The 72,089-nt window shown below is 33.2% G+C and overlaps 3 protein-coding genes and 2 long non-coding RNA genes across 5 annotated transcripts in view; all 5 read left to right on the top strand.

The window, feature by feature from the left end:
* Window positions 1-11,775: 11,775 nt before the first annotated feature.
* Window positions 11,776-16,192, top strand: LOC136270748 (uncharacterized). The gene is made up of 2 exons (XR_010708602.1): window positions 11,776-11,872; window positions 14,479-16,192. It is a non-coding gene; the product is annotated as an uncharacterized lncRNA (long non-coding RNA).
* A 5,155-nt stretch (window positions 16,193-21,347) lies between these two features.
* LOC136271010 (uncharacterized) lies at window positions 21,348-30,160 on the top strand. The gene is made up of 5 exons (XM_066070075.1): window positions 21,348-21,483; window positions 25,572-25,761; window positions 25,925-26,035; window positions 29,755-29,812; window positions 30,001-30,160. Exons 1-5 carry the CDS (start codon window positions 21,409-21,411, stop codon window positions 30,158-30,160), a joined length of 594 nt encoding a protein of 197 aa, XP_065926147.1. The 5' UTR covers window positions 21,348-21,408.
* Window positions 30,161-30,228: 68 nt separating this feature from the next.
* On the top strand, window positions 30,229-51,636 carry LOC136270725 (uncharacterized). Its single transcript, XR_010708569.1, has 3 exons — window positions 30,229-30,342; window positions 30,517-30,618; window positions 47,935-51,636. It is a non-coding gene; the product is annotated as an uncharacterized lncRNA (long non-coding RNA).
* An 8,037-nt stretch (window positions 51,637-59,673) lies between these two features.
* On the top strand, window positions 59,674-63,515 carry LOC105347186 (uncharacterized). Its single transcript, XM_011456148.4, has 6 exons — window positions 59,674-59,810; window positions 60,146-60,344; window positions 61,303-61,436; window positions 61,921-61,996; window positions 62,283-62,427; window positions 62,913-63,515. Exons 2-6 carry the CDS (start codon window positions 60,183-60,185, stop codon window positions 63,479-63,481), a joined length of 1,086 nt encoding a protein of 361 aa, XP_011454450.3. The 5' UTR covers window positions 59,674-59,810; window positions 60,146-60,182; the 3' UTR covers window positions 63,482-63,515.
* Window positions 63,516-64,694: 1,179 nt separating this feature from the next.
* Window positions 64,695-72,089, top strand: part of LOC105347185 (splicing factor 3A subunit 1) — a 9,917-nt gene continuing 2,522 nt past the window's right edge. Inside the window, exons 1-14 of the mRNA XM_011456147.4 lie at window positions 64,695-64,885; window positions 65,216-65,380; window positions 66,301-66,323; window positions 66,666-66,796; window positions 67,090-67,249; window positions 67,559-67,621; window positions 67,858-67,948; window positions 68,102-68,173; window positions 68,605-68,681; window positions 69,286-69,393; window positions 69,643-69,814; window positions 70,670-70,771; window positions 71,192-71,364; window positions 71,597-71,739. Coding sequence (XP_011454449.3) covers window positions 64,765-64,885; window positions 65,216-65,380; window positions 66,301-66,323; window positions 66,666-66,796; window positions 67,090-67,249; window positions 67,559-67,621; window positions 67,858-67,948; window positions 68,102-68,173; window positions 68,605-68,681; window positions 69,286-69,393; window positions 69,643-69,814; window positions 70,670-70,771; window positions 71,192-71,364; window positions 71,597-71,739 — 1,601 coding nt within the window. The 5' untranslated portion in view covers window positions 64,695-64,764. The remainder of the gene's footprint in view (window positions 64,886-65,215; window positions 65,381-66,300; window positions 66,324-66,665; window positions 66,797-67,089; window positions 67,250-67,558; window positions 67,622-67,857; window positions 67,949-68,101; window positions 68,174-68,604; window positions 68,682-69,285; window positions 69,394-69,642; window positions 69,815-70,669; window positions 70,772-71,191; window positions 71,365-71,596; window positions 71,740-72,089) is intronic.

The following is a 72,089-nucleotide window of genomic DNA, read 5'->3' as shown; positions in this document are numbered from 1 at the left end:
TTACAATTGGGGAAGGGTGGGTTGGGTAAAACTTAAGTTAAAAAGATTGTAATAATTTTTTGAAAAATTGAGCGAGCTAAACTTTTTGCTACCTTTCAGCCCTGGTTGATTTTGAAAAGGATTTGTATACCGAGCCCGATTCAATATCGAGCCCGAACAAAAAGAACAGCGCAATTTCCTCATAAGATAAAGGCATCTATATAACATGCATATAGATGCTATTATCTATATAGAAGAAATTACAAAACACAAGTAATGGTGTAATTAGATTTTTATTGTTTGGCGTTTTTGGTCGTGGCAATAAAAGCAGCATGGGTCGCCAAGCAGGGCAGACCCAACAACAAAGCAGCAAGTACAATCAACATGAGCAGCACAAATATTTTTTGCTATTTCGGGTTGACCGCAAACAGCTATAGTTTGAACATTTGAATGTTTATAATATAAGTTCAATATCAGCAGCAATTGTAGTTTGAACATTTGAATGTTTATAGTTAAAATGCAATATGGTAGCAGCAGCAGCAACAAGCACAAAATGAGCAGCAGCATAAATCAATAGCATTTGATTGTTCCGGGTTAACCGCGAACAATATATTTGTTAATTATTTCACAAACTTGTCACATCAGTTGAATGGACGGGCGCACATGCCACATGACCTTCAACTGAAGGTTTAAGGTCACCCCACAAGGGGAGCCCAATTCAACTGACCCACGACCAAAAACCCATTTATTAAATTTATGATTTTAATGTTTAGGGATAACCTATTTTAGTATTAAGTTGCATTGTTTGTATGTGAAGTAACTTTTATTGGCGTTCGTCTGGAAATACTGTCCCAAGTCCTTTTCGGAAATATTCAAGGCCCCCCTGAATGTCACTCAAGAATTTTTTGTTACCCAAAGGATTGAGATGCACATTGTCATTGTCCAAAAACTGGTTGATGTTCCTAATAATAAGATTGCCAGAAAAAGACGAGCCTTCTATGGCCTTAAAAACCTCACATATACAGCCAGTTACCAACCTATACGTGTTTTGTTTTGTTATAGCCTTGTTTTTATATATATCAATGATTTGAAGATAGAAATATTAAGAATTAAGAATGATGTTCAGCTTTCATGTTGAGCACATGCACCATCAATAAGTGTTATTTGTAAACTATACAAATATAGACTGCCATCATGTGACACGTTTAAATAATCACATTGTGCCTATTTTGTAAGAAGCAAAACAAATTCATACGTATATGACATATATGTAATATACGTATTCAGTATAAGTGTCCAGAGAGTCCCCCTACCAGTTTAATAATCTAAAATCTCACTTTTCAGGAGAGAACATAAATAGGCATTATGCCTGCTGTTCAATCCATTTCAATGTATCTATATACTTGAATAAAATACTTCTTAAATTAAATTAATAATCTAAAGGACAGGTCACCTTTAGACAAACATAATATGAAATATGATTACAATTTTTCATTCAATCTATTAAGAATATCAAAATTAAACATAATGCCTTTTTCTGATTTAACTGTCATATAAAACTGTCAGCGCACTTTTCCAAAAACAAATAAACCGTTATATGTTACAATATCGTTCAAAACTCTGCATTTCTTTTTATATTTTATATTTTATAAGGCACAAAAGATAGAACATTATTAAATATTGAAGTGTTTTTGTTGCAATATGCTTGAAAACCAATAACAATAACTATCCATGGAATATTCATCTTTAAGCTATTAGATACTTTCTGCCAAATGGGGTTAGATATACAACAATAAAAAATTAGACGTTTAATGTCTTCTTCTACATTACAGTTCAGACGATTGTTGTTTAAAGTTTCTTTCCATTTACTTACACATTTATTACAAGATAAAATATTGTGTATTAATTTGTAATCAAATTCTGATAAATTTTTATCAAATATCTTTTTCACTTTTTCTTGGAAGATATTACGTATTATATATAAAAAATAATGTTTTTCCTGTATACATTATATTTCTATTGAACCATATAATCTAAACTGGATAATTTCGCCATCAATGTTTAACACTCATTAAAAGCGCATATTACTTCTTTATAAAAATGTGGGAGGTATTTGATATTTAGGTCTTGTGCGTTTGTAATATTAGTGTTTAAAAGATAAGAGGTATCTAAATTATATCTTTCTATACAAGCGTTTAAGAGTTGACTTATATCATTGTTAGAATGAATAAGTTTTGAAACCCATGATGCTTTTAAAGCTTCGACATTAGTTTCAAAATCGGTGATACCAATCCCTCCATCTGATATATATGTCAAATTAGAGTTTTACGCTTTATTCTTTCTTTTTCCCCCATAGAAACGAAAAAATAATTGTGTTTACAGGGTTTTTTAGTATTGTTACGACATAAAAAAAAGCTTAAAAACTATTAAAGAATTGATTATCTGGCATTTCCGAAAAGAGTTAGCTTTCTTGTTCGCCAGTCCAGTATTTTTTGGAACTCTCTCAGCTTACATAGCCAGTTTTTTTTTCATTACACTCTATTTTATTATGCCCTATAAGAATACCTAGAAATTTTACTGTATTTATGTTTATTTTGATATTTGTTATTTGTTATGGTTGTATCCTCCATAAGAATGTTTCTAAGTTCTACTTATATTTCACATTCAGTTTTTGATATATTTAATTTTGTGCCTGAAGCATTTCCAAAATTTTCTATAATTTGGATTGCTTTTTCTAAAGAGGCTATGTCCCTTAAAGGAAAGGTGTTCTCATCAGCATGTTGTATACATTTTATTTCTTTTTCCATATTTTCTAATCTAAAGCCTTGAACTGAATTTGAACTGAATTTGAGCTATTTATTTTTCATTTCCATTACAAATAAAAGTAATGTTGCTGATCCGGGACATCCTTGTCGTATTCCTCTGTACCTTTTACCTTGTAATACAACCATTATTTTTGATACAGAAATTTGGATTGGTATACAAAATGTTTATCCATTTAATAAAGTTATTCCTAAAATTGAATTTTTCTCATGATTTTATTTAAAGTTCCCTTTAAGTAAATCGAACGCGTTTTGGAAGTCAGCCAATAAGAGAAATCTTCTTTATTTGTATTTTCGCAATACTCGAAAATATCCAAAGTAAGCCTAGCATTGTTGCCAATATATCTTCCTTTTATATAACCTGATTGATTTCTACTTATTAACCAATCAATTAACTTTTGTAATCTTCTGGAAAATATAAATGCAATTTTTTTATAGTCACAAGTATTGAGACTTTCTGGTCTGTAATTTTCTATCTTATCTAATTCCCCTTTTTTATGTTTAAGAGAAAGTATTGAACACTTTTGTGTAGAAGTTAATTCTTCTTCGATATAAATTTGGGATATAGCTTCTTATAGAAAATTCCTGATAATTTTCCAAAACATCTTATAAAATTCAACAGGTAAACCATCTATTCCAGATGACTTATTATTTTTCATTCCATTTACAGCTTCTGCGCATTCTTGTAATGTTGGGAAATGTTCACAGTATTTTGTATCATTTTCTGACAACACAGCGGATGTATTATCATATCAAATTCATTTACCGGCATATCTTTTGAGGAATAAAGATTTTCATAGAACTTAGATAGCTCATTTCAAATATCTTTAGTCTCTACAAAGGTCGATCCTGCATTGCTAACTATTTTTATTACATCATTAACATGTTTTGATTGATGCTTATTTACAAGCTTTTAGAAGTAGGATGAATTTTTTTCTCCCTTGTCAATCCATTTGGCCCTTGCCCTTTTGATGTAATTTCATATAATGCGTCTAATTCATTCTCTAATTCTTTTGTTCCGTACCATATTAATATTTTAATGATGTTGATGTTCTATTTGCTCTAATTCGCTCTCAATAAGTTGTATTTTTCGTTTCATATTTTTGCTTTTTTCTTTGCAATAAATGATGCTTAAATTTTTTACTTTAAGTTTGTTCAATTCCAACTTAGTTTTTGGATTGATCTCTAGCTTAATATCATCTATTAAATTCAATAAAAAATCGTTCACAATTTCACAATACTGTATATCAAAAAGGACATACGTATTTAGCTTCCAATATCCCTCCCCCTGCTATTAGAGGAAATTTCGCATTTAAAAATTCAGGCTCATTCTTAAGTTTGAGACGGATGACGGCCTACGTAAGTAAATATTTTTCGGTTTATAGCTAAAAAGATGCGTAAGAAAAACATAGTCTATTCTGTTTCTTGCGGTGTCGCTACCATCACACCAAGTGAAACCATTTCTTTCTGGTTTAGTTTTTGCCCAAAGATCGAAAAAATCGGAATGATTTGGAAATTTTCAAAACTATTTATTAAACTTTTATCTTTATCCCTCAACAGAGAACAGTTAACCTCTCCTACAAGAATTACGTTTTCATTATTAATAAAATACTTTGAAATCCATTTTGAAACCTTTTTATAAAAAAATCAACCTGATCGTTCTCAACTGTTATCTGCAGATTTATGCTGGTTTAGTAATGTAAAATGAAAATTGCTACTTATTAGAATTGAGACACCTTTACTGCGTGAAGAAGTAGAAAAACTACTTTGAAAAGATGTACCTTTCCAGCCTTAATATATAAAATGTGTCTCTCGTAAAAATATGACATCACAATTAATATCATCAACCCAATTGTATAAAATTACTCTATTTTATAATCATTAAGTCCAAGACAGTTCAAAGAAATACATTTAACAGAAGTCATTATTGTGTCCGGTTAATAGAGTTAGTAGAGACAAATTAACACGTGTACTTATCGATGCCTTGCTGCCTGGTTTTCACCGCTCTGGACATGGAGACGGAACGCGGCTTAGTTCGTCGTTTGTCTTCAAGACGCTGAAACAGCGTGCCGAACTTTTTTAGATATAATGATATAAACAACATCACACTGTTGTTTTGATCTCGTCCCTTGTATCAGCCCTCAGATGGTATCGGCCCGCGTCCTTCGAGCTTGTGCCAATACCAACCGCTCGGGCTGATACCAGGGCCGAGATAAAAACAACAGTGATATATATATATATATATATATATATATATATATATATATATATATATATATATATATATATATATATATATATATATATAACATTACTTTTTACAAGTCCTAAGTTACTTTATCCTTCATATTTCATAGAAATAGTTATTTAAAACATAGTTTTTAATTGTGTTTACCCAAAATGTAAGCCGCGGTACACGCAATGAAACAAAAATATTTATGGAATATAGTTGTTCTGGCTAGGATTAATATAAAAATATAAAACATAGTTGTGTGTATATACTACCATTTATTTTTGCTAATAAGAAAAATTAGGCAATAAGGGGATGTCTTCAAACAGTCATAATATCAATTACCAGACATTGAATGTAAGTTATAAAAAGTGAGCTAATGACCTCCCCCATATTAAACAAAGATGTATACAATATCAACATGTACCTAATATACATACAACAAAAACAGCATTTCACACATTAACAGCAACATACATGTGTAATACATTGCAAAATAAATCCCCAACTACAAAGGTGATGAAGGGGAAGGAGGGTGGGTTGACTGCGCTATTTACTAACTTGTTGACAGCTGACAGTTAAAATGACGTAGTCAAAATATCGCACGACTAAATGCCGCACTCTGATTGGCTAACGTAGACAAAAAGGAAGATCAGCTAAATACTCAAAAATACTAAAAATTTGGAATTACAATTATATTATGACTAGACTATTATTTTTGGTACTGGCATAAAGATAACATATCACAATTTACATAAATGCTATTATTTACAATTATGCTTTATGTTATGAAGCATCATTAAACGAATTCATATCTTGAGTTTCATAAACCTGTAGGCACCTTTCATTTACTAGATCTTGACCTTAAGTCAGTACAATTCTGAATTTTCCCAAATGCAAGAAACATCCCACCAAACCAATGCAAGCTCTAATGTAAACAGTGTAATATTCCTATTTGGACACAGTGTATTATTGTGGAGCATTTAGGTCATAAACGAGTTGATATCTCACAAATTTACAAAAGAAAGGAAGAAAGAAATGTTACAGAAAGATTTGCAAGAATTATTGAAATACATTTATCCTCATTTTAAAGAGACTGCATCAAACATTTCCATGCAAAAAGCGCTCATATGATGAAAAACTCCGAGAAATTAACAACAGATCTCAACAAGGAGAAGTCCGCCACAAGGAAATAGATACCACTAGGTGACACCCCGCGCAAGCGCGAGAATTAACACTTTACACTTTATTATAGTATCATACTTAATATGTTTACTCAAATTTCCTTTTCATTTTTGTTTACACTTTGTCCATTTTTTTCCTTATCTTTATCCCGTAAAATTTGAAATAAAAAACAAACTGCGTTGTTTGATATTTAAAGGAGCGGGCAGGGATGACAAATCTAAACTGAAATGGATAATAAACACATGTACATGTACAAGGCCTTAATCCGGCAATGCAGCTGACTTGAAAAAAAACAACTCTTTTTTTCTTCTACATGTATTTATTTCAAAACAATAAATAGGTACTTAGTGTATCTCTCTCTAAATTTGCTTCTTAAGGTCAATTATCAATATTATTTCTATTACTGTCGCAAATAAGAATTTCAGATAAAAGAAAAAACAATCTGGAGGGGGCATCCCCATTAAACTTTCCCGTTTTATGCAAACATCATTTATCCATAGTATAGCAATTACAATTTTCCGAGAAGTTACGATTGACAGTATATCATTATAATAAAGATTAAACCTTTCATCTCGCTCTCTGTTATTTATAGTTACCTGGTTACCGCTTGTCACGAGCGGTAACCATACATACCAGAGAGCAAGATGAAAGGTTTAATTTTAATTAGATTGACGGTATGTATACGTAGAATACAATTATCTTTTCATTAATGTTTAAGTGTACAACCAATCTGTCGTGGTATGAAAATGTACTAAAACACGCCAGGTTATGCATTATTATCCATTTGCATGCATATTTCAATCCAAAATTGTCAGATTCAAAGTGGCTGGTCAAGGCCGAAGGTTAACTACTACACTTTTCGCCATGATATCAATTAATCCCTCCTTTTGTAGGCATCCTGTTCTGGAAAGTTCCATTTTATTTGTTTTATCGAAGTAAAATCCAAGGCATCTGTCCACGATGTATGGTGAACTCGTCCTGCAGTTTTCGTTAATTAGTCAATCTGCGTTCTTGGTTACCCTGTTCTGTAAAGTTCTATCCCATTCTCTCACTAGAGGTCGTGCTTCTCAAGCGAATGCGTATCAAACCTTAAATCACCCACTAGAGAAACGATTTGACTTATTTAAATTATTCAACATTTATCAAATCTAGACTTTAACATATTCTTTAAATAGGCTCATAGTGAGTATATTTTAACTCTATACATAATCATTCAATATTATTTCATTACAAGTATATATTTTTATCGGGACTATCCATGAACTAGATCCGCAACCTTACTCTCATTTTTGCTCTTTCGGTCTTCTTTATCGAAAATGAAAGTAGATTTTTGATTAATTTCATAATAAAAACTTATCAGTTAAAATTCAATTATATCTTACGGACATTATCTCACATGTGTTGAAATACCAAAGCTGTAAGCAAGTACTGTGGTGCAGGCATTTTGATATCTATTTGCAATATGCCTTAATTTGTAAGTATAAATAATCAGAAACTTGAAATAGGTTTTTGATGAAATAGAATCCAACAATGTGGACGTCCTAAATAAACAGGAAGGTGATATAACATCCATTATGTATATCGCTACAGTAATGGAGTTATTGAACCCCAAAGATAACCGCCTTGTCTATGAGTACAAATCGATGAATGCGAAGTTCAGAAAATCGCCACCTAAATCATAACTTCCTTACCAAATTTAAGATTGCCTTTAATCTACAGAGATAATTTTAATTGAGCAGTTTTGTTCTCTCTCAGCTTTATCATGTACAACAAAGGACCAAAACTACATCATGTCGCTCTATGTAACTGAGACCTCTCACCCCGGAACTGATGGGTGTATCACATCTATAGACACAAAAATACAAGCATTCCATATGTAGCGTTACATGTATAAATGATGAAGAGGTATGGAAGTTTGGTTAAGATAGGATTTTGAGACTATGCAATCTCCAGAAAGAACTACTGAAGTCAATTCAAACCAAATCAAACAACTTGCAAGAGCATATAGCAGTGACAAGATGTGGTGATCTAATTTATTCTGATTACGAAGATAGACTCTTAATCATAGTAAAGAATACACAGATACATACATTGATCAGACTAAAAGGATGGAAATCGGAGTGGTAACCTCGCGGTATATGTAGTTCCTCCTCAGGTGACTTCCTGGTTGTCACTGACAATGATAATAGGAAACAAACAAAAGTTCTGCGTTTCTCCGGCTCAACAAGGAAACACAACATCCAGTACAAGGACAAAGGACAACCACTCTATTCTTTGGTGGAGAAAAATACATTGATGAGAATAGGAATCTAGATATATGTGTGTCTGACGTAAAGACCGTGCAGTAGTGGTGGTCAATCAGGCCGGACAACTCCGGTTTACCTAACTGGTCCTCCATTTACTTCCAATGAATCATTTAATCAACGTGGCATCACAACAGACAGCCAGGGTCAAATCCTGACAGCAGACGGTAACAACCGTTTCCAGATCCTGGACCAGGACGGATACTTTCTCCGCTACATTAAAAAAATGTGACTTAAATGATCCATGGGGTTTATGTGTGGACAGCAAAAACTATCTCCTTGTTGCTGAGTTCACAGGTAAAGTGAAAAAATATATCATAACATGTTAACATGCTGAGTATTCTTTTATATTAAGATGATTTGTAATTTTTTGTGTATACATATTTGTAAGGAGAATCAGTATACATATTGTATACAAACCTATTTTGTATATCATTATAAACAACTCCAGGATATGTCAGTAAAGTGTGAAAACAAACAGTTTGTTAATGTGTGAATAATATAAATGTAGGTTAATAAACTTTTTAACCTATAATATTTATCTTTAAATTATGGCAAATCAAAGATCAGTAGAAAGAAAATGTACATGAACGTAGATTCCAATTGATTTAAAAACAAACAGAAACACATGTTCAACAACACACTAAAATTTAGAATCGAACAGTTACATTTCACGTCGTACTCCACAATACGGTTTAATAGATACAAAGAGTTTAAATAAATACCCGCATGCTGAATCGAAGTCAATGGTAGAATGACATGCCAATCCATGAGCGTTGTTCAGCTTTAAGGTGATGGGCGGCCATCTTGTACATTTGAGGATAAGAATGTAAACATTTCTTGAACTGGTTTGTCACGAAGTCATACATTTTTTTTTTAAATATGCATACAAGAACAGAACATTGCCTTTTTAAATACTCAGAACAGTTGTCGAACTGCGCAGCTACAGTCTTATTTTGAAGATTTAAAAATCTGAAAAAATAAGAGGGTGCATTGGTGTCCTCTCTACAACCATTTGTTGTGAAAAAAATGTAAGCTTGCTTATTTAAGTTGTAACTTTGTCTCAAAGTAATGTAGCCTATTCTTAAAATGGGGTTAAAAAATCACAAGATATACTTGTATGTGTATGGCAGTACATTGCAGATATATTTTCATTGAAATATAATGTTGGTTTTTTTTAAACAATCACTTTATGGACCCTTATCCCACTTCTAAAAAGAATAAACTTTATTTTATACTTAAAGAACTAAAAAAAAATCCCCATAAAACAAACATAGGACAGGTATAGAGATGTATGTCAAATTCAAAATGGGTTGTTTTGAATTGACATTTATTATTTGTTTGTATGAAAATATAACGTCAATGTGTCTCCATAGACACATAGACACAGTTCTAAATATTGACTGGACTTTTCATGTTCGAAAAATAGATCCCATGCCAACTGATAAAAATAGGGTACCCTATAGTGAGGCAAAATTACAACTAAAATAAGCAAAATTCAAACTTTTTCTCAACAAATTGTTGTAGAGAGGACACCAATAAACCCCTTTCATATATTTTCTGATTTTTAAATCTTCAAAATAAGTATGTATCTTAGCGGTTCGACAGCTGCTCTGAGTGATTAAAAAGGCATTGTCCTGTTCTTGTATGCATACTTTTAAAACAAAATGGCATGTATGACTTCATATTTATTACTTTTATATCTTTATGCATACTTTTGAAACAAAATGGCATGTATGACTTCATATTTATTACTTTTATATCTTTTGGCAACATTTTTGGCCAGTATTAGGCAGAAACAAACCAGTGTAAGAAATGTTTTCATTCTTATCCTCAAATGTACAAAATGGCCGCACATTCCCCTTAATAGCTTTCCAAAAAGCTTGCCTGACTAAACAAAATTATTCAATGTAAGCATGCATGTATCAATTAGTCTTTCTCATCAGAAACGAATTTTGATGTTCGCTGCTGATCATAAATTCATAAACGGAACATGCAAATTTAAGATGAAATGTCAGTCTTTTCTTCGATCTAGAACATGTATATATATATATATATATATATATATATATATATATATATATATATATATATATATATATATATATATATTCCTTATTTGCTTTTTTGAGTCGGCTCGCGAAGCGAGCTGATCCTTGTTGTCAACGCTGATTCATTGCGGATTCACCGAAGCACAAACTCGTATGTGTGTTCCTTCACTGGCTGCAAATAAATCTTGATAAATAAGGCACTTGCAATAGCCTTATTTTCATAATTTGAATAAGTTGATGATAATATTGTGTTGGAAACTTTTATCCTGCATATCTATTACACAATAACCTTGAAGTTCACCTAAAAGTGTGAATAGAATATTGTAAATATTACATGCAGATGAATATTTGCGAAGGGGTACATGAAGGGGGTTATCTCAAAATACGAAATTGTATCAAACTTAAAACTCCCGTATAAAAGACATGCGCTGCTTTGGATGATTAAAAGGTGTATATTATATCTTTTTTTCTCGTAAACAAAAAGAAATTGAGTCAGTTTTTTTAAAAACGTTTGCTTATGTTGATAATATTGAAACACCTGCAGAATAATATTACGATCAAGTTAACTTTCATGATTTTCACCTGAGGTGGCAGGGGATAGTTTTTTTTGGTCGAGGAAATGTGAGGCAGATAGTGCTCATATATGATATTTAATTTTTCAGTGGATTTTTAAATTTGCTAAAATTGGTTTTGAAACATTTCAGAATAAAACAAGTACAACTTACATATAGCACTATAAAGAATAGCCAGGGACGGTCTCAAAATTTTCTGAAAAATTGCCCTTTTTTCACATTTCCACGGGTCCAGAACCACGCTCCAGTCCCGAGCAACTGCCATAAACTACCATAGGATTGGTAGCTTAATGTATACCCATGCAAATAATCACCAATTGATGGGGGGGGGGGGTCAATCACCTTCTTTTCGAGTGACATTCCGTGTTCTGAACCCACCCTACTTTTCAAGCACAAAACCGGAAGTGAAAATTTTGGCCACAGTTTCGCATTTTCATTCCATATCTGATGAAAAGTGCTACCAGTATTAAAGTGTCATATATCAATGAAATTGACACGAGCTCCTTTATCCACAAAATGAATGCAATAAATATTCTAGCAATTTTTACCCCTCAAATAACCAGCCAAACCCTAGGTTCTCCCTTTATTTCCAAATTTTGACCGGGTCTTTCCTTCGAAACTATCCCCTGCCACCCTTTTCGCGGGAAGCTGCAGCTGTTGAGTAAACAGAATCACGAGGAGAAGTTTTCAAGCTGAGCAGTGCAGTGGAGATCGTCAGAACTGTGCAACAGTAAGTCATTGCATCTAATAATAATCTGTTTTGCACCTTATTTTACTTTGGACAGTTTAATAACGGTTTGTTTTCTTTGATATTTATGTTAAGAATTTGCTAGACTGCAAAGCTATATAATCGTTTACCCTGTGTTTTAATTCAATGTACAGTCGTTTTACCGGTAACGAGTATTTGCCAGTATCAAATAATTCTTAGAAAAATTATTGGTGAAAGACGAAGTTAAGGTTTCAAAAAATCCTAGCAAACAAAACAAAAATAAATATTCTACAGTGAGGTCGCCTTTAACGAAACACTAAGTAAATTCGCGTTGATAGTACGTAACCAAGCCCGAGTTAAATTCATAATACAACATTGTTTTATTGTACCATACTTGACTCATAACATCATATATTTCTTTCCCAACAACCAACGATTAAACAAAAATTATCGCTGTATTTTGATGAACGATGTTTTCTCCTTTAGCGGATCATTTTCTCCATTACCGAATCACGTGATATACAGCTGATTATTTTTTGTTAGGGACAGTGTCGAATTTTTTTTTTAAGTTTTAATATGCTTTAAAGCATGAATAAGAAAAATGGAAATGCTAATTTTTTTTTTCATTTTGAGTTAATAGTTCATTCTATTGAAACCGAAAATTCATGAAAAAATAACAATGAATTCAATGGTAAAAAAAATGACTGCATGATTTGTAAACTTTGATCCACCAATTTATTAAAAATCATTTAGTTTTTAGTCATTGTAAGTCATCAATATTGTTAATTTTATGAGATACGTGTATATAAACATTTTTTCATGAAATTACAAAGAAATATACAATGGCATGTAAATGGATCAAGAAAAAAACGAAATACGGCATGTACGAGGGTTTGCCCAAAATTGCATAGACAAGTGACGTTATTCAGTTCATAGAACTCACAGAATGATGAAGTTTGTGTCGCAACGGGTTTAAGTTATTTGCATTGAAATTATGTGTCGATATTGATTGTATCAGATTGGGTTTTTATAACATATATGTACTACATCATAAATTTTTAATGCAGCGCAACGACACTTAAAAAAAATTAAATAAACATATAGAAACTTGAAGAATATCGTGAGGAAAATAACTCATCAAATAAAAGATTTAAAAAAAGAAGAAAATGCATTTAAATATATGCATTTTTTTTTATTTATTCCAAAAAAATTTAGCCATTCCGAATTTTTAAAAGATTTTTTAGCACGTACGTTAGAAAGGTTGACGTTTGAATATATACACACGGTAACTAATTATATTAAAATGTTTTAAAAGATCTAGAAGCATATCCAAGGGCGATTTTAAAGTAAACAAATTAAAATACACGATATTGCCTAGAAATGTGTTTAGTAATTGTATAGTTAAGCAACCAAAAACAAAAAACAAAAACAGGACCCAGTATTGACATCCAGCAATAAAAAAAGAAGAAACCTCCACCGATAGAAATGGAAGAACAAATACCGGGAAGACAGACGTTTAAAATCGGCGATCATTTGTACTATGAAATATTTTAAAACAAATCTAGAAATGTATAGTGAATGACTGAATGTGCAAACTGGATGGGTGTTCAAGGAAAATAAATATTTTCCCATGACCTGTACATGTATGGAATCAGCGATCGTTTGTACTTATGAAATATTTTAAAAACAAAAATAAAAAAGTATAGTGAATCTGCAAACTGGATCCATGTTCAAGGAAAATAGTAGGAAATTAATTAGGAAATAAACTGCTAAATGACATCGAATACGAATAACTTAAATTTGTAAGGCATGGGTTTTTAAATCAATAAATATCCGTATTAATACAGGGAATTTGGGAAACCAAAATATTGTTGAAATCATAATCGAATGGAAAAAAGTTCTAGAAAATGGGAATGAGATGTGTTTTAAAAATCTTTTATAGTTGTTTCTTGGATTTTTTTATTGAAGCAGATGTGCAAATAATCGTAGCGGTATCAATTAATTTTGACATAATCCCTCCATGATCCCCGCATCTCGGTGATTCGTTATTGGAACCCTGACTACCCACAACATTATAGCTAATATAATTATTCTCTGATTAAGAAAATGTTTGCGCTTTCAGTGCTTGTAGACAGATAATTTTATTAAACATCTGTACCAAATATGCTTACATACAATGAGCCGTTCACCTCAGAGCTCAACCGAAAAGTGAAAGTAGTCAGCTGCACGCATGCTTTTTGTCTGCGTCTTCAAAAAGCTTGTTCATCTTTGTTTAGAAATAACGACATAAAACGAGATAAAATTTAATAATTTCATGATAAATAATTAAAACAAGAATAACTCTACATGACAGGATATGTTAAGTTAAGTATTGAACCTTTAAATAGAAAAATATAGAGTTGTTTATCTGAAAGTGATTCGTTAACGGAGACGATTCGTTATAGGCAACCTCACTGTATATTCTATGAAATGCCGGAAGTGCAAGGCAGAAGAAACGAATCGACCGCTGTGTAAGTTAATTGAACATCCATGCTTAATGTAAATGATTGCGTTTTACAATAGCAATTAGCATTTTTTTTTACACCTCTTTTTTAAACAATGCCTTAGTAGCTGTATATGTTTTGTAGGAAGGAATCGCAAGAACTGTATCAGTTGGAGGAAGAGATGTAAAAGTCAAATCTATAACCTTTAAGGATGGGACGGGCAAGTGCAAAGTGTCACTTTGGAGAGAGTTTGCCGAGAAAGATGTGGGTAAAGGCCAACACTTGAAAATCACTGATGGTGTTGTACAGACGTACAACAACGAGAAGTCTGTCTCAACAACTGGAAGGACAGAAGTTGAGATATAATTACATCACTTTTTAATATTTTCTTTAAAAAATGTTTTCATATGTATTTAAAATATCATGCATGTGTTTGGGAAGAACTTGTTCTAATATTTTTAACCGGGTTTTCCAACGGAAAAATCCGGTTATTAAAATGGTGAAAATGGCGGGCGGGCGGATGGGCGGGCGGGCGGCTGCCAAAAGGGTACCCTCATTGTACGGATAACTCCTCCTACAGTTCTCAAGATAGGAAGTTGTTCTTTTGCAGATCAATTGTACATATATCAGAGGTATGCATATTGCTAGGATTTTGATTTCCGATAATTTATGAAAAAAATACCAGCCTTTGAACTTAGTCATTTTTTGGCAAAATATTGCATATAGGGTACCCTTATTGTACGGATAACTCCTCCTACAGTTCTCAAGATAGGAAGTTGTTCTTTTGCAGATCAATTGTACATATATTAGAGGTGTGCATATTGCTAGGATTTAGATTTCCGATAATTTATGAAAAAAATACTAACTTTTGAACTTAGTCATTTTTTGGCAAAATATTGCATATAGGGTACCCTTATTGTACGGATAACTCCTCCTACAGTTCTCAAGATAGGAAGTTGTTCTTTTACAGATCAATTGTACATATATTAGAGGTGTGCATATTGCTAGGATTTAGATTTCCGATAATTTATGAAAAAAATACTAACTTTTGAACTTAGTCATTTTTTGGCAAAATATTGCATATACATGTAGGGTACTCCATTTCACTGGATAAGGGTTGACGTGGATTATGGATACAGTTTACATAAAAGAAAATCTGGTTTGCTGTCACATTGACAGCTTTTCACTTGTCTTATTTGTCAGACTGTAAAAGCTCCAAGTCAACTAAAGCTCACAGAAAACATCATGGCTGATAACATGGAGGAAAATGGCCTCAGTCTTATCATTGACGACGGGGAAGCATATCCAGCTTACAGAATTTCCTTAAACAAGATCACAGCATTCCTTAATTGTGAAGAAAACTGTAGCTGGAGGATTTTAGTGGTAGTTTTCCTGTCAAGTTACATTATTAACTTGTAATTTGAGCAATATGTTTTCATGCACAATAATCTCTCTTACGATAAAGTGTTGTATGTAAAATTTTCACTTCCAGCTTTTGCACGGATGTGTTAATTTGGAATTTTTATTTTGATTGTACTGAATAGAGTTTTGTAATGTCTTTTCTACTTTTAAAAACTTGTGAGAAATCAGGTGATATTTTATATACACTATCAATATGACTGAAAAGCTAATACCGGTAATAAACGATTTCTTTATGTAAAACTCATTTCCATTTGTTAACTCTTAGATGTAATATAAGTTTTTAACATTGAGTAATTGTAGAACTAATTATTTGTAGCAGATGCTATGTTTATTCTTTTTAAGCAAGTTGATGCATGCATATGCTGTTTCTTTTTAGACTAAGTGAAAAAATATTTATTTGATTTTAAGACTTTGATAAGAAACCAAGGTTTTTTTTTTATAAACAATGAATACCTGTGCAACGTAAGCTAGTCAAGAAAGAATTTCTAATGAAATGTAGTCATAACCATGTATTATTTTTTTTTTACATTTAGTTGTTGTTTTGAGTATTGTAGCAGATTTCATTATTCCATTGTTCTGATTGAGATAGTGAATATAGTATAAATGGACCTTCTCTTATAGCACCATTGATTATTGACTTAGCATGCATAACTTCCTACTTTGTCCATTCGCCACTGAATGGATTATTACACAATATGCATGCTGTTTATAAGTCAATTTTTATTAATGGCTTGTATGAAAATGATAAAATGTTTCATAACTGACAGTTTATACTGTATTTCTTGCATTTTATGAATTAAACAATGTTCATATCTCTTCTTGATTTCCACTCATTGAACTGAATATGGTTGACAAAGTGGCAGTTTTTTTCCAACTGTGAATGAAATGGCTGGTTCTGTTGAGGATTTGCAAAAAAAAAGATTGATTAGTATTGAATATTGATAGTTGATATAACAATAGTCAAACAATATTTCATTTTTTTAAGAAAGGGTCAGTGACAGGTATTTTCGAAAACGCGTGCAGTGTATTGAAATTAATGCCAGATTGAATATCCTATATGTAATATCGTTTTATAGGATGAAATGATATTAAAGATGAACATGACTCGTAATTGGGATTGTCCCCCATGTATATATCTTTCTTTTAATTGCTAATATCTATACAACCTTTTACATTTTAAAGTATTTCGATGTAGATGTTTCACCCGTGTGTACTCGTACATCCTGCTGCATCGCTATGTTAGTATCAAATTTTACATATTTTTCAAAGCTAGAAGAATGCTTACCTCAAATGACCAGGTGAATGATTATTTACAAACATAATATACACATAAAACAACAAATAATTGCGCAAAACCTATTACCAAGAAAGGAATACAACACTTTGGGCACAACGTTTAGGTGCAATTGGGTGATACAAAATTGAAGGCTTTATATACATGTGTGATAGTGTACATTTACGTGCAGTGTCGAGTTTTTGGTACTAAAACTATTTTTTTTCTTTTCTTGCATATTCAAATGTTCATGCATTATATCTGTAATGCCCTTAATCTAAAGAAGGCAATATTAATATTCTTTATCTTTGTACTTCGCCCATTCCATTGTTGACAATCAAATGCGAGTCGACTCTCAGGCCCTTCAGGCCTTTGATTAAATACATTCTCCTGCAAAAGTGGAGGGCTGCTGCAAAAAAGTGGGGAGGGGAAAGCAGCCCCCCTCACCCCAACCCCCTATGCTACGTGCCTGTGATGTAAATTCACGGTGTGCTCTGGGGTATTCGCATGATCCCAACGGACTCGTCCTCTAATCAGCGCAAAAACTATGAATGAGACATTAGGACGCGAAGTCCTGCTTTACCATTCACGCAACGGCTGAGATGTTTGCATTTGAATGATCTCCACCATTGGCAGAGATGCAGAGATAGCATTGTAACAGCTACATACATGTATATTATACTTTGAATAGGATGTTTTCGAAAAAATCTATCGAATTAACAAACACATTTGATAAGTAACTGTTAAATGTAGTAATGTACATTTAGTAAGACAGCGAATTATGTCCCCTTTTCAAGAATAATGAGATCGCCCAACTGAACGAAAATCGGGTCACACCCCGCTTTGGCGATTTAGTTCCTCCAGTGAACATTCCAGCTGTATGAATATATATTTGTTTAACTCTCTTGGTATAATGGTAATCCAAAACCAATTATTACTTACATAGTAAAACGTAATCGACAATATGTTACAACTTGTTGCGATGACCCCCTCCCCACTTTTCTACCGTTCAGATATGGTGGAATGCTGATCTATATTTAAAAAAGGATTACACACGTGCACTGGATATTGAACATCCCTTTAACTTGAAAACTCTCGCTTGCTGTTGTTATAACACCCATATAACATTTTCATCAATTGTGAATGTAAATGCTGACACCTTAAACATGCATCGGTTAATCTTTTTTGTGAAAATATGATATTGCTTGCTCCCATTGTCGGCACTGTTTCGGAGAATGCAACTTTCAAACCTTAGATATGCCTGTCGTCATGACATCAGGCAATCAAAAGGCACATTTTAGTTTTACTATTCCCAATACCATCACACGGGTAAATAAACCCTTCGATTTTGTTATGCTTTACTGCACATCTGGATATCATGTTTTCTCATTGTATTAAGTGCATGAAGTTTGATAATTTTATCGGAATCGACTAACTATGGCGATATAAAATAGAGGTCAAGATAGGTGGGATTTTATACTTTGAAATAATTTCAACAGGTAAGAAGTTAGCAACATATATATGGATTGTAGTGATAGCAGCGAGTAAAGAAAAACATGGTTGACTATGCCTTTTACGCTTCAACGTGTCTAATTAATGAATTATATTTATAATGTACGATTCCAAGAGTAGATATATTTTGGAAGGTGTTCAAACTAATATACAGGTAACCATATGAATGTGAAACATTATCTATTTACCTGATCAATACAAACATACTGAGACTAATGAACACAGTATATTGTGGTTTCATTAATATTCAAGGCTACAAATTTTCATGTTATTTCGCGGCCAATGGCCATAGCAATACAAAATGTTAAAGGTCATATGAAACGATTTTTAAAATTATGATTTTCTTTCATGAATATAAAGCTTGGTATAAAAAAATGTTAAAATACATGATGTAAGATTTTTTTGCCTTTGCATTACTGAGAAATAACCGTGAAAACTGAGCACCTGAAAAAATTCTTGCCCGCTTATCGTTCTTGATTTTGTGTATTTATGACGTCACAGAGACCCACCGATGTAAACAATGCATTAAAACTAGTGTAATTTTACAGTAGTTTATCGATTAAATTTTAGTAATTTTTGCATATATGAACGTGTCTTTCTTTTCAAATGAGATCATTTGATTTCGTAGTAGCCTACAGATGACTTAGTTTTAATTGGTCGTTAATGAATAAATCTAATATCAGCTTCTCACAAAAGTAAAATCATGATGAAGATCCCGAACTGGAGTGGAAATTTAACGAAAGAAATGCTCCAACATTTACAGCTGATTAATGAATTATCCTTATCCTTTTGAAATAGAAACATCATTTTCTTCTTCGGTACGTATAATGATTGAGCTACATTTAAAGGGAATTAAAGCATTTAAATTGATTTGATTTATTTTGTCACATAAAAAAGTATATAAGGCAGGCCAATGAAAATGTTTGAGGCATTGTGTACATAGTTTGTATTTAAGAGCTGCTATAAAATGCTGCAAAATTATTCTTAAATTTTATTTCGAAATAATATAAATTTCTGACTTATTGATATATACATGTAGCAATATCTTTAGAAAATACTTTGTGTACACGTGTATTAACGTTTTATTAAATTAGATCGCGGAAATATGGCATTTAAGGATTTAGAAATGTATCGGTAAAATAAATCGGTTGTTTGATAAAAATAGTTGTGAACGAATGTGAAGATAATCAACAGATTTTATTAAGAACAAGCATCAATAATGATAAAAAAAAACGAAAGAAAACATTGCGGAAGAAAGTGAGATAAAAGGGATCTGTGAGTAAACACCGCACATACACGTTTTAAAATCAAAACACCGCACATTCAAGTACACGTTTCAAAAACAAAACATTTGAAGAAATTTCTCTTAGACTAAAAATAATTGAATGGTAACATATTTGTGAATTTGAAAGTGAAACAAACAATATAATCGTGAAGCGAATGAGGCACAATGAGCCTACAAGTTGTTTAGAAAAAAAATCTTAATGAATTGCATGAACGTGCAAATGGGAAAAAACGATCAGACTTTTTGAATATGTCAATTTCATTAAAAAGATCAAAATAAAACATATAAATATGCTTATATTAAAATAATATAATACTTGCATGTGGATCTATGAAGAAAATCATTCATTCTCCCTGCAGTCTCGAAACTGAATATCATTATGTACACGCGATTAGATGTAAATAAAAACGCACACGATTTCATTTCTTGAGAGAGAAAATACTGACGTGGTTGATTATTGTATAATTATACAAGTTTTATATAAAATAGTATTTTTTTTCTTTTAAAATGCTGCAAAATGACATGGATATTTGTATTCACAAAATAGCTTTATAAGGCGATTGGGTCTTACTGACGTCATAAGCAAGGGAGGTAAGCCGCGTAAGTCAATGTTCCTTTTCCCGATTAAGTAATTTTGATCGACTGTGGCGCTCACATTTTGCATAAAATATCCAAAAAACAATGTCAGTCTTATTAAATAGGCACTTATGAACTCATTCCCGTATATAACTCAATATGATCAGGATATCGTTTCATATGACCTTTAATAGAAATTTCACTTCAATTAACATTTAATTTCGCGGATTAACTAAATCCACGGAAATCGGTGTATAAACGAATATTGATGAAACCACAGTAACATGCAACTAAGTTTTTTTTAATGAATTCTGAATAAACCTCCAATTGTTCTGAATAAGTAACTTGACTGCAAGGATAAATACACTAGGTGAGTAAAGGTACACCATTTTCACACCAGCTGATAGCTGATGTTGACTGGTAGTGTTAATTTGATATATCCTACATCAATTAAGCAGAATATATACTTTTGTTTTTATAATTATAATTCCGACAAAAGTGAACAAAAGGATTTTTAAGTTGCCAGTCACTTCTACATTAAAAAAGAAATGAGTATTCTAATCATTAATCTATTCCTGAGCATACAATTAAGCCAAAGCCTATTAAAAGCCAATAATGCCCTTGGCAAGAGGGTTCTGTGAATTGATTTTGAAACATGTATTGTATTGATTCAGAGGCATGAAGGTATCTACGCTAGGTGCAGGGGTCTCTGTGGATTGTGAACAGCTTAGATAGTTTATTTATAGTTTATAAATAGATTAAAATATTTAATTTGGTTTGTGGATTTCTATCATAAATGCAAATGAATGTATTTTTTATTGAATTTAGAACAGGTATCAGAAAAATGTTTTACCTCGTAACACATATTCTTATAAAACACCTTTCGGTGCCCCAACATATGCATTCTACAGGAAACACCAGAAAGATATTTTTAAATAATGAGATGTTTTTATTTTTAGGTTGAGACCCATTAAACATTTTAGAGCAAACTTCTTCACGAGGCGAAATGGGCCGTTACACAATAGTGTGTTTCATGATTTTTGGATATTTCTTTTCCTCCAATATCGTTAAAAACAAATGCGTAAGTAAATAATTTACCTCTATATTTCGGTTATACAACTGGACATACCCTTTATAACTTTATTGTTCGATGAAAAATATTTCCTGCACTACTTTATGTGTTCAAGAATTATGAAATGGTTAATCGGTTTAAGAATTGAATTGACTAAAGTTGAACCATTCAAGTGGTTTATGTTTCTATTCACTATGCTACTTTCAATTTCAATATTGTGGAGGATAATAGCATTGCACCTAAGATGCACATATTGAAATTGCAGGCATTGGAATTTATCTCAACATTTGCATGTACAAAAAGTTACCTTATTTTCTCCCATTGCCAAACTATCTCTTCATTCACATTCAAATAAATCAATATTCTAGTCTATTGACAGTATTATTGACAATCTTTAAACGTTGAATATGTGATTGTGTTATGCTTGAAGTGAGTGGTCTGCGCCTATATATTAAATTGATATAAAAATACCTTACGTAACATCAACATGAGTCCAAAGATAAACTAACATTGGTTTTGGAAACCAAATTCTATGGATGAAATATCAAGATAATGATCGTGGGTCTATAAGACAGGAGAATGGTTCTGTTTGTAACTCTTTGTCCCTGAGTTCATCTTAAAATATCCTAGCCAAAACATATACATGCACATGGTCCGTTAAGTATTTTGAATACAAAACCGAAGTAAATGGTGATTTAAAAACATCGTGCATTGAAACCCGCTTTTGCAGGGCCTTGATTTCATGCCAATTGTTTATATTTCACACACGAGTGCCTGCATGTTAAATGACATATTACGACGTAATTACCGGGGGGTGGGGGCGACTCAACCAAAAACTAAAAATCTTGACAAGCCCAAAATAGGATAAAAATTAATTCATTGATTTTATTAACTAATCAATTTATACATTTCAACTCACTTTACATAGTGGAATTGATAAGATTCTATCATAATGGTTTACATTTAGAATCAAAATAATTCCTGTAGATCCTATATCCCTTCTTTGACATACTGAGATAATATGAATCCGTTGTCGTTGTTAAGAATAACTTAGGTCATACTCATAAACAAAACACCATTAGAATTTTATTTTTCAAAAGAGGATCGTACACAAAGGGAAAAAGGGAATGTCAGTCTTGGGATTTTTAAGGTGTATAATTGAAACACAATTTTGATAAAACTGAGTCCTTGCGAATGTTACAGTAAAAAAAAAATATAACTAAAGGAATATATAATGTGTTTATTATATTTTATGCATATCAATGTACATGTAATTAGCATATTCTACAGTTTCAACTATGGCTGCAACTGCTACGTACTGCACAAACATGATATTATCAGAAATTTTGGATTATGAACGTGTCGACAGGCATTCTTTGATAAAAAACAAATGGCGAAACATTAAATTTAAAATATAATAGTATATAATACCTAATGGTCCTACAAACTAAATGAAAAATATTGTTTAAAGCAGTACATAAATCATTAAAGGTCATATGTAACTATTCTAAACACTAAGATTTTTTCTTCATAAATATAAAGCTTCGTATAAATAAATGTTAGAAAACGTGTAGTAATTTTTTTTTTGTCTTTGCATTCCTGAGAAATAGCCGTGAAAACTCATCACTCCAAAAAATTGTTCCTTGCTTATCCTTCTTAATTTTTTGGATTTATGACGTCACACATACCTACTGATGTATCTTTTTTTGCATAAACATGTATGGACGCGTCTTGATTTTCAGATCATCTGATATAGTATTACAGATGACTTGGTTTAAATTTGTCGTTAATGAATATTACTTTCAGCTTTTTACCAGATTTAAACTATCATGATAAATATCCCGTATTGCAATGAAAATTTAAGAAACGAAAATATTTCACCGTTAATAAATTATCGTAAACTTTTTTACACAAAAACATCCTGCTTCCGCGATACATATAATGATTGGGTTACATTTAAAGTGAATTTAGGCATTTCAATTTATTTAATTCATTTTGTCACATGAACTGAAAAGAATAAGGCAGGCCAATGAAATGTTTGATATATTTATTTAAAAGCGTCTATAAAATTAAATGTCACAAAAATATTCTTAAATGTTATTTGATAATTATATCTATTAATCAGACCTATCAATTTTAGACTTATGGAAATACAGCAATATTTTTTTCAAAAAATGCATGGCAATAACATGTCAAACTGTATTAAACGGATAGATTCATAGTTCGTTATGCGTCAGCTTGTATACGTCAGTGGATGTCCACACCTGACGAGGTCAGATGTAGGCACCAAACTTGTGAAATCATTAAAATTCGTGGTGGCTCAATGTTCGTGGTATTTAAGGGTAGCCATGTAGAATTTACATCCTCGAGGAAAAGTTTTTTAAAAAGAATGTTTTATCTTACTGATACTAAAAACCAACAAATCCACGAAATGACATCCCCGCGAATAAGCAAAAATCCCTCGATTTTAAATGATTCCACAGTAATCCATGAAAAAAAAATAAAAATGCAATGCTGCAGTTTTCTCCTTTTTTGGCTGGAGGACAGCAAGTATAAAGTGAACATCTTTTGATAAATTTAACAGCATCTGTGATATTGATTTTGACTTTTTAAAAAAAAGTTTAGATTTTAGATGATAAACAGAGACGAGAAATACATATACATAAAACGCAAAAAATTATTGTGAATATCTCGTTGCCTGAAATTACTATCATTGAACCCCAGGGACTCTTTAAGTGAGTGTCATTAATTGTTGCTGGAGTATTAGTTGCTGTGATTACAATGTAGTATGTTTAAACTAACATAGCTTATAAATATGCATTATTTACCTTTTATCTCCGACTACCGATATATAAGTTGTCGTTTTCTATTATTACCATGGTAACGCTCATCGCTACACATCCCATATAAAAGGTCGAGATTCATGCATTGCTACATTCGGGTATTTTATTCACCCGAACATGTTACAGTGGACGATACGATTTGAAAGAACAATATATGACAACCATTAGACTGGTATGGAATATCCAGTGAAAGGCAAAATAAGCTTGAAATCCAGGAAAACTTATTCCTAAAAACCCTTGATCATTTTAGAACGTTCTCCGTATCGCGTTGCTACAATATTGCGCATTCTACAGTCTATTATAATAGCAAATCGTAAATTGCCAGCATTGACTTTAAAAAAGAAAGTTACATATTTACTTTGTTGAATTAAGTGTGGTCGGGGTCTTTAATAAGATACATGGGTAGTGTAAGGAAGCATATGGGCAATTTAGCGTTTATTTTTTTACTCTAATACACAAAATCGTAAATGAAATTGATGTTATAAATCGGACCAATGACTTATTATTTACCCCATTAAATAGATGTCACTGCAATAAAACTCAGGTAGTACACTACTCCAACATCGGTGCATTGTCACGTGATGATTATAAATAGCTTACATAATTATATTCTTTTATATAAAATGAGATAAAACAACACTATTCCGGTTTTTCCACAAAAACGTTAACATATCAAGTTAAGAAAAAATATTAGTTTTATATAAACTGCTGCTAGAATTATATTATTTATGTTATTTCCACAGTTCTCTAAAAACATTCCCAACTTTTACATAGTTTGCACGGAAAACGGCATGTTGCATCACAAGAACACGTAACACAGGATTCTAACAGCTCTTTCAAGGTTAAGCTTATGTTAAACTATTGATACGTGTTAAATATGAACTTCAAAATATAAGCGTAGTGTTGTTTTAGTCAAAAGTTTACTAATTATATCGAAAACAACGATACACGAAACCCTGGCCTAGAAATAAAAGCATAATTACATACCTTTTGGCGAATATTTGATAAAGTTAACATTTGGTTCAGTATTTTCTTGTTCAATTCTAAACAACTCACACCAAAATATTTTAATGGAGTTTCTAGATATAGTGACGTAATTTCGATGCACTTTATTTCAAAAACAATTTTTTGGCAGAAACTGCATAGACCATAACCACATACCCGAGACAAAATTATTCGTAAGAATATACATGTATTGTTTATTACTCATGATAAAAAAAAAAATTCCGTATAAATAACGTTTTAATTTTTCAGAAAAAGGTTGATGGTTATAAGTCTCCTGTGTACACGACACCATTTTGTCCCAGAAATGAATTAGAGTGGAACAAGAGATCGTCAGTTCTCAACTGTAACAAGACTAATGGCTACACGTGTTTACCAAACGAAAAGCTCACGGAGCTGTTAGAGTTCTGTCACACAGCACCTTTTATATGGATTCAGGAAGGTATAAAAAGGACGTTTACAGTTTGACAAATTAGATATACGGTTATTAGTATACCTTCTTTGTAGTTTTATTAATTTTGAAGCAAAACTGATCATAAATGCCATGAGATCATTTTGTATTAATGAGGGTCATAGGGCTTAGGTATAATTTTAATGACTTTCAGGTGTTTGTTTATATCTAAAAAGAAAAAGTTTTCATGTTGATGCATACAGCTGTAACAACTTCACAGATGGATGTCCCAGTGCCTCTCATCAAAGCATAAACATCTTTGAATGTAAGTGTACAATGTTATAACTTTTGCATATTACTTCCTGCTAAGTTTATCAAAACACAAGTTGGTAAATGCTAACATAATTTCTAGTATTATACGAAATTTTTTAATGTATGTATGTTAAGTCCATATTGTGTTTAAAATTCTCATCAAATTGAACACCATTTTTGAGATACCGTCTTCACTTTTTAAATCTAGAATGTTTGATAATACATACGAGGGTTGTCCCAAAATAATGTAGACAGGACACATAATTTATAATCTGTTCACTGGAATTTCATTAGACTTCTATGTTTTCTTCAATGACCCTTTAGCAAACAATGCTGAAAAGTTCAAATCTGTACTTTATTCATTTCTCGAGATAATGAATAATTAGTAACAACAAGTTTTGTCAGGCGGCGCAATGTGCGATGTCAAAAATTTCCAGTTTTACGTTGTTGCTAAACCATCCACATCGTTCACGATAACATTTACGTTTTATTTCCGAACATGTCTTAGAAAAAATATTATCTTTGAACATGTACTCTGCGTGCACATTCAATATATATTTCTAGCTTTGTTTTGTTTTTAAATATTTTCTAAGTACAAACGATCTGTCGGCTCCAAACTTGCCCTGTATTACTTGTTGTCTAACGTCCGTCTTACCGAAATGTGTCGTTCAACATTTTGACGTCCATTGATATCGTTCGGGGTTTCTTTTTTCCACTTATTGTCATCATACTTGTTCAAATATTTTCAATGTTGTTAAACTACTTATTCACAAAACGCATTTCTCATCGATTTTGTTAATTTCATTTACTTCCAAAGCCGCTTAGGATTTATTTCATGGTCTTTACAAAATTGTATCAGTTACTGCTGCGCCGCCTTAAACGCTAAAAACGTCATTTTATTACCACTTAACTTTTCAACTTGTCACAAAACGCGCTATAAAATATCTAAAAGTTTTGTTATAGCCAAAACATTTTCTGAGTAAATAATAGAATTATTATCAAATATCGGTGTATGTTTTATTTGAATTTTTTCATTCGAAAAGTACTTTTTCGCCCAATTTTCAATTCATTATGTTGATTTTAACTTTTTGTTTTTGACATTGCGCCACATGTAGAATTTCTGATCTAACATGCTTTCATTTCACTAATTTAATCTCAAACAATATTCGATTTTAAAACATTATTTGAATGCAAATTTCTTGAATTCTTTGTGGCACGAATTTCATCTTCCTTTGTCTTCGATTAACTGAATAACGCCACTTGTCTACGCTATTTTGGGACAACCCTCGTATATTTTATAATTACAGCAAAACTCGAATATAACGAACACGGATATAGCGAATTTACGGCTTTAACGAATTATTATTCATGCCCAGGCCAATTTCTTATATAAACCTATAGAAAATTGATGTATATAACGAACACGGCTATAACAAAGTAATTTTAAGACCCCCGCTGGCAAAATTTTAACGTATTTTATCATTTTTATAACGAATTTTTTCCATTTCAAAATTCATTGAAGAAACATGCAATTTTAAGATGCATATATAAAATACTCAAATTCAAATAGTATACGGAATTTTTTTTAAAATTGAAATGAAATGGTTATATTGACATTTTTTGTAAATGACAGTAATACTAATTTTATAACTTACGATAGTTTGAAAAACTGTTACCCGGAAAAACCCTTAATCATTTAATTTATAACGAATTCGCTATAATATTTTTTACGAATTCGTTATCAACGTACAGCGAATTACGGCTATAACAAAGTTTTTTCTACGGTCCCTTGAAATTCGTTATAAACGAGTTTTGCTGTATAATCATTAATTATTAATGTTTTTCTTACGTGGCTTTCATAATGATATATGCCATATCTGTTTTTGCAAGCAGAAATTTACTTTAAAACACTATTCATTATAAACGCAAAGCCAATCTTAAAAGAAATATATTTTTTTTCAAACGGGCATCTTTCATAATGATTTAACAGCCAGACTTTACTCTTTTCAAGAACTAATCAATACTTTTTATATACTGTAAAATCAAAATTTCTAAAGCAAAGTCTGAAAGCCATAATGAAAATCTTATCGAACCTGACAACTAATAAAACATTCAAGCCCTATCTTTAAGTATACCCTGATTTTGTTTTAATTCTTTTTATCCTTCCGAATTTGGGTAACATTCAGGACTAACCCCTAGAAGACAATAGCGCGAATTTATTTTTTTATTTTTGGGGGGGGGGAGGGGGGGGGGTTAGTACCAGCATTCTTTTGTTTCGAAAATTTAATATACATATTAAAAAGCCAATGTATATGACAACTCATAAGAAAAGCAATTCCATTGCAAATATAATTTCAGAATCAATTTCTTAAAGTGACTTAAAATTGGACACGATTTGAGCCCCAAAAATTTTAATCATTATTATCTTCAATTTTATATATAGAATGGTAAATTGATGCTTTATATGCTTGACCAAATTTTGGAGGTCAAGATACAAAACAAGATACAGAGTTTCCCAACCACCACCCCACCCCTGGCAAGTCATTTAACCTTTCTCGCTGGCTCCTTTGAAAAAAAAATTGAATCATCATTAAAAGTTCCTTGTATTTCAAGGGTACGTTTTTTTTTCAGCGTAGGATTTCTCCTGATACTTCTTTGCTTGGCATTTTGTGTTGCATTGGTAATTGGTTAAATTGCTTTTACCCTTTCCGCCGCCCATACCTAGACATAATTAAAAGATTGATCAGTAAAAGAAAATTTTTAATATGGTGATAAGCAAATGCAGAAAATGAAGTAAACATTAAAGTAGTTGCTTTAAATCTACACTCTTGCCATTCAAGTTTCCTCATACTTAACAATTCGCCTTAGTACATGCAAATAAACACAATATTTAATCTAAAATAAGCGTTTTCCATCGTTTCAATGCATTAATACTGCGAGTGGATTCATAACGACTTGTATGGAACTTTCATGCATTGTAAATAAGACCTTTTTAACAATTTTATAATTACATGGTCCCACGTGTAATTAACAAAAACAGTTATTTTTATAAAATGTTCTTAATGACTGAAACAATACTGAAAAAAATATTTTTTAAAATTGTTTAAATGGTATCCAAAATGATAAAGGAAGCAGAAATTTTCTGAAAAAGTTATACTATTGATTTTAATCTACCATAAATGAAGATGCACTGAGACTTTAACATCCAAATCGCAATTGTCGAGCTGAATATCCGGAGTAAAATTGTATTCTATGTCTTTTCATTTTCCAGGTAATTTGATTCTGATCGTAGTGGGGTTTTTTTTCAAACGTGCGGATGCATAACCACTTGCACTTTGAAGTCCGTTTCTTGAACTTGACAAAATGGCAAATGACTTTTTTAATTTCCTATTTATCTTCAACTGTGTTATCAATTCGGACACAGAATATTTCTTTATGCGAAGGCCAACAAAGTAGCATGGAGCAATTTTCTCGTGCATAGTGTCAACGTTTGAACTATCTGTAAACTGTAAATTCCTAAATATTCGCAAGGAATTAAAATCTGCGTAAAATCTCGGAAAGTACATATCGCGGATTTTAAAATCTCGTGTTTATTTTACACACAGATGTAAACTAAATGAAGTTTGGCGTTCGAGATTTTATACTCTTGCGATTTGATGCAAAAATGTTGAGTCGCGGAATTAATTACTCGCCTAATAAACAGATTTTGCAGTATCTACTGGTATTTTACAGACCCAGCTTGTATATCTATTGGAAATGGTTGTTTCCTGGCCGAACACTCTTGTAAAAGGTAAGTTAAATATGTAAGATGCAAATGGCTTTATAAATATAAACACATTAAAACATGTAAAATACATCACCATTATTGTACCCCTTTTTCGGAATATCCATCTAAACTCAACCATTAATTATTGTTCTTGTAAATAATTGTATAAAATTAATGATGAGCATTCCCTGTAATGGTTTCAATGTTTACAGTTCTCAAAACACAACTCACCGTATTGATACATCAGGAAATGAAAAAATCGACTGGCTCTGGGTCGGGATAGGGATAAGCATCATTTTCATTTTTTGTGTTTCATCCTGTATGCTATACCTCTACTGTAGAAGAAGTAAGTCTTTTTATAGTATATATTGAAACGTCATAGTGTTAATTAATATCGATTATGCTCTATAATATATCAAATACACTTTCTGTAATGCTAGAATTTCCAATTTGCAAAAGAAGCACTGATATAGAAAGTGCATCAAATAAATTGGAAGAAAGAAAATCACTTATTACAGACACAACAAATGAAAAAATGGATTCTTCTAACGAAAGTAAGTTTGCATTTGCAATAACATCATCTTAAAAATAGAATATTTTAGTACACATGAAGATATATTAAAATGGAAGTTTAGATATCGATCAGAAATGATTTACACAATTCAGCATTGAATGCCGTATCTCACATGTATCAAACTGTTTAAATATTTGTAAAATTAAACTTTCAGTTTGCAAAATACGTATTGATGTAAAAGGTGTAGCTGAATTAGAAGAAAAACAATCACTTGTTACAAACAATGAGACGGAGAAAATGAATTCTTCTTATAAAGGTAAACATGCAAAATGTATGCATAATTATGCATTTTCCTGATCCTACCGCTATCTATTTGGAGGTCCGTGTTGCTCTGCTTTGAATTTGTATTTTGTTTTATGGATTTTTGAGATAATTAACGGTTTGTTATCTCAGAAAAGTGCGCAACACAACACAAATAGTAAAACATTTATAAATTTCTTTAATTTTATTTCAAATCTGGCGATGATTGGGCACGGCTGTTTAAGGGTAATGGGCCGCCATACATGACAAAGGGCATGCCCCAAATTTCAAAATTCAACACATCAAGTAACATAATAACATAAAATACCTTGACTCTGGGGGGTGCAGAAGTCAAGAATTTACGATTGACCATTGGGAGGTGCAGGGGTCGATGTCCACATAATAATACATGCACTAGTCTGAAATGACCAGCGCCGCTCATTCACGCCAATCAGGTGTTAAGTGCACACGTGTAGCATACAACAGCCGTACCGGATGACAGGTCCTTACAGGGTTTCTGAAAAATAAAACAGAGAACAACCAGCAGATACCTTTTCAAAAGGGAGGGATGGTGGGTTATTTGCAGCACGTGCTTATCAAAGATAAAAATATAATATAAACTTAACCAACCTATCTTCTCAGCAACAGGAAGTGAAAGAAAGATTATTGGGCTTGGGCTTTAATTTATATACTCAATGGGGAGATAACTCTAGTAATAAAGTGCGTGACAAAGGGGAGATAATGGTGTCGGCCCTTTCTTCGATAACACCATCCAATACATAAAGAATTGGATGTAAATATTATCTCAGAAAAGTGCGCAACAAAACACAAATAGTAAAACATTTATAAATTTCTTTAATTTTATTTCAAATCTGGCGATGATTGGGCACGGCTGTTTAAGGGTAATGGGCCGCCATACATGACAAAGGGCATGCCCCAAATTTCAAAATTCAACACATCAAGTAGCATCATTCATGTAGTTAACATAATTCAACAAATTCAAACAAAGTTCAAAGTTCATTCAAAGTTCACAGGTTTAATACCTTGACTCTGGGAGGTGCAGAAGTCAAGAATTTACGATTGACCCTTGGGAGGTGCAGGGGTCGATGTCCACATAATAATACATGCACTAGTCTGAAATGACCAGCCCCGCTCATTCACGCCATAAGTTCCCAAACTCGAAAGCAGCTATGGAGCTTTAGAGATTGGGAACTCCGCCACCATATGGGTGGGGGTATGAGCGGATTTAACTTACAACCGTGCCCTAGGGTAAGCTTGCTAAGCCGGATAACAAGCATGCTCTTTTGTTAAAATAGCCTCAAGACCCCCCTGAAGAGTATTTAGGAAAACAGCATTAGCCAATTTTGACAAGTGTACTCCATCACAGAAGAACAAGGAGTCACGCTTTATATCAGGATGGCGGATAATTGCGCGGTCATACCGCAAGGCTAACCTGGATGCACAAGAATTAAGGCGCTTACGTTGTGATTCCATAGCACGAGAGTTTTGAGAATAACGCCATTGTATGCGTGGAAGAATGCAAGACCAAATGACCTTAGAATGTGGGAAGTTGGTTTGAATAAATTGAAAAAGCTTCATGCAAACTAGCCTGAGTTTTCTAATAGAAGTCTCCCCTAAGTCATTTCCCCCACAGTGCATTAAAATGACATTAGGTGCAGGACCCACCTTTGCAAGGGTTTTAAGCTTCTGCTCTACTTGAAACAATTTCAGGCCACTGTACCCCTGCCACCATAATGAAATATTTAGCCTTTTCAGGTTCAGGTGAAGACCTCCAGGTCTTAAAAATGCTTCTAATTGAGCATGCTTCAGTATTGAGGACCCCACTAACCACACTTTTTGTTTGTCTACAATAGATAAGCAAAGCCTATGAGTTAGAATTTTGGTATGCGAATGTATGTCTTGTAACACGAAGATTTCCATCTTCCACATTTCTGAATTGTTTCCGCAGAAAAACCTTGCAATGCCAATTCAGTGCTAGCTCCAATCCGAAAAGAATGAGATTTGTATCTTGTGTTCTCCGGTAACTTAAGACGAACTATTGCTTTTGAGAGTACTGCCGTAAACTGGTATCTTGTGAGCGGGGTCTTATCAAAGTGACAAAAAAGAGGCCCTGCAGTCAACGGGCGAACACTTAAATATTTCTCAACAAGCTTGAATGGACACCCAACTCCCTCAGATTTACCAATTTGCAAAATGGTACCTTTTCCTACCTGGTCAGTCTTGGAATGTTTGAGATTAATTAACAATAGCTGTTTATCAGGGTCTAGAGTTAGATTTTCCATACCAAGTACAATATTGTTCGGAATTTTACAGTGAACAGTCAATTCACCGACACGAAATAAACCATGAAATGCCAGTGAAAATGCTGCCGAGAAAAGACTTGTTTCATAAGAATTAGTGCATGTAGTGGGTAAAACCAAAATTATTTTTTCAAGCAAGTCTTTAGTTATAGGCAGTCTTGTATCAGAATTGTGATTTAACCGTTTCATGCCCTGCAAAAGCTTTGTAACAAAAAATTGAGAAGTTGGGTCCCCTATTCCTTGTAACTTGCAGTGGTAAGAAATTGCAGACAAATACGAACGCACCGTTGAATAAGCAAGGCCAGATGTTGATAGATGCAATAAGTACTGAAACACCGAACATAGTGTTGGAGGCCAATATACAAGTGCGAACTGATGACAAAATGTTTGATACGACAGTAAACCGACTTTTTGAACCCTGTGTGTGTTATCGGATATTGCAGCTTCTAGCAGCCGATCAAGTTCAAACTTGAAATAAGGTTGTGAAATGACTGGGGGATGGGTTCGGGTTCCTCCTTGCGTTTGGTGCGGCCTGGCGAAACCTGGTCCACTGTTTACGAGAAATGGCATCAGCAATATTATTAGATTTAGTTGAAATATATTCAGCACGAAATAAAATGGTGTGTCGCATGCATTTTAAGACAAATGCTCTAACTAATACCATGACAAGCTCAGATTTAGAGGTTAGTTTGTTCAAAACTGCAACCAATGCCTGATTGTCTATGTGAAATGTAATTTTTTTGTTGGCTAATTTGTTGCCCCAAATGATAACAGATAAAACCACTGGGATAAAATCTAATAGGGTCATGTCGTGATGCCCATCGATATATTTCCAATTTTTGGGCCAACTAAAGAAACACCACTCCCTATTCAAATACGACCCACATCATAGTTGAGCAGACCCTGAGCTATCGGTGAACAAATTGAGATTTTGATCTGAATACCATTCTTCTTCTAAGAAATAAACCACACCCTTAAAATCCTCCAAAAACCTACACCACATAAAAAAATCCCCCCGCATAGATTGAGTAACTCTTAGGTAATGATGTGGTTGCGTGACACCGATGGTGGCGTCATACAGGCGCCGAATAAATGCACGGCCTGGCCGAATTGCCCTTGTAAAGAAATTAAGTTTTCCCAGCACTGACTGCAACTGCTTAAGTGTGACTTTTTTGAGTGGAGACAATTGTTTTAAAAGATTTTGGAGTTCAACACATTTTGGATAAGGTACTCTAACCAGCATTTCAATAGTGTTGATTTCCAAACCTAAAAATGTTAAGCAAGTGGTAGGACCTACAGTTTTATCCTCAGCTAAAGGTACCCCTAGATCATGACAAATACTATGAAATGCAGACATGGTGTCCTTACAAACAGAAGCATTGTGACCCGCAAATATAAAATCGTCCAAATAGTGGTCTATTGTGTCTACATGAGATTTTTTTTATTGCCAACCAGTTTAAAAATGTTGCAAATTCTTCAAAGACCTTACATGACACAGAACACCCCATTGGTAAACACTTATCAATGTAGTACATATCATCAAACATAAAACCAAGTAGGTCAAAATCCCTTGGACATATTGGCAAAAGTCTAAAAGCTGATTTTATATCGCATTTTGCTATAAATGCCCCCTGACCAATTTAAGCAATCATCTGTATAACCGAGTCAAAAGATGTATATCTAACTGAGCTTTCCTCTGGGTCTATGAAAAAATTTACGCTATTGAATTTAGGAAATGAGAGGTGTGTTATTAATCTCCAACCAGAGTTGTCCCCCTTTGGCACCACTCCGATAGGAGATATGCGGAGGTTTGAAATTGGTAGATCCCGAAATGGCCCCCCAACCCGTCCTAATTCTACTTCCTTCATTATTTTTTCTCGAAGCTCGTTGTGATGTTCATACGCAGATATCAAATTTTTTTATTGAATATGAATTCTTGGCCCCGTGTAATATAATTGAAAACCCTGGGAAAACCCTAAAAATAATTTTTTCGCAGTCTGAGTTTTTGGATAATCTGACAAGTACTTCTCAAGTGCCGGGAGTTTAATAGGGGTTTTGCCGAGGCCCCACACCTTGTGGGTTTGTAAATCTAAAACGGGGGCGCAGGTTGTTGGGGTTCTGGGGTCCCCTGAAATGCGATTGTTGTGTCCTGGGTTGATTGTTAGCATGTTGTGTTGGGAATCTGGGGGCACGAAAATTATGCATATGAGTTTGAGCAAGAGTACAGTGTATCATAGCATGTTGGCCGCTACAACGTAAACAACTTTGAGTGTACGTGCAAGGAATATTTTCGCAAGACCCTTTGAAATTGAAGTTGTAGCACTTTCCTATGGATGTAGCTCTGGGCAGGGTTTGAGGAGCATTAACGGTTGAAGTTGGGGTCATGTACATTAACCAGAGCTCAGAATCCACTTCCCCCCATGATGATGCTGGATTATGAGCCTTACGTAACCTATACTGAACATCGTATTCTTTCCATCCCAACTGCTCCCCTATTAGCCCCCATCCTAACACACTGCATGTATTTCAAAAGCTCTATGGATTTAGCAGGGTGGCCACTAAGATAAATCCCAGCAAATATAAACATGAGATCAGTCCACTGTTCTATGGTATCAACCTTTTTGGGGTTAGCATCCTTGGATATTATTTCCCCCATATTATTTACAATTAATTTTTTTTCATCGCCACCAGGTCTAGGAGGTAATAGAGAGGCCAGATCAATATACTGCCCTTCTATAATTTTTTGTTTAATTGCATTGCTAACGTGCATACCTAGCATGTTGTGGACCGATGGGACTGCTGGAGGAATATCATCCATGCATATGGCATAAGAAGATCACGTCGTTGTCCTTGATGGTTGCGTGACCTCCGAATTGGTTTGCACCGGTTCTGATGGGCCATCATCCATTATACCATTGGGTCGCTGCTCCCTGGTCCTTGCCGTTCTACTTTCGCTCGCCCTTGTCGTCTCAATTCTCATCCGTTTGGACCGCCGTGGTGGCATTTTAATCAGTTGATAATTCGCAATATGTAGAAATAAACAAGTGTTAATTAAAAAAAAAATGATTTCAAAATTAGTCTAACATGTGTATATATTTATAAGAGATTAATCGATAATTATCTTGATCAAACGAGGAAATCAGAAAATTCAACAAAAAAATCAAAATGGCTAAGGGAAAGGTTATCCAAATATTTGACTACCCGAAATAAAATCCATATAAATCAAAACATAATGAAAGCATCGGCATTAATTGAGCCGAAATTAAAGATTGACAATAATTTGTAAATTGTATTTTTTGACAAATTTATTTGCAGCACGTGCTTATCAAAGATAAAAATATAATAAACTTAAGCAACCTATCTTCTCAGCAACAGGAAGTGAAAGAAAGATTATTGGGCTTGGGCTTTAATTTCTATACTCAGTGGGGAGATAACTCTAGTAATAAAGTGCGTGACAAAGGGGAGATAATGGTGTCGGCCCTTTCTTCGATAACACCATCCAATACATAAAGAATTGGATGTAAATATTATTGACATTTTTCATGTTAGGGCATTATAAGGATTTGACTTTTCACCAAATTTAACATTTGGCGCTTAGCGTACAAATCCCACGGTCACACCCTTGGAACATGTTTCACAACATATTAATTCGTAGGTTCGAGGACAAATTAGTACCATGAGGGTGATTATGTCACCAGGTTAACAGGTCTTTGACTGTCAATCAATTTGTTGAGCCTGAATATTTAGAGTGCTTGCAGAGTATATCAGAGGCCCTTGTTTCGAGTCCCGGTAGGGACTTAACCTCTAACCACCTGTTACACATGTTTATACCAATATCATATTCTTATGCGTAATATTATGCAGGTGATTACCATATGCAATCATATGCGCTCTCTGTTACTCTTGTAGGTTGCTGCAATAATGTAGCCCTCTCCCGATTTTTTTTTTGGGGGGGGGATGGGGAAGGGTGTCAACTTCATAGGATCTCCGTAATGACTCAAATCGTATATGAATGACAATAAAATTTGCATTTCTTACCTGAACTTAAACACTGTAGTTGTGTATGGCATAAATTAGTCCAAAAATATAAAGTATAGCCCATCTATAGGTAATTTTTCGTGTATGTCAAAACATAGGTCGAATTTGTCCGCCATGTTTACTGACCCTTGAATTGTCCTTTGTATACTATTTCCTTAGATGATGTTTAAGTGATATAACGAGACAAGATCGCTTCTTTAAACTGACATTAACGTTATGAAACTTATCAACACTCTAAACGTAAATCCCATAAAATCCCACGAAAACCGTCATGGCCTATGAGTTAGAATTTTGGTATGCGAATGTATGTCTTGTAACACGAAGATTTCCATCTTCCACATTTCTGAATTGTTTCCGCAGAAAAACCTTGCAATGCCAATTCAGTGCTAGCTCCAATCCGAAAAGAATGAGATTTGTATCTTGTGTTCTCCGGTAACTTAAGACGAACTATTGCTTTTGAGAGTACTGCCGTAAACTGGTATCTTGTGAGCGGGGTCTTATCAAAGTGACAAAAAAGAGGCCCTGCAGTCAACGGGCGAACACTTAAATATTTCTCAACAAGCTTGAATGGACACCCAACTCCCTCAGATTTACCAATTTGCAAAATGGTACCTTTTCCTACCTGGTCAGTCTTGGAATGTTTGAGATTAATTAACAATAGCTGTTTATCAGGGTCTAGAGTTAGATTTTCCATACCAAGTACAATATTGTTCGGAATTTTACAGTGAACAGTCAATTCACCGACACGAAATAAACCATGAAATGCCAGTGAAAATGCTGCCGAGAAAAGACTTGTTTCATAAGAATTAGTGCATGTAGTGGGTAAAACCAAAATTATTTTTTCAAGCAAGTCTTTAGTTATAGGCAGTCTTGTATCAGAATTGTGATTTAACCGTTTCATGCCCTGCAAAAGCTTTGTAACAAAAAATTGAGAAGTTGGGTCCCCTATTCCTTGTAACTTGCAGTGGTAAGAAATTGCAGACAAATACGAACGCACCGTTGAATAAGCAAGGCCAGATGTTGATAGATGCAATAAGTACTGAAACACCGAACATAGTGTTGGAGGCCAATATACAAGTGCGAACTGATGACAAAATGTTTGATACGACAGTAAACCGACTTTTTGAACCCTGTGTGTGTTATCGGATATTGCAGCTTCTAGCAGCCGATCAAGTTCAAACTTGAAATAAGGTTGTGAAATGACTGGGGGATGGGTTCGGGTTCCTCCTTGCGTTTGGTGCGGCCTGGCGAAACCTGGTCCACTGTTTACGAGAAATGGCATCAGCAATATTATTAGATTTAGTTGAAATATATTCAGCACGAAATAAAATGGTGTGTCGCATGCATTTTAAGACAAATGCTCTAACTAATACCATGACAAGCTCAGATTTAGAGGTTAGTTTGTTCAAAACTGCAACCAATGCCTGATTGTCTATGTGAAATGTAATTTTTTTGTTGGCTAATTTGTTGCCCCAAATGATAACAGATAAAACCACTGGGATAAAATCTAATAGGGTCATGTCGTGATGCCCATCGATATATTTCCAATTTTTGGGCCAACTAAAGAAACACCACTCCCTATTCAAATACGACCCACATCATAGTTGAGCAGACCCTGAGCTATCGGTGAACAAATTGAGATTTTGATCTGAATACCATTCTTCTTCTAAGAAATAAACCACACCCTTAAAATCCTCCAAAAACCTACACCACATAAAAAAATCCCCCCGCATAGATTGAGTAACTCTTAGGTAATGATGTGGTTGCGTGACACCGATGGTGGCGTCATACAGGCGCCGAATAAATGCACGGCCTGGCCGAATTGCCCTTGTAAAGAAATTAAGTTTTCCCAGCACTGACTGCAACTGCTTAAGTGTGACTTTTTTGAGTGGAGACAATTGTTTTAAAAGATTTTGGAGTTCAACACATTTTGGATAAGGTACTCTAACCAGCATTTCAATAGTGTTGATTTCCAAACCTAAAAATGTTAAGCAAGTGGTAGGACCTACAGTTTTATCCTCAGCTAAAGGTACCCCTAGATCATGACAAATACTATGAAATGCAGACATGGTGTCCTTACAAACAGAAGCATTGTGACCCGCAAATATAAAATCGTCCAAATAGTGGTCTATTGTGTCTACATGAGATTTTTTTTATTGCCAACCAGTTTAAAAATGTTGCAAATTCTTCAAAGACCTTACATGACACAGAACACCCCATTGGTAAACACTTATCAATGTAGTACATATCATCAAACATAAAACCAAGTAGGTCAAAATCCCTTGGACATATTGGCAAAAGTCTAAAAGCTGATTTTATATCGCATTTTGCTATAAATGCCCCCTGACCAATTTAAGCAATCATCTGTATAACCGAGTCAAAAGATGTATATCTAACTGAGCTTTCCTCTGGGTCTATGAAAAAATTTACGCTATTGAATTTAGGAAATGAGAGGTGTGTTATTAATCTCCAACCAGAGTTGTCCCCCTTTGGCACCACTCCGATAGGAGATATGCGGAGGTTTGAAATTGGTAGATCCCGAAATGGCCCCCCAACCCGTCCTAATTCTACTTCCTTCATTATTTTTTCTCGAAGCTCGTTGTGATGTTCATACGCAGATATCAAATTTTTTTATTGAATATGAATTCTTGGCCCCGTGTAATATAATTGAAAACCCTGGGAAAACCCTAAAAATAATTTTTTCGCAGTCTGAGTTTTTGGATAATCTGACAAGTACTTCTCAAGTGCCGGGAGTTTAATAGGGGTTTTGCCGAGGCCCCACACCTTGTGGGTTTGTAAATCTAAAACGGGGGCGCAGGTTGTTGGGGTTCTGGGGTCCCCTGAAATGCGATTGTTGTGTCCTGGGTTGATTGTTAGCATGTTGTGTTGGGAATCTGGGTCACGAAAATTATGCATATGAGTTTGAGCAAGAGTACAGTGTATCATAGCATGTTGGCCGCTACAACGTAAACAACTTTGAGTGTACGTGCAAGGAATATTTTCGCAAGACCCTTTGAAATTGAAGTTGTAGCACTTTCCTATGGATGTAGCTCTGGGCAGGGTTTGAGGAGCATTAACGGTTGAAGTTGGGGTCATGTACATTAACCAGAGCTCAGAATCCACTTCCCCCCATGATGATGCTGGATTATGAGCCTTACGTAACCTATACTGAACATCGTATTCTTTCCATCCCAACTGCTCCCCTATTAGCCCCCATCCTAACACACTGCATGTATTTCAAAAGCTCTATGGATTTAGCAGGGTGGCCACTAAGATAAATCCCAGCAAATATAAACATGAGATCAGTCCACTGTTCTATGGTATCAACCTTTTTGGGGTTAGCATCCTTGGATATTATTTCCCCCATATTATTTACAATTAATTTTTTTTCATCGCCACCAGGTCTAGGAGGTAATAGAGAGGCCAGATCAATATACTGCCCTTCTATAATTTTTTGTTTAATTGCATTGCTAACGTGCATACCTAGCATGTTGTGGACCGATGGGACTGCTGGAGGAATATCATCCATGCATATGGCATAAGAAGATCACGTCGTTGTCCTTGATGGTTGCGTGACCTCCGAATTGGTTTGCACCGGTTCTGATGGGCCATCATCCATTATACCATTGGGTCGCTGCTCCCTGGTCCTTGCCGTTCTACTTTCGCTCGCCCTTGTCGTCTCAATTCTCATCCGTTTGGACCGCCGTGGTGGCATTTTAATCAGTTGATAATTCGCAATATGTAGAAATAAACAAGTGTTAATTAAAAAAAAAATGATTTCAAAATTAGTCTAACATGTGTATATATTTATAAGAGATTAATCGATAATTATCTTGATCAAACGAGGAAATCAGAAAATTCAACAAAAAAATCAAAATGGCTAAGGGAAAGGTTATCCAAATATTTGACTACCCGAAATAAAATCCATATAAATCAAAACATAATGAAAGCATCGGCATTAATTGAGCCGAAATTAAAGATTGACAATAATTTGTAAATTGTATTTTTTGACAAATTTATTTGCAGCACGTGCTTATCAAAGATAAAAATATAATAAACTTAAGCAACCTATCTTCTCAGCAACAGGAAGTGAAAGAAAGATTATTGGGCTTGGGCTTTAATTTCTATACTCAGTGGGGAGATAACTCTAGTAATAAAGTGCGTGACAAAGGGGAGATAATGGTGTCGGCCCTTTCTTCGATAACACCATCCAATACATAAAGAATTGGATGTAAATATTATTGACATTTTTCATGTTAGGGCATTATAAGGATTTGACTTTTCACCAAATTTAACATTTGGCGCTTAGCGTACAAATCCCACGGTCACACCCTTGGAACATGTTTCACAACATATTAATTCGTAGGTTCGAGGACAAATTAGTACCATGAGGGTGATTATGTCACCAGGTTAACAGGTCTTTGACTGTCAATCAATTTGTTGAGCCTGAATATTTAGAGTGCTTGCAGAGTATATCAGAGGCCCTTGTTTCGAGTCCCGGTAGGGACTTAACCTCTAACCACCTGTTACACATGTTTATACCAATATCATATTCTTATGCGTAATATTATGCAGGTGATTACCATATGCAATCATATGCGCTCTCTGTTACTCTTGTAGGTTGCTGCAATAATGTAGCCCTCTCCCGATTTTTTTTTTTGGGGGGGGGGGGGGATGGGGAAGGGTGTCAACTTCATAGGATCTCCGTAATGACTCAAATCGTATATGAATGACAATAAAATTTGCATTTCTTACCTGAACTTAAACACTGTAGTTGTGTATGGCATAAATTAGTCCAAAAATATAAAGTATAGCCCATCTATAGGTAATTTTTCGTGTATGTCAAAACATAGGTCGAATTTGTCCGCCATGTTTACTGACCCTTGAATTGTCCTTTGTATACTATTTCCTTAGATGATGTTTAAGTGATATAACGAGACAAGATCGCTTCTTTAAACTGACATTAACGTTATGAAACTTATCAACACTCTAAACGTAAATCCCATAAAATCCCACGAAAACCGTCATGGCTGCTGAAAAAGACGACTGGTAAATACGCTGATATGTTTTATCTGGTTTTGATTTTTATACAGTTATTTAGTTCAACCTGATTTAAAAGATCATTTTTCATAAGGAAGTCAAATCAATGTACTGAAGTACTGAAAGCCGGGCTCTCTTGGTGTTTCTTTATGCATATTGTGTAGTAAAGTCTGACAATCTCTCTATATCTCTCTTTCTCTTTCTTTTTTCTCTCTCTCATGCTTTTAATGTCGGCTAAGCGTCAGAGAGCGGCCAAATTTTGTCAGCGGCTATAAACAAAAATATGTCAAAAAGTACAACAGTTGCTGCCTTGAATTTTGCAACAAGCTTTATAAATTCAATCCCATTTCTTCAACGCGAAGCAAAGTAGTTCATGGAAATTCTTGCCATTGTATGTTTCCAAAATGCATAGTCTTGTTTTTAAAACACGTTATTAATAAGAAAACTAAAAAAGATAGACAATTCTCTCGAAATTAAAAAAAGAAACAAAATGCCAACACTTTTGACAAAACGTGGCTCTTTGTGTAACGAAGTAAGACTCATGAAAATAACAAATTTCACCATTACGGAGGTCCCATGGAATTTAAGCTCTCTCCAGTAAACATCAGATATAAAAAAAAATTGGGGAAGGCTACATCATTGCAGCTATCTTGTTGGCTGTACATGTGAATGAGAATGACATATCTTAATTATGGAAGAAAAATATCCCATTTCCATTTAGCTTTTGTCGCGAATTAACGATCGCCAACATGTTTACCCTAGATTTATAAACTCTATAGAGCTAAGCGTTTAAGTGTGACACCGAATAATTTTGTGCTGATATTATACAGTTAACAAGACTAAGATTTTAAACTTTCGTTTTAAAAAAAACCAAATATGTTACCAAATAGATTTCAAATAAGATTTCTCATGTAAAACTTATGAATCTTGATTATACATAAAAAATGACAATGACAAGCGCCAAATTCCTATAGACCAACGTATATCTGAATTTAGCTTTAAACTTCATATTCGCCTGTTTACATTTCCACATTTTTTATTGTATATTTAAAAACGACGGATGTACTGAAAAAGGAAAACTACCGATTGATAATTAAAAAAAATTTGTATTTTGCCCAAGACCTAGGCTGGTAGTATACTTTCCCTTATTGTAATAAGTTGAATAACTCAGTGGAGAAGTTGCCTGTGAGCGAGATACTAATATTCTTCAGCAAAACATTCACCAAAGACGAAAACCCTACCACATAAGATGAATCTACTTTTAGCAACGTCTTTTTTTAGATAATCATATTCATAATAATCAATTTTATATATGTTATGGTTATTGCTTATTTAACGTTCTCTGAAACGTTTGTGTTGATCTTATACATGTATATGAATAAAAATGACCATAACAAACTGTAAACCATCTCCAAAAATCCATAAAGCAAGATAAAAACTCAGAGCAAAGCACCTCCGACCTTTCTAACGATAGAGATAGTGCCTAGGAGGAGTCGCATCCACTACTGACTTGTCGCACAAGCTATTTGCTCACTGCAAGGGTCATAAAAAACAGAAGAAACCATAGTCAATCCGTGTATAAATAATGATCTAACAAGTATGAAAAACATCAGTCGGCATTGCATGCTTCTTAATGAAACATTGTATTTCCAACAACTTGTTTGTTAGTAGTTTGCTTCGTTTAAGAATGTGTTTGTATAAAGAGCATGCTCTCGCATAAATAATAAGTTGAGAGACATAAACCCCAGAAACAGGAGATGATTGTATATTGCACAGGGCGAAAAACCATCTTTAAGCAAGTCCTTAAAGGTGGCTTAAAGGTGACTTAAAGGAGCTTAAAGGCTATACAACCTTTAAGCCGCCTTTAAGTCACCTTTAAGCAAGTGCTTATAGGTCCTTAATGTCCAAACTTCTTTAAGCCACCTTTAAGCATCTTTAAGTGGCATTTACGCTCTCTTTACACTGCCTTTACACTGTCTTTAAGTGGCCTTTAAGTCAATATTGATCAAGCTGAACAATAAAAACATATATTAAATGCAAAAGCTCTTTTATAGAGATGGGAGGGGGTCATCCGAGTGATAATATAATTTCCAAGGAAGGGGGGGGGGTGTTCCAGGCGGTTTTAATCGTCGCTCCATTAAACACAGATCGCTATCTTCAGCACCGCTCCGATGGACACAGATTGCCGTTATAAAATTCTTTATAATTTTTGGGGGGTTTCAAAATTATTGTAGGGATGAGCGCAGTCTCTGTATCTTAATATGTGCATAAAACTAATTAAAGTATGTTTGTTTCCTACTATAAATTAGTCGGTGAAAAAAATCTCTCTCTCTCTCTCTCTCTCTCTCTCTCTCTGTTCCTCCGGTTATTAAACAAAATAAAGATAATGAACCAAAAATGCATGATTTAATTTGATAATCGGTTTAAGGTTTGTATTTTTTTTTTCAATTTTCGTTATTTCTAACTCTAGATCTGCTAGATACATGTTAAAGATGAAAAGACTCTCAACTGCCTTTGTTATATCGGGCAGGATATTACTGCTTTGTTTGTCTAGACATAGTTTTGTTCGTTTGTGTATATCTAATTAGAGTCTATTGTTTGTCCAACTTAAGAAAACCCCTGGAACTAACACAGAATATACAAGATATACACAACAGTTGTGTCGTGTGCCCAGGTGCATGTTTGTGTATATCTAATTAAAGTCTATTGTTTGTCCAACTTAAGAAAACCCCTGGAACTAACACAGAATATACAAGATATACACAACAGGTGTGTCGTGTGCCCAGGTGCACGTCAGGGTTTCTAAAGGCGTTGAATCTTAGTATGTACGAGTATACGATAAGTCTAGTGAATAAAAGTTAATTTACATTTGTAATTCATTTTCAAAGTATTATTTCTTAGCTCTGGGTTTCAAAGATGTTACGTCTACAAATTAACGATACATGTATGTAAGAGTAAAATCTTGAGGCTAATTAAATAATGTACCGGTGATCATAAATAGGGGTTGATTATTTAAATATATGTATAAGGGTAAATATGTCAAATATACCCGGCCTGGCACATACAATTGTATATACAAGTCATTTGCAATTGCCACATGCAGTAAATACGTCACCGGTAATTGGTAATTTTGTTTGTTATAGAATTGATAGTTTAAAAATCATGTACATACAATTACATGTAAATATTTAAACATATTGGAACGGCGCCGCGATCATGAAAACCGGGAAATTGCGGGAAATTGAACAAATACCCTAATAGTATCGATGCATTTAATAAAAGAAATGATTTCATTTTCTTTCTTACATTTTTATAGCTATAATTAAATTAGATGAACGTATATCTACTCGGTTTAAATTTATTAACTAAGAAAGCCTACTATAGTGAACCTAACGGTTTCCATTTAGGTATTATATATTTTTGTTCACTGAAGACCAAGTTCCGTATTTCATTCTAAATACACGCATGCATGTAATTTATAAATTAGATATAATTGATTGTTACAAACTGAATGGTTTGTCAAATTTTTTTTAAGTAAACACATTCAATACAGTGATTCAATATCCACTGATATATAGGATATAAAAACACTATTATATATGTAAGTTGACGTGGCGCAGAGGAAGTGTGGTGATGCTAGTAAACTAAGGGTCCCGGGATCAATCCTCGCCAAGGCCGGTTTTTTTCTGTGGTTTTTTTTTCATTTTTCTTTCTAGAACAAAAACCGTTTTGATACCTTTTCTTTCATAAAGTTAATACATTTTGTTGGAAATTAAGCACAGTATTGAAATAATTTTTTTTTAATGGCTTAAAGGTGGCTTAAAGGTAGCTTAAAGGTGGCTTAAAGGTAGCTTAAAGGTGGCTTAAAGGTGGCTTAAAGACGTTTGGACATTAAGGACCTATAAGTTGTCCTTAAAGGTGGCTTAAAGGTGGCTTAAAGATAGTCTTTAAGCTGCCTTTAAGCCATCTTTACGCTTTCTTTAAGCCATCTTTAAGCAACACATATAGCTTAAAGGTAGCTTAAAGGTGGCTTAAAGATCGTCTTTAAGCTACCTTTAAGCATCTTTAAGCTATCTTTAAGGAGAACTTAAAGATGGTCATTCATCCTGTGTTGCTACAAAAGTAAGGGAAGTTGACGATGGAAAAAGTAAAATCATAACGTTTATCATATAGTTTTGTTGTTAGGTTACCATTAATATCATTGTTTAGTAAAATATCCAAATATCAAACAGATGTTTCAGAATCTGTGGCATCTTTCATTTCAAGCTCACTTGGATATATTAATAGACAGTACGGCACATCTCATAAAAAATTACACTTGAATTAGATTTCCGATCGGGTTCGGTATTTTTTTACTACTCATGTATGTATACACTTTAAGAAAATTATAAATTTCTTTATTAAATAAATTTAATTATTTCATTAAAATTAATAATTACGTATAACCCATACATATTTACATTGCAACGTCTTACGGAGTTAAGCCTTCTATATTATCACGAATGCGTATTTTCTGTACACAAAAGACATGCAGGGCTTGCAAAGATTATCCTGGACATGTTTGTTGATAGAAATATGTCCGTTCTACTTCTCTCATGTAATAATTGTTCAAAGTTTTCAAAATTATATTTTCATATATAATTCATTTTAAAATCATTAACATGTATTGTGTGTGTTTATCGTTGGAGTTGTTACAACCTAAATTCATGTTTGTAAATTAGGCCCCTTAAAGGGTCATTTGATATATTTATGTCTGTTTATTTTAAAATGGACCGAAACTGGTTAACCATTAATAAATTATCGAGAAAGCGATTATGTGTTTATAGAATCCCTTTTACCTCGTATACCATGGCAACCGTAGTCGGACGAAGATATTGTAGTTTTCGGCAGCTGTCAATTACTGTCAATCAAAATCACGTGGTACAAATAAACGATATAAGATTATTCCGGTTTGTACGACCCTTGAATTCCGGAAGCTAATGATTACGTTAATTAGGTATGTGAAAGGTATTTTAATGTATTTCAACTATTACAATCAACGTTATTTCTTATTTTCTAACGACCCATAGATAAATCTGAAGTTATTCACACACTTGTTTTCAGCCGTACTGTCTCTTTAAGTTAACATAATTAAGAGTGAAAGAAACTGTTGTTAATGAATAAAATATCATCAATATATCAAAATGTCGAGTTGAAGGCAAAAGGAAGTGTTTCATTAGCTCACCTGGCTTGAAAGCTCAAGTGAGCTTTACTGATCACATCCTGACTGGCGTGCGACCATCCATCTGTTACCTTTTCACATGTTCAACATCTTCTCCATAACCCCTGGACAAATTTTAACCAAACTTGACACAAAGCACCCTTAGGCAAAGGGGATTCATGGTTGTGAAAATTAAAGACAATGCATTTTTTCAAGGGGTATTATTAGTAATTTTTGAACATTTTAAAAAAAATTTCAATAATCTTCTTCTCAAGAAGCGTTTCGCCAGAAAACGGACACTTGTGTAGGAGCATCCTCAGATAGTGTAGATTCTAATCTAGATCCAAATCTGTTCAAATTTATGCGTCTTTTTGGTGTCTTATTCAGAGTGCAATCAGAATTTTTTTTAAAACAATGTTCTTAAGAAGCTTATTCTTTAATAGTTTAACGACCTTTTCTATGATAAAAATAGTATTTATAAAAAGAAAAGAATAACCTACGTATATATCAATGTTTACTATTTTAGGCCTTATTAAAAAAATATACGGGGGAAGAATATTATCGAACCCAAGGGAGAAAATTCTCTCTTTCATTATACCTCTATAATGACTAATTAATATATCTTTCTGGAGAAAGGGTATTACAAAGAGCATGGGTTTGGCAATACATGTATCTTAAATCTATAATTATATCATATTTAAGGTTAACTATTTTACTCTTTCCTCTATTGTAGAATCACGAATTGAAAAGGCCATATTTGACCAATGGACAAAGGATGATCTTAATTTTATTTCAACAAAGGCTTGTGAAGAAGTAGAAAAACTGATTAAAACAAAGAACCTGGTTATTGTAGCTGGTCACTCAGGATCCGGAAAGTCAGCCATTATTCAACATATTGCACTTAAATACAGAGAACAGGGTTGGATCATTAAGCGAGTAAACCGTGTACAAGACATATTGGATGAATGTTCTTCAAGTCGATTTCGAGAGAATAGAACCATTTGTGTTTTTAATGATCCGTTCGGAAAAGAATCTTTTGATGAAATATTAAATAATTTGTGGCAAAGATATGAAGAAGAATTAAGGTTATACTTAAAAACAGCAAAACTTATGATGTCTTGTAGAAATCACATAATTTCCGATACGAGATTTACACGTTCTTTCGTTTATCAATCACATATCGTAGACATCGATGATAACAAAAATAAATTAACTATTGATGAAAAACGGCAGATTTTGACAAAATATACAACTGGTATGAACTTTCCTAATCAAGATTGCGATACGATTTTTGAAGTGGAAAAGTATTTTCCGTTATTGTGCAAGTTATATTCTTTCCAAGAGGATAACATAAATACGTGTATAGGGTTTTTTACAGAACCCGCCACAGTGCTAAAGGAGGAAATAATAGGGTTCAAAGAAAAAGACAAGGGTAAATATTGTGCTTTGGCTCTCCTTGTTTTTTTAACGATAACCTTTGCGTATATGATCTTTTAGAAAATAAAGACATGGAAAAAAAATTCAAACACACGTTAAAACTTTGTGGATTACCAGAGAATATACCACCTTCAGCTATCAGGGACAATCTTAACTCCCTGAATGGTTTTTTCGTCAAAACAATTGGAGACACTTATCATTTTTATCACGATTTTGTGATGGAGGTTACAACGCATGTGTTTGGAACAGATTATCCAAGAGAAACAATAATTTACGCTGATATTGGCTTCCTCAGAAAAAGGGTTCGATTAGAAGATGTTGATAAACACGACGATTCATTTACTATTTACCTCAGTGACAGATACGTACAAATACTTGGAGCAAGGCTTTACACTGAACTGTATGGAGAACGCCTGTTAGATGTCGTACTCAATCCCTGTCTGAGGAATAAAAAAATACTAAAAGTACTGGAGGAAAAAATAGCAGATCATTCCGGAAATCTACATATGTTTATTAAAAAACAGAAACTTTCGGTTAATAAACAAGAGCTTGATCAGACATCAAAAACCTTACTCTTGACCAAAACCTCTTTTTTGAATTTTGAAAATGAAATATCGCCACTTTTTTGTCTGATTGTATTTTGTCATACACAACTATCACAGAATATTTTGCATTCATTAGAACAAATGCAAACAAATTTTTTAAGCTATGTTTCTCCTCGTGTTTGCCATTATTCATCGGAATTGTTTTATAAACAAATGCAATCCAATTTTCGCAGCTATTATATTCCTGCAGTGTGTTGCAATGGTTCAACAGAATTGCTTAACAATGATTTTAAAGACCAAGCAAAAGATATTTTATGTAAAAGATGGGGAAGTTTACTTTCTATTCACATTGTATCTGTGTTCCATAATTATCAGTTACTACTTGAGATGATTAAGATGGGAGTAAATGTCAATCTAAAGACAAAAGAAAAAGGCGGTTGGACCCCCTTGATATTAGCAGCTGGTAACGATACCCAGGAACAGGGAAACTATAAGGATGAAGAATCAGGCGCAACTCGAAGAGATAAAACTGTACAACTTTTACTGAGTAACGGAGCAGACATTAATTTATGTAGGGAAAACGGCGTCAGTCCTCTCTATATTGCTTGTGAAAACGGACATGATAGCACTGTACAACTTTTATTGAGTAAAGGAGCAAACATTAATTTATGTATGGAGGACAAAGCCAGTCCTCTTTATATAGCTTGTCAAAACGGACATGATAGCACTATACAACTTTTACTGAGTAAAGGAGCAGACATTAATTTATGTATGGAGGACAAAGCCAGTCCTCTTTATATCGCTTGTCAAAACGGTCATGATAGCACTGTACAACTTTTATTGAGTAAAGAAGCAGACATTAACTTATGTATGGAGGACAAAGCCAGTCCTCTTTTTATAGCTTGTCAAAACGGTCATGATAGCACTGTACAACTTTTACTGAGTGAAGGAGCAGATATTAGTTTATGTAATGAGAACGGTGTAAGTCCTCTTTTTATAGCTTGTGAAAATGGACATGAAAGCACTGTACAACTTTTGCTGAGTAAAGGAGCAGATATTAGTTTATGTAATGAGAACGGTGTAAGTCCTCTTTTTATAGCTTGTGAAAATGGACATGAAAGCACTGTACAACTTTTGCTGAGTAAAGGAGCGAACATTAATTTATGTATGGAGGACAAAGCCAGTCCTCTTTATATCGCTTGTCAAAACGGCCATGATAGCACTGTACAACTTTTACTGAGTAAACAAGCAGACATTAATTTATGTAGGGAGGACGGAGTTAGTCCTCTTTTTATTGCTTGTCAAAACGGTCATGATGCCACTGTACAACTTTTACTGGATCATGGGGCAGATATTAATTTATGTAACAAAGACGAAGTCAGTCCACTTTACATTGCTTTTGCTTGGAGACAATACAAAACTGTCAATATCTTATTAAAAAGGAATGCAGACACTCGACTTTCTAGTGGCCTCAATCCTACTTATTTGGATCTGGTTGATAAAAATGATAGCACCATGGGTTTTTTGCAACGAAAAGACAACATTTTTAACAACATATTTGACCCGGATTCGTATTTTTCCCTTTTTGTATTCTGTCACGTTGAAAGAATGTCGAGAGCATTATTTTTTATTCATTTTTCTAATTCATAATCTAGTAAATGTCTGTTATGATATTTAAGCCACATAACACGTTCAGGAGACGCTCACTGACACGTTTTGAAATACTTGACCTTACACCTGAATGTGTAGGAAATTTAATTTTTCTGTTATACGCATATTTATTTTTGGTCCAAACTAAAAGGGTTTGATCTTACACATTTCATATGACGTACAAGGCTACATGGAGTCAAATTGTATTTGCTTATATCAATGATCATCACCTTCATATATAGAATTATTGAAAATAAATGTTTATTTAAAAACAGCACATTGTTGTATCGAACTATTTCAGAAATTGCATTATTGACAATCACTCGTATAGATGAGCATTATTAACGTCAATAATATACCACTATCTCTTCCTCTTGTTGTCTTTTTCTCATTTGATTTAAGTAAATGGAAATTGAATGAATGCAGTCGTCACAAGCAAACCTGTACAATGTGGATTTCTGACGCTTTGTCTAAAATTATGTTCTTCACGGAGCATTATTAAAAGATCATCTTTCATTTTATACTTATTGTTGCATAATGTTCATGTTTGATTAGTATATTGGATTTTTGTACTGTGCAATCATGGAATAGAGAAAAAGGAACCATCTACATGTGCCTAGATGATTTGCAAGACATAACTTCCATGTTAAAACATTCAAACAATGTAAAGCTTCCTGTTCTACTCTATTTTATTTTCCTGCAAACAACTAATTGAATGTTTATACAATAACACAGTATTAAGAATTCATAATCATTGAATTGGTCGTCAAAGGTTATTAATATTATTACAATATTATTTTTATTGTTACATGTAGTAAAGTATTGTATTTTGATATATAAAATGTTAAATTATAGTCTATATAATTGTCTTAAGTGATTATACAGAAAAAATAATGAAATTTGAAAAAAGTGAAGTAATTGAGTTTTATTCAAGACTTTAAATTGGCGGCAATTTATGTTTATGAAAATAAATCTTTAGGCACTACTGTTATCATTCTCACAAGAATCTCTAATTCAAAAATACTATGCCACAAATATATTGACGTCTGAATCAAATGTCATGAATTGAAAAAAAAATTAAAACATTGATAAAGTTATTTATTCTTTTGTTAATACATTTTGCGATGTTGTTGAAAATAAGGCAAATAATCTAAGCATGTTCATTTAACACCCATAAATAATTAACAAACACATTGTGTTTGGTAAAACAGTCATACTGTAACAAAAAACATAATTATGACACTTCCCAGCAGTCTAACACCCGAAACCATGGATCTTATTCAAGACCCTGAATATTTCTTAGAAATAAAAAGAAATGGTAAAAAAAATGCATTTGATTCAAATGTCTAAAAACATTTATGGGCTAAATAACTATTGAGCAAAAATGGCGAAGTTTCATTTTCTAAAGAGGAATTCTAAATACAATCAAACCTTGTTATCTCAGACTTGTTATTTTAGACTCAATACGGCCAAGAAAGTATTATGAGATATCTAAGCCAGTTCCATAACTATTACAACTTTTAACTAGTCCATTTTTTTTACTTCCACTATCATCCATGTAAATGAAATCAAGCTTCATATTTGTAGGTATTAGCTTCAGATCTGTATTTCATATACACACTAAAATCAACAATGCAAACTTGAATAAGCCCTAATTTAATTACCTAGATATAAGACCAGATCCAAACACTCAATCCTGCTCCCAAAAATATTCACCTCATCTTGCACCTGAAACCTATGGGTCAGATAAAGCATCTAAACCTGTAATAGTGCATAAGCATCACAAAATGCATCATTAAATCAAGTGTGGTAACTTTAGATAGGTACAATTATTAATTTGATTTGGCCATCAAAGGACAGTATGTCAAAAAGTCTGCTATAGTAAAGCCTTCCTTGTGTTTTGAGTGATTTGGTTATTCTAAGAATACGTTCTTCGGGCATTTTTAGATGGACAAATATTAACAGCAAAATAAAAACGACGTATAAATAATCTAATTTAATGTCCCTTAAACCATATTCCACTAGAAAATGTTTCCCATTAACCTTTCACTCACACAATTAGGATTTCTTAGTCTATGACCTTTATACAGATATAAAGAGGACACATAGAAGGTTTCTCGATTTCGTTTTAATTATCACTTACTTGCACGGGAAAAAATAATTCTTATTCTAATAGTTTTAACTGCTGAAAAATCGCTGATTGATAATCTCGATCTATTTTACACAAATATGTCGACATGCCTAACTCAGCTTAAAATAAATGTATAATACATGACAACTAACAAATAATGACTACTAAATAACATCAAAAGTAATAGACACGTACATTGGTCTAAAAGATATACAAATGATCTAATTTAATGTGCCTTAATGAAACCATATACCACTAGAAAATGTTTCCCATTAACCTTTTATTCACACATTAGCCTAAAATTAGGATTCCTTATTCTATGACCTTTATGCAGATATAAAGAGGACACATAAAAGGTTTCTCGATTTCCTTTTAAATCATCACATGTTTGCAGGTGGAATTTTTTTTTATTTTAATAGTTATTCTGTTGAACAACCGTTGCGTTGACTAATAATCTCTATATATTTTTTTTTAAAATATGTTTACATGCCTAACTCAGCTTTAAATAAATGTATATTACATGACAGTCAAAATAGTGACAACTATATAAATCACCTCAAAAGTAATAGACACTTACTTTGGTCTTTACACAGATTCCAAGAGAGTTTGGAAACAGTGCTAAGCTTAAGCAAACAGCTTCAGCATAGAGCTCAGTTCCAACCTTCCCAAGAACACCTGAGAGTCAACTAGCTCTTCCAAACATCTAGATGAATAATCTGTGATTGATTTCCATTTCACCTTAACAAAAATAACAAAATAAATCTCATTTAATTTAGCTGTATAACTATTAATTCTTATGCATTTGATATTAATAGTGAATTTAATTTCATGATGAATATGATTTAAAATTCATATCTCAATAGTTTCGTACGTTTGTAAGTACATCTCTTTCTTGAAAAAAAAACCCAGAAACTTAATTTATAAGTCAAGTTTAGTTTTAAGAGTATGTAGCCACTTTTAGACTCTATAAATCTTTTTTTTTAAATAAAGAGTTCTGTATGACCCTTAGCTCTTACATGTATTGTATATATTGTATATTTCTCTTTCACTTATCATAAATGTGGCTCACCAACTAAGGTCAGAAATGAAAATGATACAACGGTAAAGCTAAGACATTTCAAGGAAGTTAGATTGTTCAAAACGTTACAATATATACATGTTCAGTAATGATAACTGACAGCTACTAACTAACTCCTCCATAGCGTACTAGAGTTTATGAAAATAGAGGAGAGTGGTCAGCTGACAAATACGGTAACCATTACCATTGAGTGACTGAAGCAGCAACAAAATTACGTACCTCAACTGCAATAAATCCTGTTTGTTCTTTCCTGTAACTGGTATTTCTTCTAATGATGAGTGTGTTAGATCAGAAATGTAATTCACTACTTTATCACAAACAAGAAAGGTTTTTTTCATACCTTCCTGAAAATAAAAATGTGCTTCTTAAATTTGAATTGCCAGGCAAAGACGGGGATTTTATGGCCTAACAACTTGACATATACAGCCAGTAACCAACCTGTAAGTGTTTTGCTTTGTGAAAGCCTTGTTTTTGTATATTACGAAAGCCCATTGAGCTCATTTTCGTAGGTTAAAAAAAATTCGCGAATAAAAGCGAAACTTTCGCAATATAACGCGTTAGTTTCGCAAAATAAACGCGTAATTTTCGCGAATAAACGCGAAACCATCGCGAATAAACGCGAAACTTTCGCGTATAAACGCGTAACTTTCGCAAATAAACGCGTAACCTTCGCGATATAACGCGATACTTTCGCGAATAAACGCCAAACCTCGCGATATAACGCGTAACTTTCGCGAATTAACGCGAAACCGTAATATTAATATTGTCATTTCATACAAGAACCTTTGTGAAGAAAAACGATTGAAACCAAACACATTTTAAGTTTTAAATCATAAAATACTCATTGTTTATTATCATTATAATTATTATATCCGTGTTAAGTTGATTTATGAAGACAGAATTATATTTTTTTACATGTAGATATTTATAATTCTGATAAAACTTCATAACATTTTTAGATGTTTTATGTTCCAAGTAGGTAATAAGTTAGAGCATCATTTTTCATTTGTTCGCCGACCCTATGCTCGAACAGGCATTCATTGATTATCTTCTTATAAAATTGATATAAATTCAACCGTCGGAAACCTTTAAAATCTTAGTACTGATTTTCAAATGACATATGTGATAAGTTAAGAGGACGAATTGACGTCAACTACATTTGAACAATAGCTTAAAAATTTCAATTCACAGCTTGACTTATTCTTGTGATATTAAACTAGACAGTAGTTAATGTCGCGGCGATATAACATATATTATAACGTATTGAACAATGATATCCTTTCAATTCTAAAATGATACTTAACGAGGCTGGGGGGTGGCTGCCATATTAAAGCGTTTTTATCTCTACACAAAAAAGATTTTCACTTTAATTTTCTATAACTCTTACATCGTACTGAAATTGTTTTTGAAAAAAATGGATATGATGGTACTGAAGCATTATTTAAAGAGTCAATTGATGGTAACCAAGGGATACAAGATGCCAAAAAATCATTTAAGCTGTTTTTCAGCATCTTTTTTACTATTCAAAGGGAGGTAACTTGTAAAACTCCAAATATTTTGGTCAAATATTTTCTTTCTTTTTATTTTTTTCTTTAATTTCACCATCAAAAATCTTTTTTAATGCTCAATCTTTATTACATATGTAATGATTATTATCCTGTTAAAATTTGGAAATAATTTTGTGGCTACTTTTTTTTCTTAACATATTTGCATTTGTGTGTCAAATATATTTTTTGGTAAAATTGTAAAATTTTTCTTTATAACAAATAATGTTAAGTTTTTGTTATTGTGTTTATTTTTAGTGATGTTATTGGTATCTTTTCTTAGCCTTAAATAATTTTTCATATATTTTTCATATTTTTTTTTACATAATGTGCAATTGTTTCAGATGCAATAAATGATAAAATTAACGATGATTGTGATGTGGTCTTTCACATTAAAATGTAAATTAAGAGTATATGATCATGATCGAGACATTTCTGCAAATTTTGTGAAATTTGGAGACCATTTTTTTGGACCCCCCCCCCCCAGCCTCCTTAATATTGCTTTTGATTTGAATTAAAATTGTTATAATTAAAATATGTTGATGCCTCATTTTCAATAATACAGGGCCAATTAGAATGTGAAAAGCGATGCATTATGTCCTTTGAAAACCAGTCCTAAAAATTTTAAGATTTCCTACGTTTGAATTTATATCAATTTGTATAAGGTTTAACGAGGCTGGGGGGGGGGGGGGTGGCTGCCATTCTAAACCATTTTTATCTCTATACAAAAAAGATTTTCACTTTAATTTTCTATAGCTCTTACGTCGTTATGAAATTGTCTTTTGAAAGAAATGAATATAATGGTATTGAAGCGTCAATTGATGGTAAACCAAGGGTTGCAAGATGCAAAAAAATCATTTCAGCTGTTTTTGAGCATTTTCTAACTTTTCAAAGGGAGGTAACTTGTAAAACTCCAAATATTTTTTTGTAATATTCTCCTTTTATTTCTTTTTTTTTTTTATTTCACCACCAAAATTTTTTTTAAATGCTCAATCTTTATTACACATGTATTGATTATAATTATGTTAAAATTTGGAAATAATCTTGTGGCTACTTTTTTTTTGTTTTACAGATTTGCATTTGTATGACATACATATTTTTGGTAAAATTGTGATATTTTTCTTTATAGCAAATAATATTTAGTTTTTCTTATTGTGTTAATTTTTTGTGATGTTATTTGTATGCTTTTTGCCTTTTTTTATATTTCAAATATTTTTCATCATTTTTTTTTTTACATAATGTGCAATTTCTTCAGATGCAATAAATGATAAAATTAACGATGATTGTGATGTGGTCTTCCATATTAAAATGTAATTTAAGATTATATGAAACATTTCTGCAAATTTGGTGAATTTTGGAGAAATGTTTTTTGGACCCCCCAGCCTCCTTAATTTGATTTATTTACGTCTTTGTATAATAGAATTAAAATTTTGTTTATTTAAAATTAATATGTTTGTTTTCAGTCATTGTTCTTCAAAAGGGTCCTTGTATGACATGACAATACTTATATTTAAGTTTCGCGTTATATCACGTAAGTTTCGCGTTTATTCGCAAAAGTTTCGCGTTATATCGCGAAAGTAACGCATTAATTCGCGAAAGTTTCGCGTTTATTTGCGAGAGTTTCGCGTTATATCGCAAAAGTTCAGCGTTTATTCGCGAAAGTTTCGCGTTTATTCGCGAAAGTTACCCGTTTATTCGCGAAAGTGTCGCGTTAATTCGCGTAAATTTCGCGTTTATTCGGGAAAGTTTCGCTTTTACTCGCGAAAGTTACCCGTTTATTCGCGAAAGTTTCGCGTTATATCGCGTAAATTTCCTGTTTTTTTCGCAAAAGTTTAGCGTTAATTCGCGAAAAAATTATTTTTTTTACCTACGAAATTGAGCTCAATGGGCTTTCGTAGTATATCAATAATTTGAAGATAGAAATATTAAAAATTAAACATGATGTTCCGCTTTCATGTTGACCACATGCACCATCAACAATTGTTATTTGTAAACTATACAAATATAGACTGCCATCATGTGACACGTTTAAATAATCCCATTGTGCCTATTTTGTAAGAAGCAAAACAAATTCATATGTATATATGTAATATACGTACATTTGTACAAGAAAGAAAAGTCCTGCAAATGCAGAACAATATAATGTTAGTGAATGGTTCCATCTTTATCAAAATAATACAGAATCCTTTTAAGCAATAACAATATCGTAACAAGAATGCTCTTAACATAAAGGAACTGGAAGTGTTTCCTATCCAACATGTACAGCAAACAAACAAATATTTAAAAAGATTATAATACATTCTGTTTCTTAATGCTTATACAAAGCATACACTACTTTTCTTAGGTTCTTGATTATAAAAAATGTAGCTGCTTGTATATAATAATACATTTTTCAATGATATTAACAGAAACTACTGAAAGCTGCATTTTCAAATGTCCATGAAATACCGGTATGATTATTTCCCCTCTATTTTTTGGTTAATCTTGTGGTATTTTCTGAAATCACAATTACCACTTGGCCACTTTTAAATATTAGAATAATTATACATGAATCATCTTTGACATAAACACCTCTTCCCTTCTTACAAATAAAAAGATCCAATTCCCTATCCGCTTCGTTGGCCCTTTCAAAGTCATATGCCATATCCTTTAAAATTTGGTCTTCTATCCGCATTTTCAATAAGAAAGAAAACTTAACAGTATTGTAGACATGATCATTATCACAAGAAAATAACAAAGTTTTAACTCTCCTTGGTACGAGTACTAAACTTTCTAACAGTTCTTTCAAAATTTAGAGTCTTTGGAATTTTTTTTAAAAAGTTTGTTTTAACATCCTGTATGAATTCCTTGAAATAGTCAGAGGTTTTTCATCGTAGAAAATGTTCATGTTCTGTAAATCGACAAACGCCATTTACTAGCTGTCAAAATGCCTTCTTTCCTTTGGTTAATGTAATTTCAGAATAACTTCTGCCAATATCATTATTTTCTTCCTCTGAAGTGCTTGTGGTTAAAATTGACCTTCTAACTTCATCCTTAAAACATTAATTAATAACATGCAAATGTAAGATATATATAAGCAAAACGTTGTTTATATTTTTCCAATACAAAAGTATTAAGGTTCTAAGTTCTTTATTTAAAACATTCCAGCATAAAAAATGACAATTGGATAAAGTTAAAACATATACAGGTAAACAACACACACGCAATAATCACATATCAAATATACATGTACATGACTTTGTATAATTGTGAAAAAAACTGGCTCGGTTTTCAGAAATCCATATCTAAAGAGTATTTTGAAATTATTCGGCAATCATTTCCCTTTAACTTCGTGATTTTAACTCATGATTTGGCGATCAGAGTCTATTTCATCGAGAGATCAAAAGTAAAAATTGTCTTGGTTATATAGAGAAAAAAAAATGGACTATGATTTCTCTTTGAGAGATCAAGAACTTTGATCTCTCGAAGTTCGATCGAGCCATCGAGTGTCACCTGTACATGTAAAGCAATAGAAAGATGCTTGTTAGAATTATCAACAGATTGCTAAATTATCAAAAATGTATCGGGTTAAAGTCAAACATTTCTATTGTAATAATTATATATATATATCTAATATTAAATACGAATAATACCAGACTGATAAAAAAAACTACCCTCCGTACACAACTGACCAATTTACATAACTGTCTTAGGACATATGTATAAGTAAGATATTGATCTAAAACCAAATCTATTTGCATTCTTTAATTAATTATATAAACGGATATTCAAAACCTCGTGGAAATTCAAAAGCGAGAAACGAAATAGAAAACAAATTAAATACTTACATTTGATATTTAGTTATTTAGATATATATTTTTTTAAAATAACACTTTACCAAAATAATTTACACGAGTTTAATTGTTGATCTCCTGATGATCCTAAAAATTTTCATGTGTCAAAATAATTTAAAGTACATTCAATTTTTAAACTGATCATTCATCTTAAAAACTCATAAAAAAAATAAATTTTAAAATAAAATCTTCATTCAGACTATTTTATTTCCACTTGGGTTCATTTGCTTCAATATGGGTTTCCATTTGGGTCCATTTGGGTAAATCAACGCAACGATTTCCCGCTGTCTGACGTAACGCCATAGACAAGTCATACCGTGGAAAAGAGAGAGAAAATTCGGATGTGTCAATACGTGAACATAGACAACTTACAGTTGGCACAGAATCATTGGTATGTATATTACTTTGTGTTACGGGCTTTTTAAGGAACATTTTGTTAATAGACACAGAGAGATCACCTCGTCTGAAACCAACGTAAAGTTGCTTAACTAGGAAATATAGGTCCTAAAACCATACACTAAATTCTACATATAAGTCTGGCCAGGCCAAGACTTGAGAATTTGCATGTATGATCACAGGCATCTGAATTTTTACCAGACTGATTGATAAAAATTCAAGAGCCTGTGGTATGATGCACCGGAATGAGATCTGAGAGAATATAATTCAGTATTTTCACAACAAGCCTTTTTCTATTTTACAAGAAATTTTAATTTTGGTTTTATCTAGATGCTGTATCCACCGATGACAGAGTAAATGTGCAAGCATGCCGTCTAATGATGATTTCTCGCTGAGTGTGTTGGTCGGTAACACAGTCCTGCCTGAGTACTCTCACGGCGGAGTGTGTTACGTGGAGTGCGATCTGTTCTCTCCTGTAAGCTTCAAACAGCGGACAGAGGAAAGAGTGGGACAAGAACTTGAGGTTCAGGTTGGTCATTCAGAATCATAAAGAAGGGGGGATGGTGGATTATTACAAGAGCAGGTTGGGACCAATCATCCAAATGGGATATGAATTTCAAGTGCAGAAAAAGAAAATTTTATTTTGCAAAAAATAATATAGTACCAGTAAATCCCTCTGTCATAAGAATATATGAAATCTGACAACTTTTGGTAGACGTACTATTAGGGAGATTGATCCCTCAGTATATCTAAAACTTCTTGGGGATCATGCAATCTTGCAAACAATATGTTTATAGGAATACTTTCTAACCAAAAGTTGTTGCATTTTATATACAAATATATTTAAAAAAAGTAACAAAATTAAAAATTGTCATTTATTCTGATTTTTGCACTTGAAATTTATATCCCTGTGGGTATTACTGTGGAATCATTTAATTTAGAGGGGGTCAATTTTCATGGGTTATGTGATGTTTGCTTATTCATGGGGATGTAATTTCCTGGATGTTGTGGTTTTCAGATTCAATAGGAAAACAAAATCTTTTATAATTAGTTTTCTAATACCAACGCAAATTATAATGATTTCACATGTACAGTTACTGTCAGTATATCCCTTTTGGGTGATTGGCCCCAAATTGTTAAAGGATAATTTCATGTAACTCAGTGGAGATCCAATTTTAGAAGGCCAAAACCTAGTGTATGTATGGATAATTAATAAGTATAGATTTATCTTTTCTGATTCCAAATTCATTCGTTAATTACGGTATAATATAAACATTGATCTATTACCGTAATGTATTTTTTACAAACATGACAAACTATGATTATGATGATTCATTTCCTTGCACTGCATTACATGTACTAGGTACCTGCAAGATATTTTTTTATATTTAATTAGTAATACAGTATATCAGAGTCTGTCAGTGTCCATAATTCAATTTGATGAAAATATCCCAGACACTATAAACTCTTTTATCATTTCACAACAGAAACAACCTGTGACACCATTCTCCATCTGCCTTGTGGCAAAACCCAGCCCCAACATCCACCAGCGGTATTATTACAGGGTGTTTATTGATGGCCAGAAAGTCACCGCTCGAAGTATCCAGCAGGGCCAATATAAGTGAGTACTAGTTACTGAGACTGTGAAGTAATGGATAAATGCGGAAAACAATTCTGTATGAATAAGTATCAGAGAGTTACGAGGCAATTTAGGGCTGAGAATTGTCTGATAGTTTTTCATACAGAAGTGATTGAAGCATATGTTGTACTTAATACACTGCTGCAGCCATTGAATTTCAATCATGTTGTTTTACCTGAATAATATCAGTCCTGTTATCACATGTACAAGTAGTGGTCTGATATTAAGAAGCTCACTAATATCTCCTTTTCAAGGTTGTTAACTTTTAAAATTTTGTTTTGTTAGCAAAAGTAAATTTGGTTTCATTAAAAACCGTATAATCTCTATTTTTACTCATTGACAAGCTGACATGTTGTTAGAATGTCAAGAAATAACTGTTACAGTAATAAATGTACATATATATCCTTGATTATTTTTACAAAAATTTAAATTAATTTCGTTGTAAGTACTATCATTTATATTTCAGGTATATCAAGGGATTTCGTGATAATAACACTGTAAAAGAATTCCTCTTCTCCATGCCCAGCCTCAAACAATCACAGGTATGTTTCTGTGTTTCTGTATAGAGGAAATTTGCATCCCTGCATGCCTGTAATTTGAATTCAAGTGAACGACATTGATAAAACAGAGGAATAATTTCTAAATGTCAACAAGTTTCTCAGCTTCAGTAAAGAAAGAATTTACAATTTTCTTTTGAATTCATATTTACAAACTGAACTTTCACATCGACCGATTATATAGTATGTTGACAGATTATATTATATATTGATAGGTTACACTGTATATTGACTGATTATGCTGTGTATTGATTATATTGTGTATTGACAGATTCAGTCTCCATCCTCGGATCGTGTTGGGTGGATCGACGTGGAGTGTTGGAACGCCACTTTGAAGACATCAAAGAAAACAGTCAGAAACAAACAACACAACTTCATCCCAGGATCCAAAAAAGACAGTTTACGAGTAACCCAAGGTCAGGACAGGTCAATTTGTTGTGCAGTCTGATAAACCACTAGTTCTCTTTTTCCCCATGCAGTAACATAATACATAGCTTAAGATAACCACATAACTCTTTGAACTTCTTTTGTTTCTATGAATGTGAACTACATCAATGAGTGTGAAAGTGAACTCTGTAGTTTTTGGAGGTTTAAAATGTTAAGAAAATGCGCTGTTGCTTGTAGATGTATGCTTAAGCATTCCTGCTGTTGTTGAAATTTCATAATATAATGAGACAAATTGGAATTAAGCATGAATTATTCAACTGCAAAAGTTCAATAAGTTTTCCCATGATCAGTGGCGTAAGACTGGCCATGGATTTCCAACAATATCCAATAACCTTAATGAAATTGTGTGTATGCTACTACCGGTATTTGTAAAGCAAAGTCAACCAAAATAGAATCTCTTTTATTTTACAAATGCATGTACTTTACCATAAACCTTATCGTATTTTGATTTTAGGCAAGTACATGATGACCACTACTAAAGTAGGGCGTGTCCTTCAGCTAAAGAATATTAATAGAACCACTGACTTCTGGGATCTCATCTCGCTGCGTAGTAAACTCTCTGTGAAATATGTCACTGCTCAGGGTCTGACTGATATGGGTATGACTGTGGTCCCTATCCCTTACCCTGTCACCCTGGGGCGTGGCCAGTCCCAAGGGGTTGGTCAGTCTCAGGGAGTAGGTCAGCAAGAAATGGAACAAAAACCTAACGTAGATCTGTCAAACGGTTTGGCAGGAACAGTCTACGACAACCAGACACAAGACAAAACCGAGATTAAGGAGAGCATCGTTGTTGATTCCAGTTGTGACGTTGTTATAGACGGAAGTGTTGATTTAACTGCTCCGGAACCAGAGATCAAAATGGAGTCGGAGGATGGATCTGAAGCAGACATTCAGAATGTGTCGCCAGAGAGAAAGAATAGGGGCAAAGGAGTGCCACATTTGGGAACCGACCTTGTGATTAACCTCTGTGACCTTGAGGAAGAAACGGGGAGGGCTGACAATGATGTCATTGTGTTAGACTGACAAAAAATGAAGAGATCAAAGCAGTTGTTGAGAGGATTAAGAACAGGTTGAAATTTTAGGTGCTTCTAGTAAATTGAAGGAAAGGTTAAGGATGCTCCTAGATATTGTCAATTGATGCAAGGTTGTCATGGAAATATCGATGTATAGATTGATTTCATGTAAATGCAGTGGTTGCATGTTTTTCATCTTGGTTTTTTTCTCATTATTGATCATTAAACATTCATTAACTTTTTTATATATATGCATGATGTTGACACCATAAACCAGGTAGTAATTAACTGCAATAAAATTGGTTTCATTTGGTCTATGTATATATATATAAAGATTGTTCATTTAAATTGAAGTTGCATGTATGATAGATAATTTATGCGAGGCAAATTCACATTCATAAATTTAAAGCAGTGGTATAAATGTATGTGTGTAATTCTCTCTCTCTCTCTCTCTCTCTCTCTCTCTCTCTCTCTCTCTCTCTCTCTCTCTCCACACGATTCTTATGATTATATATTTTTGGGTTACTTAAAAATACAAAAGAACATGAAATGATGTTTGTATATTTCAGTAACACTTTCCATAGTTTAGAACATGTAAAAGGACTACCGGTATATGCATTTTTGTGTATAAAGACAAAACAAAGTATGTTTGTTTCGTGATTTATTTTTTCACTTTATTTATTATAAAAGAAAAGCATGTGTGATCAATACATGTGTGAAATGAAATACATGTAATCAGATTGTAAATTTTTATTGAAGGAATCAATCAATCTTTGTGTATAAAGAGGTAATCATATATGGTCACCAATTTTACGGTTGATCAAATTCAATAAACTTCAGACCATTGTGAAAGTGCTATGATGATAAAAATTGATCCCGCCAGGCCATATTCGATCACCTCAAAATATTAAAAGAATGAATCCTTATTAGTATACTTATATCTCTATAACATCAATCGTAGGATTAAATATTTCAAAAATGACAATGACACTGGAAAATGTAAATAATTATAGCCTATAGTTAAAGATTTTATTCAATTTCTGAGGTGACAGGTTATATGGTTTACAAGTCGTTATGATATTATTTATTCAGGCATCCAATTTTCACTCTGATTATTCCATTCCATTCTAAAGGATGCTTCTCTAAAGTACATTGTACTTTACTTAACCCAATCATTTAAATAAATTCAGCGAATGAGTTATCGTACAAGTTACTAATAAAAAATAGAGTTATCTTCTCTTAGCCGCCATTTTATATTTTCTGTGAAAATCGTCAAAGGCACATTTTGCAAAGATGCCGCCGGTTACGATGAATTTGCCAGTGGCAGAAAATCAGCCTCCGGCGAAAACAGAGGAAGAGCTTGCTGTGGCCAAACCCGTGATCGGGATTATATACCCCCCACCCGAGGTCAGGAGTATCCTCAGAGAATTGATTTGAAAATTAACCATGATAACGCTAAATCAGTATATGACTATGTCATATTTTAAGATCTAGAAGACAACGCTCTTTATGTTTTCAAACAATTTGATTATACGTACCGTTAAAATAAATATATAGCCGAGATATTGACAGTAATGGTTTACAATTTATGCGTAATTAATTGTGATCATATACTATAGTTTTATGAAACAACAAACTTAATTGGTGGTTGTAAATAAGAGTATTAAAGTATTTGAATTACATATTTTAGAATTAAGGTGAAATTACAAAATTTAGTTTACATGTTTCTTTAGCACATAAATAGACATTGTTGACAAGACTGCAAGTTTTGTTGCCAGAAATGGACCAGAATTTGAAAGCAGAATCCGTAAAAATGAAATGAACAATTCGAAATTTAACTTTTTAAACCCTTCGGATCCATATCATGCTTATTACCAACACAAAGTACGAGAATTCAAGGAGGGACGGGGTGAGTTGATTAGATTTAAGGTGGTATGAGACAAATGTCTGATGATATTAATGTGGATAGAAGTACACAATGATCAAAATACCCTCACAGTTTTTGAATTTTTAAATTTCAAAATATCTGACCAAAAATGTTTTAAACATTTTTAGAAAGGAAAAAATTAGCCCCAAAGGGATTCGAACTCATGACTTACAGATTTGTAGTTAACATTCTAGCCCATATTGTGCTATGCTGATAGGTATAAACAATACTCTTTTGAGAAGTGGACAGGCATAGCCTACATCGGATCCACTTAGTGGATGTAGGTTATGCCTGTCCGCTTCTCAAAAGAGAATAGTATAAACAATAATGGTTAAGAAAAGATTAATAAAACCTGATTTTATTGTTTATTACATGTATGATTGGAAAAATGTCACAATATGGAGGTGTCCCATACCACCTTTAATGCAAAACTTGAAATTTATAATTTATTTGTGAAAAAAATACCTTGGCTCTTAAAGACATGAGGATACATTGGTAAAAAATATGATTAATGATTATGTTGGTATGCATAAAAAAATAGTCCAATCCACACTTTGCAAATGTTGTTTACCTTTGCGAGATCAATCCAAAGGTCAAAAAGGGAAAAACCAACTTTTTCCTTCTTTATTCAACCAAGTATTTGGGTGTTCTGTTATTAAAATTTTTGGAATTTAATTTATTTTTTCAATATGTGTGTTGCCCCATCTTGGGGCAATCAAAATACACAATGGAAACAGATTATGGTATGGATTGGTCTATTGCAGAAAAATTCAAGTTAAAATTAATTAAAAATTTGTAAATTATGGGAGTAAGTACTTTAAGTAGTAGGTTTTAAGATGACAAGATGATGATATTGTTTGTACGTGATAATTTTGTAGTTGTTTATTTTTTTCTATTTTCAGGACAGGAACCAGTAGCACCTAAGGTAATTTTTATCCACCTATTTACCTAGAAAAAAATTGTTTTAATTTCATCATCTCATATATACCAGTATATAAACAATTTTGCTTTAAAAGAAAACTACTAATGAAAAGGGATCCTGGATTTTATTGTAATAGTTTCATTGTTAATTTGAAATATTTCACTAGTAAATGCTATTCTTTTAGAAATGAATTTTTATTAACAAGAAACATCAGGTTCATTTTTTGACAAAAAAACCCAATGCAATGTTTGTACATGTACTAAGTAAAATTAATTTGTCAGTGAAAGAATTGGTCAGTACATGTATTTTCCTGAAAATTGAATTTCATTTGTTTGATTATTCTAGCCTTCCCAAAGCTTACCATTTTCTCAAAAGCCCGAACAAGCGAAGATCATTCAAGAAATAATTGTTCCAAAGGAGCCTCCTCCCGAATTTGAGTTCATTGCGGACCCACCTTCCATTTCATCATTTGATTTGTAAGTTTAGACTATGTTCAGTTAAACTTTCTAATAAATTAAATGAACGCTTTGCTTCTTCAAAATAATTGAAGATTTTGTACAGCAGCAATATTTCTGGAAAATGCAAAGCCTCAGCCCTGACTGTCAAAATTATATTAATGACTGACAGATCATTATTTGATGAGAAAGAGGGGGGGGGGGTTGGATTTTTTATGGTGGTGGGGGGGGGGATAAAATAAAACTAATCATTTCATATTAACAATTAATCATGATAATGCAAGCTTACATGATTCCTATGATGAATATTTCAGAGATGTGGTGAAGTTGACAGCGCAGTTTGTGGCCAGGAATGGCCGACAGTTTCTGACCAACCTGATGAACCGAGAGCAGAGAAACTATCAGTTTGACTTCCTGCGACCCCAGCACAGTCTCTTCAACTACTTCACCAAACTGGTTGAGCAGTATACCAAGGTTTGTTCTACTGTTTCCTCAAATTAGTGAAATAGAGTTAAAGACTTGCTCATTATATCAAGGTGTAATCAAATTGATTGAATAGTTTAAAGGATTTTAATTATTTTCAATTATTTCAACAAACTTTTGGAACATAGGTGTGTAAAAGGATTATTTATTATTTGTCAGCCCCTGATGAACATAATTCTGTAAAATGGGGTTTGTTCTGTCTCTTTGTTGGTGTACAGTGTGTATTGTGGATAAGATTTGATAGATATTTAATAAATATTTTTAGGTATGTAGACTAAAGTTTGCTTATATTTATTTCAGATTCTGATTCCTCCGAAAGATCTGTTGGATAAATTACAGACAGAATCATTTGACTACAAATTTGTAAGATTTTAGGACTCTTGACATAGAATTACACAACTGACGTTTTAAGTAAAATATAACAGATTATGTAAAATAGCAGAAGAAACACATTTGGAATTAATATCCTGGCATAATTTTAGTAATTGTATAGGTTCCAGCAGAGAGCTTTATCACAAAGAAATGATTATATAACTGATACCATATACAACTAAAGGACGATTGTAAGTAATGTGAAGTGATGATGATTTTTGGTACAGGTGCTGAATCAAGTGAAGTATCGCGTAGAATGGCAGCGTCATCAGGATAGAGAGAAAAGGAAGGAGGAAGAAGCCATCGAGAGGGAAAGAGGTCGGCCATTTCTATCGTCTCATACACATACACATATGTATATATAAAGTGCTTAATCAATTGACACTGACTTGCTGAAAATTCATTTTTGTTATTTAGATTCTATACATGGTAAACATAATTTTAATCATTTAATGACTTTGATTTCGACAGTTGCCTATGCCCAAATTGACTGGCATGATTTTGTTGTTGTGGAAACTGTGGACTTTCAACCCAATGAAAGTGGTAAGTATTGTGAGTGAGCTTCTATATACACATTATAGAAGTAAACAACCTTACCAATATCATTGCATAGTCTAAATATTTAAAGTCCTTCACTGGCAATTTGTGATATCTCAATCTAAGCAGTATACATGCATAAACAACAATCCAAAACTTTTGAATGTATAATTTATTTATAATTATATGATATTTAAAGATGGAATGTAAATTTACAGTCTTGAGATCAATGCAGACCCTTTACTCATTTGAGTTCCTCCTCCTCTCTCTCTTTCTCTCTGTCTCTCTCTGTCTGTCTCTCTCTCTCTCTCTCTCTCTCTCTCTCTCTCTCTCTCTCTCTCTCTCTCTCTCTCTCTCTCTCTGCACTTCACACTCTAAGACAGTCATCAGTCCTCTCTGACAGAATCTGATAATAACCATCGTCACTGTTTTTGTAGGAAACCTGCCTCCTCCCACCACCCCGGATGAAGTCGGAGCTCGTATGCTGGTACAGGAGAGGATGCACAGAACAGACGTAAGTCATGGAAGATAGCTTTGTTCTCTTCTATTCAAATCCCTTATGACATTTAAGTCCCGTATGATATGTTTAATTTGATGGCATTTTCAATTCTTTGGTACAGATCTATTATTTTCAATTCAAATCATTTTCAAATGATTTGCAATACTTGAGAAATTTCCTGACAAGGAATCTCCAGCATGTGGCAACATTGCCATTTCCTTTTTGGTAAAAAATTTCCACCCTGGTTCCCAGGGGGTTTCCTTTCATCACAACTCATGTTGAGGATGTGGATTAATTCTTCCACACCAACGTTAGCGTCAATCATATTTGTAACACCACATTTGGTGGAATTTTTCTATTATGAAATGTTGTAAACGGGAGCTGAATGATAATTTGGAAATGCTGACTGAGTTGAACAGTGTAATACCTGAAATTCAATAGCACCATTATTTTACAATTTCTGATTTGTTAGACTTTAAGGTTAAATGCAATTTATGAAGAGATTGCTCTCCTTTGTCTGTGTTAACTGCTGATAAAAAAAAATTGGCAATGTTCTCTTCATCTGAGTCCTATTTGTTGAATCTTGTACATTATAAATTGATTTGAGATTTTTTACCAGGTTGATGCTGATGAAATGGAGGTAGAGTCTGATGAAGATGATGATGAATCCGATGAAGAAGCAAGAATGACAACAAAAGCCATGGAGCATGCCAACACACAAATACAGGTAAATGCTTTTAAGACACTGAAATTCCTCAAATTTATTAAAAGTCTAAATGATCAGCACAGACCTCTAGCTGATTTAAGGGACAAGACTTAGTGTACTACATTGTTAGCATTTTGTAGTTGTTTTATAAATGGAAACAGTTTAACATGTACATTGTATCTTTTATAAATGGAAAGACTGTAACATGTACATTTCAAAAAGTTTTTTACTGGCCTTTATAGAAATAATCTGTATGTGTTTGTTTTGAAGGATATGGAGGAGGCCTCAGATGATGAGGAAGACATGATCATGCACAGAAAAATGCCCCACCCTCCACATCAACCACCCCCACCCCCAGGGCCTCCCCCACCCAAGGATAATTTGCCACCTCTTCCTCCCACACCTGACCAGGTCATCATCAGAAAGAATTATGACCCCAAAGGTAAACACACTATTACACAAATAGAACATGTCTAATGAAAGGCAAAAATCATTATTAATAGGAAATTTTTTAAAATGTTGAAAGAACTGCAAGGTAAAAAAGTAGTCATGAAAATGATATATGCTGTAAAAGACATCTTAATGTTGATGTATTTGGAAAAGCAAAAAAATTCATTGACTAAAAATTTTACACTGCAACGCCTTGTTCCCCCTTAATTAAAGGGGCATGGTCACGATTTTGGTCAAATTTTATTTTTCTGTATTTATTATTTACAATGCTTTAGGAATGCATTTCTAATGATCAAATGAAATTTGAATGCCAGTCGATGAGTTTTAAGCAAGATAAAGGGCTCATAATTCTTCGTCATGTAAACAAGGCTTGTGCCCTGTTGTTGTTTACATAGGCTCAATATGTCCATTAAAATTCTTTTTCAATGTGATTTGTCTATTTTTTTTTTTTTTTAAGCATAAATAAACAGTTTCTAACACATTCATTTGAGGTCTAAAACTGGAATTTTCACTTCAACATTCAAAATGTAAACAAAAGCTTTGTTTACATAGCGAAGAATTGTAAGCTCTGTAACTCCTTATAACTCAACAAATGACAATCAAATTTTGATTGCCTATTAAAAATGCCTTACTAAAGCATTGTAAACATAAAAATCGAAAAATATATTTGACCAAAATCATGACCATGCCCCTTTAATATAGAGCCAAAGTCATTATTATAGGAAATATTTTGAAATGTAGATTTAACAGTAAGCATCATATCATGAATTATTTCCTCACAGTTATCAGATTTGTTTGCTCTCAAAATCTTGTTTTATTTAATCACTCTGTTTTTTCTTGGTACAAGCCCGCCCTGTGCAGCCTGACACCGGACTTGAGCAGTACATGGTGTCGCCCATCACTGGAGAGAAGATCCTCGCCAGCAAGGTCCCGGAGCACATGAGAATTGGTGAGTAGACGTACAGCCTCGGAGTGTACTAAATGTAATGATGTACCCCCACTTCACACAAAGTCCCAGAACACACGAGAATTTAGATATAGATTAACACATACAGGGCTATCCATTGTCCAAAACTTATGAAAGGCCCCTGTCTCAACTCAAAAATGGTTTACGTTTCTAAAATGAATGTGTTCATTTTCCCAATTATTTTTTACCCCTAAAATGAAGAACATAATTATGTGGATATATAGGAACTGAAATTGCAATAATATGAAATGTAAGGTTTTAATGATCACATCCTCCATGCTCCCACTTCAAGATGTCAATGAGACATATGAAATAGCTAGGGATATCAACACAAAACAGATAGAATTAACATTGTTTTGGATTTTCAATGAACTGATGGTTTGACTTCTCGTTACTTTCTAGGTTTGCTGGATCCCACCTGGATCAAGGAGAGACAGAAGAGTATGAAGGAGAGACAAGACCAGGACGAAGTGTACGCCGCCGGCTCCTCCATCGAGGACAGTCTCAAGAGGCTCTCCGAGAGACGTACCGACATCTTCGGTGTCGGTATTGAGGAAACTCAGATTGGTAAAAAGGTTCGTAATATGAGTACATACATGTATATTTATTAATATTTGTTGAAATTCTTTACAATCAGTTTTCTTTGTTGAATTACATTTTCATAATTTGTCCAAGTACATTTGTGCAAAGTTCTGGAAATGATTTGTAAAAGTTTATTGGATTAAAATAGGTATGTAAAAGGTGTATCTAAAATCGTATTTTTATTTAAGATGACTTGTAAGAAAGCGTTTTACTTCTTAATGACAGATTGGAGAGGAGGAGACCAAAGAACCCAAGAAAGTGGTTTGGGATGGACACACAGCTTCTATGGAAAAAGTTACCCAGAAGGCCAGAGAAAACATCTCTATTGAGGAACAGATCAAAACCATCCACAAAGTCAAAGGCTTCATGTAAGTCCAGGTGTTCAAGGAGGAAAATTAAATCCATCACTAGCATTTACAAACATGCATTTTATTAGTACAGATTTTTAGACTGAATCTCAGTTATAGAGAAATTATAATGCCACCTGTTTTCATAAAAAAAGTGGTATTGCCACTAAATTGTTGGTTTGACCCACGTATTTTGACTAGTGTTTTTGGAGCCCTTCAGATTTGTACAGATGTTAAAAAATGACGCCAATGTATTCAGTTCAATGGGTTGAAACTTTAATTTGAAGGTTGAATAAACTGAATGCACACTGAAGCATTCAACATGATTTATTAAGAGATATAACTTAAATTTATTACTCACGAGAGTGATA

Source organism: Magallana gigas, chromosome 8 (genome assembly GCF_963853765.1).
Source record: "Magallana gigas chromosome 8, xbMagGiga1.1, whole genome shotgun sequence".
NCBI classification, from domain to species: domain Eukaryota; kingdom Metazoa; phylum Mollusca; class Bivalvia; order Ostreida; family Ostreidae; genus Magallana; species Magallana gigas.
Note: the sequence above shows the minus strand (reverse complement) of the source record. Positions and strands in the feature narration are given on the sequence as shown.

Bases quoted from the DNA above. Each gene is read 5' to 3' on its own strand.
- LOC136271010 (XM_066070075.1), top strand. From the start codon at position 21,409: ATGGGCCGTTACACAATAGTGTGTTTCATGATTTTTGGATATTTCTTT. The intron at 21,484-25,571 runs GTAAGTAAATAA...TTAATTTTTCAG, and splicing joins ATATCGTTAAAAACAAATGC to AAAAAGGTTGATGGTTATAA. The intron at 29,813-30,000 runs GTAAGTTAAATA...CAATGTTTACAG, and splicing joins GCCGAACACTCTTGTAAAAG to TTCTCAAAACACAACTCACC.
- LOC105347186 (XM_011456148.4), top strand. From the start codon at position 60,183: ATGCCGTCTAATGATGATTTCTCGCTGAGTGTGTTGGTCGGTAACACA. The intron at 60,345-61,302 runs GTTGGTCATTCA...ATTTCACAACAG, and splicing joins GACAAGAACTTGAGGTTCAG to AAACAACCTGTGACACCATT. The intron at 62,428-62,912 runs GTCAGGACAGGT...TTTTGATTTTAG, and splicing joins CAGTTTACGAGTAACCCAAG to GCAAGTACATGATGACCACT.